At 48.7% G+C, this 69,586-nt stretch overlaps 2 protein-coding genes and 2 long non-coding RNA genes across 7 annotated transcripts; all 4 read left to right on the top strand.

The window, feature by feature from the left end:
* Window positions 1–19,416: 19,416 nt before the first annotated feature.
* On the top strand, window positions 19,417–25,540 carry LOC142902491 (uncharacterized). Its single transcript, XR_012929103.1, has 3 exons — window positions 19,417–19,515; window positions 19,619–19,792; window positions 25,068–25,540. It is a non-coding gene; the product is annotated as an uncharacterized LOC142902491 (long non-coding RNA).
* A 931-nt stretch (window positions 25,541–26,471) lies between these two features.
* On the top strand, window positions 26,472–29,643 carry LOC142902492 (uncharacterized). Its single transcript, XR_012929104.1, has 3 exons — window positions 26,472–26,558; window positions 28,900–28,989; window positions 29,198–29,643. It is a non-coding gene; the product is annotated as an uncharacterized LOC142902492 (long non-coding RNA).
* Window positions 29,644–29,945: 302 nt separating this feature from the next.
* LOC142902506 (phospholipid scramblase 1) lies at window positions 29,946–38,977 on the top strand. Of its 3 annotated transcripts, none has more exons than XR_012929107.1 (11): window positions 29,946–30,068; window positions 30,152–30,243; window positions 30,820–30,907; window positions 32,003–32,185; window positions 32,752–32,840; window positions 33,666–33,708; window positions 34,033–34,253; window positions 34,399–34,560; window positions 34,876–35,037; window positions 35,341–35,464; window positions 38,760–38,977. XR_012929107.1 is itself a non-coding variant. In XM_076047637.1 (10 exons), the coding sequence occupies exons 5-10, from the start codon at window positions 32,772–32,774 to the stop codon at window positions 35,368–35,370; spliced, it is 687 nt and encodes a 228-aa protein (XP_075903752.1). In that variant the 5' UTR covers window positions 29,946–30,068; window positions 30,152–30,243; window positions 30,820–30,907; window positions 32,003–32,185; window positions 32,752–32,771; the 3' UTR covers window positions 35,371–36,373. The 3 variants fall into 3 exon arrangements, 1 of the variants encoding a protein (XP_075903752.1); XR_012929106.1 differs by having other exon boundaries at window positions 35,341–35,486; XM_076047637.1 differs by lacking the exon at window positions 38,760–38,977 and having other exon boundaries at window positions 35,341–36,373.
* A 246-nt stretch (window positions 38,978–39,223) lies between these two features.
* plod2 (procollagen-lysine, 2-oxoglutarate 5-dioxygenase 2) lies at window positions 39,224–67,367 on the top strand. Of its 2 annotated transcripts, XM_076047554.1 has the most exons (21): window positions 39,224–39,361; window positions 43,267–43,898; window positions 51,415–51,506; window positions 52,284–52,420; window positions 53,512–53,675; window positions 56,099–56,211; window positions 56,301–56,364; window positions 56,996–57,093; window positions 57,647–57,748; window positions 58,665–58,790; window positions 58,875–58,996; window positions 60,069–60,173; window positions 61,056–61,181; window positions 61,388–61,529; window positions 62,231–62,293; window positions 64,002–64,115; window positions 64,875–64,940; window positions 65,075–65,179; window positions 66,423–66,569; window positions 66,867–66,992; window positions 67,089–67,367. In XM_076047554.1, the coding sequence occupies exons 2-21, from the start codon at window positions 43,796–43,798 to the stop codon at window positions 67,242–67,244; spliced, it is 2,271 nt and encodes a 756-aa protein (XP_075903669.1). In that variant the 5' UTR covers window positions 39,224–39,361; window positions 43,267–43,795; the 3' UTR covers window positions 67,245–67,367. The 2 variants fall into 2 exon arrangements, with proteins under 2 accessions (XP_075903669.1, XP_075903670.1); XM_076047555.1 differs by lacking the exon at window positions 62,231–62,293.
* Window positions 67,368–69,586: the final 2,219 nt, after the last annotated feature.

The following is a 69,586-nucleotide window of genomic DNA, read 5'->3' as shown; positions in this document are numbered from 1 at the left end:
AATAGGGTTTCAAAAAAAGTTTGTTTGAACTGCTTTGTTCCCAATTGACATTAGAAATAAGCTGAATGGTAAAATTGTATTGCAGTGTTTTAATTCAACATATTTTTTATACAACAATAAGGTGCGGAATGGATGACTTATACAAAGGAATTAAATAAAAAGAGCTGAAAAGAACAAGCAATCCTGTTTCATAGCCTACTCTAAGCGAGCTACTCAGCCATTACGCACTACGCAGTTGTTGTGAATGGCTTGTGCAATGGTATTGCAATTACGGTTTTGAACGCCAACTCTATGGGGGAAAAAAACGTGACTTTGCATCGAAAATAAAATTACAGTCAAGACGACTCAGAAATACGGAACAAACCTCGTCCCGCATCGATTCAGAACAGGACGCACCATTTCGTTGTCGATTACGGGACAATTCTGTATTTTAAGGGACGGTTGGCAACTGTAGGTGGTTGGGATATTAGTGCTGGGCTGGAAAACTTTCCAGCTCATGCCCTCATCAAATGTCACTGTTTCACAGAGTCACGTTGGGTCCTCTCATGTAGCCTCTCGGGTCTCTTTCACTGTGTTGACCTGGACGACAGGAACCAAGCGCACCCTTCACATTAGGTTTGGTGAGTTTGTACCTCAGTCACAGGTAGATTTGAAACAAAGTTTATTTCGTTAATGTAGAAATATTTGGTTTCTAATAACGAATTACTCCCCGAAAGTGCTTTGAATAGACAGTCATTATTTATGTGTGTGTTTTTATTCACTATTTAAGTGTTTTAAGTCATCTCAGAAGGCACTTATTGCGTAGGTACATAAATATTCACCCGTCTTACGCGTCGTGATTTGTCACCAATTGTAAACATTAACAAACTGTTGGACTGTTACTTTTAAATCTTTTCTCTATTTTTTGGGGGGAGAAGGGCACAATACCACCGCATTGTGTCGATCTTATACTTCATATTTGTGTGACTGTACAAGTTGACCGGCTTCCATCAAAACACCATTAGCAATAATTGAAAGTCTCAGCGGATCTCTGCCCTCGAGGTGTGAGGGCCGTCTGAGTTAGTTATGTAAAGGAGGACGTGATGACAGTGTGTGTGTGTGTGTGTTTGTGTGTGTGTGTGTGTGTGTGTGTGTGTGTGTGTGTGTGTGTGTGTGTGAAAGGTGAGTGCAACTGCGAGCTTGGACAGTTCGCGGCCCAGCGGGGACGTTGGCGCTCCGGCTGGGTAGGTAATGACATCAGATGCCACACTCCACAACAACAGGTGCCTTGGCAGTGGCACCTTCTACCTCCACGCTGCGTCAATGACATCAACACCGACCCACCGGTTAATTATAGATCACCAATCCTTTCGGCCTGTCGCCGCTCTGCCGGGAGAGGAGCGAACGCGAGGGATTGGTGGGGTGCATGTTGGGCTGAAGGAGGTTGACGGGTATGATGGCGGGAAGAAAGAAAAAATATATTTTTGTTAAAAAAAAAAAAATAGAGAATTCACAGTAGCGGTTGAAGTTTTTGACTCTTTGACTCTCACTTTGAGCAGCAGGAAGTGTCACAGTAAGCTTCTTTCATGTGTGAACGGCAAAGAAATTCAAGTCGACCAAATCTGGGTTGTGTCTATAGCTTTGGGTAGATTGTCCACATGTGGCCTGTTCCGACTTAACGAGCCGGATTAGACGCTGTTATACTTTTCTTAATGTCTGCACCACTTAAGTAAGCAAATGTATTGGAGGTCTGCAGAATATAATGCCGCAAACACTTGAGGGTTGTTGGACTTGTGGACATACAAAGGGCTGTTTTCATAATTTATATGGCCTCGATGGAACTTTGGCTCAGAGGCAGCTGCCATGTGAGCCTGATACAGTCGGAGATAATGTGCAGTTGGATCCGGATCTGCTTGTTTGGAGGCTACGAGTAGAGACAGAAACTTTTCATTATAACTCTCTGTTATTTATCAGGTTGAACGGTGCTTTTAATTTGACGTTAAAATAAGGCCAACAATTCCAGGGACTTGTCTGCCAGTTAACGTTTTTAACTAATAAAGTGGTTTATTTTATTTTATTTTTTAAATATTTCCACCAACTGGAAATCATCAAACCCAGAGGCAGTTGGCTGATGTCGGCAAACGCGCAACCACCAGAGATCAAGGGAAGAATGTAAGTTCATTTCCGTAGCTATCTTTAAACGAATCGGCCATAAATAAGCCATAAACTAAGCAAACACCACCATATTGTGTTTGCACGCAAGTGGCAGCAGCAAGCTGTAAAACATCAGCACGATGAATTTCACAGTCTCGGGGAATTTAAATTATAACTTTGAGTTTTTATTTGACAACACCCTCTCATCTTCCAATTTTTGTATTTTTTCTCCCCGTGAAGGATCATGATTTTTTTTTTTTTGTTGGTTTTTCTGTTGTTGTCGTCGTCGTCTGGAGCCTTGCACGCTCGCACGCCTCGTGTGTAATTCAGTAGAAGAGCTCGGCTCCGGGGGGGGAGAGGAGGCTAGAGAGGCAGATTTAGGTGCAGCATTTGGATGACCATATGGAACTCTTTGTGGCGCCAAGAGACCATGCAGCTCGGAAACCTGATCACCATCTCCCCGGTGACAGCTGGGGCCTTTGCGCCATCGGAGCATTTGTAGACTTCTAATTTGTCATAACCACCTCCTGTGGCAGAGGAATATGCCGCAGAAATTAGGTAAGCAAAGTTTGGAATTTTCAGGGACGGAGCGAGACGTGTGAGAAACGGAGGAAGAGGACGAAGGGGGGAGGAGGAGGAGGAGGGAGAGACCGTAGCAGGGAGTCAGTGGAGGTCTCATGCTTACATAATTCCCCCGACTGTCAATTTACAGGGGGAAATGTCGCGCGGAGGCTCATGTTTTGCGTCTTTGTCCTCGGGAGGAGCGTCGTCTTCACACCCGGCCGGTCATTATTTCACCCGGGCATGTATGAGTGTGTTTCTGTGTCACCCCTGCACCTCGTGCTTGTCAGTCAAGTGCCAGCCTCCCTTCCCTTCCTTCCCTTCCCTTCCCTTCCCCCGTGCTCCCCGAAGAGGGCGCCGCCTTCTTCCGCCGACTTGTCAGTAAACACATCGCATTAATATTTCATGGATGTGCTTTTTTCTTGTTGTTGCTGCTGCTTTTCTCTCTCGGCTGTGTCCCCCCCTGCCCCCCCCTTCCATTTGTCTGAACGGGCCGTGTACTTTATGCTCATCAGCCGGGGGGAAAGAAAAAAAAAGAAAGGTAACCTCATCCTCCATCTCTACCGTGTAAAGTGTTTTCTGCCTGAAGGCACAATCCTCTTGTCATTGTTGTACACACAGGACCTGGTTGCTGTGTGATGTAATTGTTTTTTTGCCTTGAGAGCCTTTTTTCCTGCTTGTAAGCCTGAAAAACAGAAGGTCGGCTCGGTGCCCTTTTACAACTTCCCGCCCCGGCGTCGCTAAGTGTTTCGCCGACGCTCCCCGGCTCAGCGGCGGCAACATTAATTGCCCGAAATACAGCTTTGGGTTTTGCTGAGAATCGGATTCGCGAGCCGTCCGCGCGCACGAGTTCTGACAAAGCAGAACGGGGCCCCATCATCAACGTCAGATGGCTCGAGAGCTCGATCGGAGAGTCGACAGATTCCGTCGCCGCTCATTTGTTTCAAGCTGGCACCTCTGGGAGAGCAGCAGACGCAGACATGTCCAAGTGGGCATCAGGGAAGGATTAGGGACGACGGAGGCGGGCCTTATGGAGCATAAAATGGGAAGCTGTGAGGATGCGTTCTGGTCCGCAGCGACTGGCGGAGGAGCCGCTCGGTTCTCCTCAGCCCCGGTGCCCATTAGCACACATCTGTACAGCACGTTCAGGCAAATGCTGGCAGATGCGTCGTTTTACTCTCCGCTATCGAAATCAAGAATCATGACTCATCTGTTCATGCTGCCATTTATTATTATATTATGTGAAATATTTTTTTTATTTGTATTTATATGTGCTGTTGCACGTAGGCAGTTACACATTCGAGCAAAATACACATTTATAGTCAGTCTATCTGCACGTTGTTTTCCTTACCGTTTCCGTTTTCCCTTTTCTTGACCAAAACACAACACTTTACCACTGTTTTGCCCCTAAATTAATAATTAAAAGCTGCACAGTTGCTGCTCTAGCAATTCCAATAGAGTCCATGGCGCCGCTGATGCTCGGACTCCAATAAATCATCATTAAAGGACCGTTCCAAAGGAGGCACTAAGCCACCCAAACAGACGCCGTCTCTCATCCCGCCCTGTTTCCTAAAGAGCCTTGCGTGTTCCACGTTAGCAACCAGGCACAAAAGTTACAACTCGGGCCAAAGAGGGGAATAAAAGGAAAGAACATGATTGGCTTTAGGGGCGCTCGGCCTCTGTTAGCTGGACTGTAACTTAGATATCTAGTGTAGAGGGAGACAGAGAGAGAGAGAGAGAGAGAGGGAGGGTTATGGATTTTAATCTGCCAGTCGATAAAGGTCAGCGCTCGAAAGGGCTTTATTCCTCCGCGCCACATCAAAGTGTAAATCCGCTGATTGCAGGCCCTGAATGGGAAGACAACAAGGCTCCATTTGTGGTCCGTTTCTATGGCTCAGTGTGTGTAAGACCCCGCGTGCGCGCTCCCATAATACAGGGGGGTTTCTAACGCGGGCCCCCGAGATCAATGGGCCGCGTGACCTTTGCATTGTGCTGCCGGCTTGGCCCGTGATGTCATGCCATCTATCCGGTGCTCCACTTAAAGGGTTTGGAGAAGAAAAGCGAGGCAAAGTCCCACACCTTCCTCCCACTGAGCCACAGAAAAGACCGCAGTGAAAGGCGTCATCCTCCAATGTATCCACCTGGAGGAAAAAAGGGGTGTTTTTTTTTTTTTTATTATTAGTATGATGATTTTCCTTCCTCTGAAAATACACCTTCTCTGAAAAGTGTCCAGGGGAACCGAGCCGAACGCTGGTTTAAACGGCCACGATTGCGGCCGATTGCCGCGTCGTCGCTTTGAAAGCGGCCGCGGTCGCCTGTATTAACAAAAAAAGTCTGGTCAGCTGACTGGGCTCATCGGCCCCTATCACTTCTGGAGTGCCGCTGCCGCCGCTTCTCCTCGGCCATTCAGGATGAAACGCGGCGGCGGTGGGGAGACAAGAGAAAGCCCTCTCCCATTGTCCCGCCGGTGAAAGGGGGCCTCTTTAAAGTGAGGAGAGACGATGGCAGCTGGTAGGTTCTTCCCTCCACACAAGACGGAGCACTTTCACCGAGTTGTGGAGTGCGTTTGAATGGAAGTCTAAAGAGGTGGGCGTGAACCATTTGTTTTGCCATGTTTGTGTTTGCTGTCAACATGTCTGTCTGTGTTGTGAGGCCGCCGCCCACCCCAACCCCTCGCGCCCCCACAGCCCCCTTTTCTTACTTCACAAAGTGCCCCCCCGCCCCCCTTACCCCGTCCACCCTCCCACCCTCCCACATGACCCCACCAACTCCGTCCCAGACATGATCGAGGCGGAAGAGAGGGTGAGTGGCCGGGGCCGTATCTGCAGCCAGCTTTGTCATGGCGACAGATGTTGTAATTGCCAACTGATGGATCACTTGTCAGGGTCGTCATTAGGATTTGGGCGGCCGGGCCCGTCGGAGGGCGAGGGGTGGGTGGGGGGGGGGTCAGTGTACTGGGAAAAGACGGCGCTGGCTCAGACGGGAACGGACGAGCGACTGGCTCACATCTATCAGCCCCTTTGACGGTCGCCATGGAGATTGATAATGTGATTGGCCACGCGTTACGGGAGACGCTGCGCCGGATAAAAAGGGGGCGTTCCCCGCCTCCGCCCAGCTCCTGACGGTATGAAAACTTTGACGGGACGGGGGCCGAGCGGGAGGACGAGGCTGTCAAAAGTCTCCCGACGAGGGCTTCTCATCCTGATTGATGACGTGCACATGTCCAGACTCTCACACACCACTTTCTTCAGAAGCGATTACCTCATTTAGTTCTACCCAAATTCTTAAAATAAACAAACTAACTAACCCTAACTAATGAACTAACAAACCCACATGCCTGCATGTCATCAAATTTGGGGCAGCTGTCAATTCCCAGCGACGTCTCAATGGAGGAGCTGCCATTGGCCTCTGCTGCTCTAAAGTGTGGGTGTTCTGAGGTCCGATCCCGAGAGCGGCATTATCCTCTGGTGCCACATTCAGAGTGCGCTGAGTGTGAGTGTCACTCTGCCTGCAAAGTAAATTGTCAGTGTGTTTATATACGTGCCGGTTGAGTGCGTAAGGAGCCTTTTTTCCACGCTGACACACACACACACACACACACACACACACACACACACTTGTGCGCACGTGCGCGTACGCACGCACCACCAAAATGCTCCCGAGAGGTCAATTAGTGCGGGCGAGGGGGGCTCGCAGACAAAAGGGTGCTAGTGGCCCCAGAGCAACGAGGGGGGGTGGGGGGTGGTGGGGGGGGCGCATAATTAACAGTTATAAAGTACTTTACTCACTTACTGTTAATTTAATTAGTTAATCCCTTTTATCAGCCGTTCATTGTCGAGCGAGAGTCATTACAAGGCCTGCCTTCGCTTCCTCCAGCGGCTGGCTGCTTCTTCCTGAGCCCAAGATGTGCCTGCGTGAGAAGGGAAGTCTGTGGAAGGAATCAGAACGTGTGTGTGTGTATGTGTGTGTGCACACGTGTTTCTGTGAGAGTGTATGTGTGTGTGTGAGAGAGAGAGAGAGAGAGAGTGGAATCCCCGACAACATCTGAGGCGTTTTGGACACGGAAGACGGAAACGCTTGTCACATGTTAATCTCCCTCATTAACCTGCAGCCCGGGGCCCCTCGGTCAGGTGTCGGCGACGTCGTGTCCAATCGGCCGTCTGAGACGATTTGGAACGCGAGCGGATCAAAAAAAAAAAAAAAAAACCCAACGAAATGGATCGGAGCGCGCCGACGTTTTCCCCGTCTGCCATTCATCATGGACGATTGAAGTCGCACCGTCATTTTCATGCGCTTGCCAAGTCTCATCCCTTTGTCGTAACCCCCCCCCACACACACACACACACACACACACACACACACACACACACACACACACACACACATACAACCCATATCTGCGTTTGCACTCTGGGAAATTATGCAAATCAGCCTCTCTTGCTATCTATGTTTTGCCGCGCCACTTGAAGCGCCGCCGATAACGCACATGTAATCCCGTGTAAGACCGTCGCCTCGCTTCCGCGCAGCACTTTTGAACATCAAATATTCCATTTTTTAATTTTTCTTTTCTTGTCAGGGGTGAGGTTTTAATAATCAGCGCCACTGCCCCCTGTTGGACACAGGGCCTGGGATGGAGGGGAGCCGCCAGATAAACGCCCTCTGGCCTCCCGGATTTAATACGTCGCACCCACACGCCCGCACGCTCAAACTAAATGAAAGAAAAGGACGTCAACAAGCCCTGTGTGAGGCTGCCACCTCGTTTAAAGCCGTGCACAAAGTCCCGCTGATTGCGACAGGACTTTAAGTTGCAGCGTAACAACATCACAGTCAAATGTGCCGCGCTCGGTGTTGCTAAACTCCGAGCCGCCGCATGGAAATATTTAGACAGCGCCGGTGGCGTGCGCGGCGCATTTTTATTCACAAAAAGGCAACTGGCTAATTTCTTGGGAGACGGCGGCGTGTTTTCCAGCGCAGAGCGCCGAGAAATACAGAACGGGAGTTTGCAATCAAACAAGAACTCCTCGTCTGACCAGATGGCTGATTGTTAACTCATGTGGAGCGAAAAAAAAAAAGGAGAAGCACATCTCGATGATTGCATGATTGCAATCACCCTTAAACTGTTGCGGCTTCATTAGGCAGGGGTGAGAAAGAATTGATAATGCATTGAACAGAAACACCTGTTTCCCCTCGCTGCGACGTCGATCTGGAACCCAGGGCCTGCTTGGAGATGCACTAGAACGTTGTCTTAACTTCTGAGTCATCCTGCCCAGCCTTCATCTTTGATCATAGGTCTTTTGATGCCATCAAAAACAATGGACTGCGTTCTGACTGCTCTCTTTCAGCTTTCCTCCTCCTCGTTCTCAGGGGCTCTGAGTAAATAACACGGGAGCAAACAAGCAAAAATACTCTACGCTCCTTCACCAACAGGAAGTCGTAAATTTTTAATCGGGAGGAACACCCACTTAGAAAAGCAGGGCCCTTCAAAAGCTAAATGTTTCATGTGCAGTTTGTAATAAAAATTGACTTCAGCTGAGGTTATTTTGCTCCAGTTATGAGGGAGGTATGCATATATTCTTACTACAGCTTTTTTTTTTATGATCGTAGCCACTTATTGAAATGCAGTACAGCAGTGCTGTAATGAAATAATAATTTTGCACACAGATAAAACTTGTGTGTCGTTCCGTGATGTCGTTCCGTTTCAGTCGTACCATCTGCAGCGACTCGCATCCAAGGAGTTATTTTTTCTAATTATTTGTTGGATTGGACACCAGCATTTAAATAAAACAGCAGGACACAAAAACACAATGCACATTGCAGCCCATATAACTTCAGGCTATAGGATCAAGTTTACAAACTCCTCCAACCATGGAAGGGGAAAAAAAAGAGAGAAAACGGGGGCTCCCCCTGTAATTTCTGGCGCTCTTTGATGGGGATTTGTGCCCAAATGAAAATGCATGTGAAATGAGCAGCCCTCTGCGGCCCCCACAGTGTGCAAAGATGGCATGCGGCAATAATCTTAAAAAATGTAATTAAACACAGATAAGATTAATACAATCAGGGAGAGATGATTGAAAGATGCTGTTGTTGTGCGGGAGGGTGGCGAGGGCCCCGGGGCCCCCAGAACGAGGCGGCGAGCTGTGGGGAAGGAGGCCCTTCGCACTGGGATTAGTTTAGCCAGGTGGGGGAGCTCGGCGGTCTGAGCATTTAAATTAGCAGCGAGATGACAACCCCCATTAGGAGGGATTAAAGGCCTGCTGGCAGGCAGAGACGCGCTGGCAGTGGCAGGGGCATCCGTCACACAAAACCCAAGGCGATGTGGCACAAGTCAGTCACTTGACAGTCGCAACCACGTACGACTCTGTAATGCAATTCCGCAAAAGTTGGGATTAATTCCGCGTATTAATTTTGTTATGTGGTGCCACTGAAGCGAGGTGGGAGTAGTTCAAGGCATGTATGAAATTCCAAAGTTGCTTTGTGTCCCTTTTTTTTTCTGTTTTGAATTATATATACACTACCAGTCAAAAGTTTGGACCCACCCTATGAATTTAATGGCAAACTACGTATGAACACACATGGAATTATATAGGAAATGATAAGTGTAAAGTAACTCAAACACGTTTTATATTTCAATTCTTCAAAATAGCCACCTTTCATAAAAAGCATATTTAGTTATTAAACGTGTTTTTCTTTGCTGCATAATGACATAAATCTTGCCCGTATAGTTGATGTCTTCAGTGTCTATCTGTAGAAAGTTGTAAAGATTTAAAAAAAAAAATTGCAAGAGAAGGTCCAAACTTGTATACTTCACTAGTTCAGCACAGTGCATACAACAGACTTGACATAGAAGTCCAGTCTGTACAACTAGCAGTTTAGCTCTGTGTTTACCATTGTGTACTATTGTGTAAGAACATTGGTTGAGTGATTTGGGAACTTTAATTCGTAGTTTTGGATAAAGAGCAGCATTGTCTCTCAGCCTGGCCAGACAACATCCTTTTGTGTGTGTTTTTGCGTTATAAATACCGCGTTGGAAGTGCCGAGGAGACGTTGAAAACATGTGGGAGCGGCGGAAGCACAAAGCTATGCGGCCTCTCTTCGAGTTAATTCAACAGGACAGCGCCCAGGTTCAGGGGTGAGGTCGCACAAAAAAGCGGAACCCCCCCCCCCCCAAAAAAAAAAAACCTTAAGCAGCGCGGCGTTCCCCGCCGAGTATCCGTCCCGTCGGCCGGGGATATTGTGCGAACGTCAAAAAGCTGCGAGAGGAATTACTGGCTTACCGCCACGTGACAATGGCACTTTTTGTTCCCCGACTTCTGGAGGCAGAGGCGAAACAAAGCGGAGGAGCGGCAATCCGATTAAAACAATCTCCCCGTGCAGTTGATTAACGCCCATTTGCATGAGAATGGCACAGTGTGACTCGACAGTGGTAGGTGAGTCCGGCTCCCCATGTGGCGCTGCGGCCAGAAGGAAGCTCACAATGCACCAACAAACCAGGGCGAGAGAGAGAGAGAGAGAGAGAGAATCTCCCCTCGCCGCTCCTCGTCTCCCACAGCAGCTTACAATCAGGAACTTTTTTTAAAGCCCTCCCCACACACACACACACACACACACACACACACACACACACACACACACCCTCCTCCACCACCACCCCCACCTGCCAGAGTCAAAGCCCAGATCGGGATTGTATCTCTCTGTGTCTCGATGCAAAAAAACCTGACTGATGACACGATGAAGACCGACACAAACAGCCCCCGCAGCACTCGAAGCCAACCCCTCCCTTTGCACGTTAAAAGTCAAGATTTACGATGAGGCATTACACGCCTCTGAACGTCCTTTTTTTTTTTTTGTTGTTTTTTTGTTTTGTTTTTTCCTTGACGTACACACAGACTTGTCCTGAAACTTGGGAGGTGAGGCCTTGAGAAAACTAACAGAGGGCGTCTGTAACAGCTTGACGCAGCACAAGGGGAGGAGGGGAGACCGAGATAAAAAAAAAAAAGGACAAAAAACAAAAACAGAACAAAACAAAACATGGAGATGATCAGAACGGGAGCTGGTAGACAGACGCCGGGAGATGTCACTGTTTGGTATTTCCGCCAAAGCTCCAGAGAGACGAGGGGGGATAGCCCCGGAGGCGTCGCAGAGTTTCAGACAAATGAAGTGGCAGCGAGCGCGAGCTCCTGAGCCCCGACGTGGGCCTTCTCTTCCTCTCTCTCCCTCGCTCTCCCTCGCTCTCCCTCCATTTTTTTTTATTTTTTTTTATCCCCCTGCAGAAGAAGGAGCTCCCCAGCGGCAACAGGAAATCAAACAATTAGCAGGAGGGAAATAAAAAGGTCCTTTTTCAGCCCCGGGCGCTGGTAAACATGGTAAAGTGTTTGGAATACGCCGGCGTCGTCACGCGGCGTTCCTCCACTTTCCTGCTGGATCCGGCTGGCGTGGCTTAAATAAAGGCGGCCGAGCGAAGGAGGAAATAAAACTGGCGGGAATAAAAATATGCAGAGTAAAGACAAACATTTGCAAAGTAGATTCTGAAGATGCTGAGATCTAATCCATGCTGTCTATTTACACTTGCATTTACTATTCTGCAAGTCAGAGTATTTAACTTGGCATAAATAATGGAAATATGCAGCATGTATATCAATTGTTACTGTCATTTTTATTATTATTATTTGAACACGTATATACTTTCTATGTCTGTGTATGTATGTATATATATATATATATACATATATATATATACACATATACATATACATACACACACATAGAAAGTATATACGTGTTCAAATGTGTGTGTGTGTAAATGTACATATATATGTACATATAGTCAGCCTACTTGGTAAGGCACAAATCCCTGCTACTAAACAGACTAACTGACCCTGTCCTTCCAAAATAAGAGTGGGGAAAAAACCCTAAAGTCAGTGAAATATTAAAACATAATAAGATTATTTTCTCTCAGAAAAAATAACATACAAAAATATAAATTCATAATAATAAAAGCTTGGCAAGTTTGTTGCAGAGTCTAAATTGTTTACCGCGCCTCCACTCTGCCAACTGGGTATTGCGGACGCATTTAGAGCTACACGAAGGAGCTCTGAGGCGGAGGGCAGGAACATGAATCTCCCCCTATCGCCGCCGACGTTGACGCGCCTCTCTAAGTGGAATTCTTAACTATGGGACCCCTTCACAGCGAGGAGTTTCTGTTTACATAAAAGAGCCGGGCCAAGGTCTGGGACATTGCACCCGGGACTGGGACATCCCAGCTCTCTGTCTAAATGGAATGGAGAAAACATGGACGTTAATGCGGAGGCATAAAACAAGAAACATGTGTTTTCTTCCTGAGATGAAAGTTGTTTCTTTTTCTCGGTCCTGGTTCGTTTTAAGTGAATTGAGAACTACTTTAATGCACAAAACAAGCCCAGCCCGATGTTTTGTGTTTGTTCCTTAGTTTTATTTTCTTTTGATGCTGTATATTTTTCTTGATTCTTTGTTTTGAAGTTGATACTCAACTCGGAGTGTGTAAATATTTTTTTCATTTAAATTCATAGCTGCCACCAGTTAATTTATCTCACCCTGCAGTCAATAAATTAGATCACCTGTTAGCAAAAATAACACAACATTTTTGCCACTATACTTTGCCATGTGTATTAAAATGACATCCAGATGTTTGTATTACTACAATCACTACTGTGTAGAAATTAAGTGGAAATTGAACGGATTATTCTTGGATAAGTATTAAAAATAAACACAACTCTTAATCAGAATTGTTAGTGACGACCACAACTTTCATATTACATTAAATGAATTAACATTACATTAAAAAAAATTGACATTAATCGATCATGAAGAACAAGCAATCACCTGCCAGAAATCCTACGTTCATATTTAATTTATGTCACAGCTATTTCAGTGAAGCCAGTGCAGGAATGACTTTCAGAGAGTTGTTCGCTTAATCATGAGGTTATAACAGTATGAAACTATGGGATCATATTAAACTAAAGTAGATTACAGGGCAAACGCATATGGGGGAGATTTATGAAGCACACGTGATAATGAAGCTGATGGGTAACACCATTTTATTCGCGTACTGTTAAATTGCTATTGAGAAAGGGATTAAATAGTCCATGGCCAGGGTATAAAAATGTCTCTCTATATATATTAAAAGGAAGAGTTGACTTTCTCCTCCTGAAAGGCTTTCTAGCTGCACTGCTGAATGTCAGTGGCTGCTGACCTGAGCCGTCCCCCAGCAAAAATGGCAGGGAAATGTTTGCTCAAAGAGGAGAACCTTGATGAGGAGGGATGGCCTGAAAATCTGCAAAGTTGTCTCATTTTTAAGGGCGGCGTGACTGACAGGTGAACCCATCTGTATAATTGCATTGTTTCCCATAAAAGTTGAATTATTCATATTTAATTAGTCATCTTTAACAGCATCATTTGACCAGGTGCAGTGATGACTGTGTCCCAATTACCCAGGTGAAATCAATAAAGTAATGAACAGCATTTGTTTAGCTCTGTCTAAAAGACAGGTTATATACGTATGTGTGTGTATGTGTGTATATATGTGTGTGTCTGTATATGTATATATATATATATATATATATATATATATATATATATATATATATATATATATATATATATATATATATATATATATACATACATGTGTGTATGTATGTATATATATATTTGTGTGTATGTATGTATATATATGTGTGTGTGTGTATGTATGTATATATGTGTGTGTGTGTGTGTGTATGTATATATATGTGTGTGTATGTATATATATATATGTGTGTGTATGTATGTATATACATGTGTGTGTGTGTATGTATATACATGTGTGTGTGTGTATGTATGTATGTATATATATATGTGTGTGTATGTATGTATGTATATATGTACGTGTGTGTATGTATGTATGTATGTATGTATGTATATATATTTGTGTGTGTATGTATGTATATATGAATATATATACATATATGTGTGTGTGTGCGCGTGTGTATATTTTTATACTTATGTCGACGCAGTGCTAAATGCAGTTATTGGGCAAATTCACTTTACATACTGTTGACGCACCCCCATGTTCAACCCGTGGCCGAGCTCTTGCACTGAGCTGCAGGCGAGTCCATAAAGCCTCCGGGGTCCAGCACGGCCCTGACCCGTCCAGACCCCCCTAGATCCACCACCACCACCACCTCACCCCCCACAGCCTGAGCCTCCGCTCCTCACATCCCTTTCAGCAGCACACTCGGACTGCCCTGCTAACAGAGCCGCTTTTAATGGAGATGAATGTGCTGGTGCTCTACTGCCCTCCAATGGCAGACTCCCCGCACACACACACACACACACACAGTTGCATGCACGTGCACACACATACTCAGCAGTGCTCCACTGGACTCAACTAGGCAGTTACGGACAGCGCCCAAACCCAGGGTCCAGAGCAGAAACGGCCCCCATGCTGGAAGACCAGTCGGAACAGACGATGCTGACGGGGCCGGACCTGCGGGAGAATCCTGCGAAAAGGGTGCAAGGACGCGACGGCGACGAGCTCGACCCCGCCCTGCGTTCAGATACAGACACCCAGCCGATGTTTGTCACTGGCTCGTACGGTGCGCCGTCAATTCTGAGTCAGAGTCCGAAGAGATAAATGCAGACGGCGAGCGGCGGCCCAGATGGCTCGGGCCACAATGGCGGCGCGGGGGCAGCCTTTTGATGGGTGTGAGTGATTGATTTCAGGCTCGACTGGCTCTGATAGAGTCACCTCAGGAGGCGCCTGGCAACCGCAGGCCCACGCCGGGGCCTGTCGGCGAGCTGCGCGCTGGAAGCTGGAAATTTTTCGCGGGATGCCCAGCAGCTCCGCTCACGGCCCCGATACTTCCCGGGAAGCGGATGGATTTCTGTCGCCAGCTTCCAACTTTCTATGCCATTGTGTTATTTTCGTCTTTCTTTTTCTTTTTCTTTTTACAGTACAGCCACAGATCCTTTTTTTTTTGTGTCGTAGGGTGTTGCGCCCATTTTCGTCTCGCGCGGAACTTTTCTTTCCGTCCTTCAGGCCCTGAACGAAACCGTTAAAGTCGTGATTAAACCCCCCGCTCCTCCCCCACCCAAAAATAGAAATAACAATCCCGCAATAAAAGACAATTTGGGAGTTATGAAGTCCTTGCAGAAAGGCTTTTCAATTTATTTTATATCCATATGGCTTTCCCTTTGTTGCTTTACGCTCGGTTGAGGGCGCCATAATTTGCCCTGCGTGAAGATATTGAGCGATAGCTGTGATGGAAACACGAGCATCGTCTTCGGACGGGGGGGAGGGGGGGGGCAACACCGCCGCCGCTGTGCCGCGACTGACTCCGCTGAGCTCGCTGGGCAGGAGGGCACCGCGATCGGGACGACACGTTTTGCCCCGGAGTCATCTTAGTTACCCTCGGCGCAAAGCGCCGCCATTTGACAATCAATTAGCCGCCTCCCACCCGGGGCGAAACACGAGTCCAAATCCCCTGGAAGAAAAAGGTTCATGCCGTCGTTGTCGGGCTCATCGCTGCAGTCGGGCCCATCGGAACGAGGAAGATTGACTTTAAATCTGCAATATTGCATCGTAGACGTGCACTGTTTGCTTATTTGCAATTAGTCTCATCCAAATTATCCTATTTGGACATTAAATGAAAAAAAAAAATCCCTTTTTCTTTAATTCATGCTAAAGACGTGCTTTAATAATGACAACATTAGCGCAACTGTGGAATAACAGTATGCGTGTGTGTCAAAGTGGAATGTTCCCATTCGTCTCCCCCCCCCCCAAAAAAAAAGTCACTAAAAGTGAAAAACGCACCTACACTTGCAATTATTGTTTGTGTCTCTAATCACTCCGTCTAATTGCCTCAGCTAAATAAACCGCGCCTCGACTCACCGTGGTGATGCTATTACCATGGCAATAATTACCGGCGTGCCACGACGCTGACATCAGGCACAGGTACACGTCGCCTTATTTGAATAATTAACGTCCTGAGAGGCGCTGCTCCTTTTTTCCTCTCCCCCCCCCCCCTCCCGTCTCTGATCCCTGAGATCATCCTGCATCCCTACTACTAATTGTGAGTTTATTACGGGACCGGATTGATGAGGCCTCGTGCATAATTTAACAATTAGCCCTACCGCATTTGTAAAGGAGGAAGGAAAAAAATTGAAGCATCCTCCAATAGCACGTGTCACATTTATTTAAGATTAAAGTTTAATGCGTCTTGTTGGTGTCGCCCGCAAATTGGAAATTCATTTCCTTTCCGAATGTCCTCCAGCGCGAAGGCGGAGTAGCTTGTGGCGGATTGAAGTTTGTGTGTGTTTGCTTTTTTGATGAAATGTGAATGGAGGGGAAGCACTGAGCGGCCGGCCACTTTATGAGGCACCTTGCAATTATAATAAAGTTGCCGGTGTGTTCGGAGAGGCCATCCTGCATATCTTGGCTGTAACCAGTGGTTACTGGAGTTCCTGTCGCCTTTGCGGTGCTCTCCAACCAGTTTGACCTCTGACCTCTGACAGCTACAAGGCTGCTCACCCCACACAACTGCTGTTGGCAAGGTATTTTCTCTTATTGGGTCCGTTCTCTGTAAACCATCGGCGGTGTGCTGTCAAATAGCAAGTTTGGAAATAAATTGATGACGTTGATTGGCACTAAACACAGAGCCATTTTTCAATGATATAGCTTTACTTATGCTTGTCAAAGAAAAAAATTAAAAGTGACCCGACCTCGGGAGTGTCACACTTGAGCAACACTTTGAAGGATGATGTGCAGCGCCTGACCCAGACAGCGTGGCTTAGAAAAGAGCAGTGTCGCCGCCTCCGATGCAGCCCTGCCACAAACAGACATATATCTGGCCGGAGACGGAGGGGCGGGCGGAGAGGTGAGAGGGAGGCTGAGGAGGCTCTGCCCGCCTGGGGAGTTTGGCATGTGCCCTCCCCGGGCCTCCTGCAGCCCTGGGGTCAAAGTAAATAAAGGGGCGATGCGGTCCGCCTCCAGTCCAGCAAGCCACCCCCCCCCGCCCCGCTCCCCACACACACACACACACACACACACACAACTCCCCCCTCCATCCCGCAGCCCCCCTTAACACGAATCGGAGTCTTTATCCAGTGGCCACGCCCTCCGGCAGCCATCCATACCTCCGCTGCCACATGCCGTCTCTCCTCTCTCTGCATTCTCCGCTTCCATGTCCAGACATGAGGCCAAGGCCCCCTCGCCACAGTCTGTAACAGCCTGACAGTGAAACGCAGCTGGGTGGCGACTGAGGCGCCGACTCGCTCCAAATTTAAGTCGAGCAACCCCGCTAAAACCAACACGTGCGCACTAAAAGCCTGCACGTCTACGTGTGCAGAGTGCAACTGTACGCACTCACAGCAGGAATTATTGCAATTTCAGGCGAAGAAGAAATGGGCAAGTTGGACATTTTGCACAAAGGATGAATTTTAGACGCAGCTCAACAGTTGTGCGATCTTTTTTGAACAGGCCTGCGGGCCTGGGGGACTACCTGGTGCCCTTGGGCAACCCGTTAGTGCCCCCTGGTGTAGGGGCTCAGTACGAACAGAGGCCAGGGTGGACCAAGCGGCTCTCTGCAGGATTTAGAGGTTGGTGGGGTGGGCTGGGGTGGGAGGGGGAGCTCGACACGTAATAAAAAAACAATAGGTAGCCTCAGAGCTCGCAGGGCTGCTAGCGGGAAACGCGGGATTAGCACGTCGCAGGAGATGTCGAAGGCTTTACGGCTTCATGGTAAATGTCTATTAGTCTCAGGTTGTGGCGGAGTTTTAACACTCTTGCACATGCTTGCCTGGGTTTCAGCCCCGCCACATATAATAAAACACCCCGGCGATGTGTTTTGTCCGTTCGCCGACGCCTCATCAGGCGGGACGGCGCCGCGCCTGACAAAGGCGACGGCATGCTAACAACACCTTAACGCTAATGTCAGGGTGCCTCATGCGCCTCCTCTTTCTCCTCCTCCTCCACCTTCTCCATCCCTCCATCCCTCCCGCTGGAAGGAATTCCCAACCCTCTCCGCAGGTTGCCAGCCTGCCAAGACCAGCAGAACATGTGTTTTCCTCCCCCGGTCGGGTCACAGCGAGGTCGCTCATTCACTGGCGGTGATATAGCGGGCCCCGGCGCTCCAGCTCCGCACGCTCATCACGCGGCGGCGAGCCCCCATCGCCCCAAATGATGAATTCCACTTCGGGCCGACAGATAGATAGATAGATGGGCAGATAAAGTGGGGATCTGGAGGGTAGGTTTGGAGAGGGAGACGGGGGAGACGGCAGCCTCCCCACGTCTCCAGACGCGTCTCTCGTCCTGGCCAGTTTGCAACTCAATCAGTGACATGTGCAATTTTAAGAGAGGGGAAGGGTTGGAGCTTGGGGGGGGGGGGGGGTGCGTATTCTGCCACTCTCAGATGTTCCAGAGTGGGATGGTTTTTTTGAACCGTGACCGCAAAAAGTTATGATTTTTCTTTGAAAGCTCAGAGGAGCCGAAGGGAAACATTTTTCGGGAACAATGTACACAGGATCTTCACGTTTCAAAGCAGGTTTTCCATTTTTTTCAATAACACGGGGCAGGGGGGGTGGTGAGTTTGGCTTCTACACCGTAGCCGTCTCTGCGGTTTTCACTCGCGAAAACATTCATAATATTGTTCCAAGGCGTTAGGAGCTGCCCAAACACAATATTGTTACTCTGCCGATCACAGGAATCCTATTAGCCCATTTACTCAGGAGAAGATTATGTTTGCGCGACAATCTCTGCGCGACTTAATGTCTTCCAAAACACACATGGAGCAGGAGGAGCAGCTCTCCGACTTGTGCGTGCTCTCACTATTGATCTGATTGGCTTTGTCCACATCCCCGAGGTCTTTGATTATGCCTGAGGCTTGACGCTCGGTGGGTGTGTTCCTTGCCAGAAGGATGAAAGATGCTTAGCCTTTTTTTTTCTTTTTTCTTTTTTTTTTTTGCTTTCCATGTGGTCAAAAAAGAGGAAGGAGGGAGCGAGTCCATCTTGCAGAATCTCTTTTGGTAAGGGTTCAAAAGTTGTTTCTTTGGCTCTATTTCCTGTCTTGCAGTTGCCTGTGGATGAAAGAGGGCTAAGCCGATCAGATATCGACTCCGGGCTCCAGTCCAGAACTCACTCATCGAACACTGGACAGATGTTGCCGCTCTACAGCCCGGGCCGCAGTCGGGTCTGCAGCTAATCCAAGCCGAGTCGGCAGCCCTGGAAGCCAAACACGAGGCCTGGCAATGCTGTGTAAGTGACTGCAACCATTCATAGGATTTCCCTTCAAATTGTGTCAAAGACCAAAGCTGCGTGGAACCCATTACATAATCATTCCTCATTTTGTTGAGGTAATTACTATGAATTGAAATGGATTCTTTATTTTTCCCTAACAAAAGAGTTGAACGTGGACTTCCTGCAAAACACGTGGCTGAAAATATGATTTAAAAACGATCCTGAATTGAACACAAAAGCTGTTTCAACCAGTTGGTTCACGTGTGGTCACCTTGACTTTCTGTCCCCTTGTTTTACAGCTCACTTGAGTAATAATAGAAAAAAGAGGCCCACTTCCAATTCTGAAAAAAAAGAAAGAAAGAAAGAATTGTTTCTCATGAACCGCAGCATGTGACATCTAACTCTAAGTGCACTAATGGACCGGCGTGATTACGTTGTTATGTTGCCGCCACGAAGAAGAAGAAGAAGAAGAAGAAGAAGAAGAAGAAGAAGAAGAAGAAAACAGAGGAGAAAAAAAAAGAAAGAATCCTCTCCAAGACGCGCGAAAGCCCTGCATTATCTCCTCATCACAGGTGCTGCGGCGCGGGCGGCTGTAAAAACCACTAAGGGGATATAAAATAAATAAACAACAATAATAACACTCAGGTATCACGGCCTGCGCTTAATGTTTATCAGGTGCCGCCGCGCCCGCCTCAGACTCCCTGCAGGGGGCATCCTCTCGGCCTCGTCGGCGGCAGGAGCTGAGACGGCGAGACGAGAGATTAAGAAGGCGAGAGGCTTTGTCTGCACGCGCTCCTCGCCGCCGCCGCTGCAACACGCACGCACCGACTCCCATTTTTTCTGATTACGGTAAGCAGAAATTGGGGGGCGAAGAAAGTGGGGAAAAAAAGATGGGGTTCGGGGGGGGGGGGGGGGCAATATAGTGCTTTTTACTAATGGACTAAAGATGTCCTCGACCTCCCTCCCCGCCTCCCTCCAGCTCCCTCTCACCGGCCGACAGCCACAAAAGCACTCAGCCAATCGCACCGTCGAGGGGGCCCGCGCATTTACTCAGTCGCCGCCGCCGACGCGAGGGACGGATTTCGGGACGTCTTGTGAGTAGCGGGTGAAATGTGAGTTAATGGGTTGAAAAGAAGGGGCCGCCGGTGGTTGGAGTGAGGAAGGCAGGAAGAGCAGGTAGTTAAAGAGGCGAGCAGTCGGCAGCGTCCGGGACTCACGCTGGGAAAAGTGTATTTATCACCTTAATAGCAGGTGTGTGATTGAACACGACTATGATTACAGTAAGTCGCTCCGTCTTTGGGCTTCGCTCCACCTCCTCTTCATCCCTCCTCTTCCTCCGCCTCCGCCTCATCGTCATCATCATTGTCGCCCCTCTCTCTCTATCTCGCCGTCCACCTTCTTTTCACAACTGCAGGAGGGAGGTGTGGCAGGTATCATCACGGTCAACACTCACTGAACACACACACACACACACACACATATAGATAGATGGATAGAGTTTTTTCTTTTTCTCTTTCAGTGTGCAGCCTACAGATTGCTGATGCATGATATATGTCACTCGTGATCATTACTAATAATAACTTTCACCTCCTAACTCCTGCTTTGTGCAGGCGCAAGCGGAGGTAAAAATGACAGAAAACCAAGTCAATAAACTGTGGGGATGGCATCTCTGCCGGGCTGATAAGGCAGGGGGAGGCCCTTCAGGTGTCTCCTGCTCCACTGCTGTGTAAATGAGCTCCAATTAAACAGGCGGCCCCTGGCTCAGGGTCTCCCTGCTGTAGCAACCCCCCGCCCCTCCCTCCCTCCACCTCCCCCACAGCTCCCTCGCTGCTCGCCGTAAGGCCCGGCCCACCCCTCGGCTCCTGCAGCTGCTCGCTCGCTCGCTAGCTCACACTGTGCGACCCAAAGGCCTGCTTAAGAGTGTGTGTGTGTGTGTGTGTGTGTGTGTGTGTGTGTGTGTGTGTGTGTGTGTGTGTGTGTGCGCGGCCCGCCAGTGTGTCAACTCTCACTAAGTGACAGCGGCGGCGGAGACGCTGTGTCCTGGCGCCTCCCTGATTTGTGTGCATTACAGTAATTGCGCCCCAAAAACAACACTCGTTCAGACTTTATTCTTAAAAATGCGAAGCCGATGCGCTTTTTTGGAGGGGAGGGGGGGAAATCCGCACTTTCCTCCCCACCGCCGCCTCATCGCTGCCGGCCGGCCCCGAGCGGCGGCCGCGAACGCCGACATTGCAAACGGCGTCTGATTCCTCAGAAGGCCTTTGCCACGCGGCGGCGGCAGGGGTCCGCGAGCAGCGGGCGATCCGGCCAATTAGACGAGGCGGTGATTTAGGTGGCCAGATTGGGAGTGTCACCGTTGGCAGCTGGCCAGGACGCCGGGGTTGACCACCCCTGCATCACCCCCCCCCCAAAAAAAAAGGAGGGGGGGGGAAGAAGAGAGGGACGGAGAGAGGAAGAGCGTCTAATGAGCAGAGGTGAGTCGCATTGTGCAAAGTATTAACTTGTTGGTCTCAAATGAAGGGGCACATTCTTTCAATCATGACGACGATGACGAATTTTGTTAATAGCTCATTTTAAAAAAAAAAGGCTAAAAATTCACGATTGTGGAACTAAATTTGTGAAGAATACAATTCTGCGGGCAATCTTGAAGCACAATTAACTTCCTGACGAAATAAAGGTCACGTTTTCCAGCCGAGTCGCTCCTCAATTGACGCACGTTTCACCCCGACACTGATTTTCTTTTGAAATGTATCTTAATTCAACTGTAACCTGCAAGCTAACAACAGAATCACGTTCGATGTCGACAAGTCAGCCTTGTCTTTCCGCTCTGGAAATATGTCCGAGCTATAAGTTAGGTGCCCCCGCCCCTATTACCAGCCACTTGTTGAGCTATACGGCCCCCATCAGCGGCGCCTTCCTGCATAATGCACACCTGACATTCCCTCCAGCATTACCTGCCACGCGTAACCAGGCGCACGGCGAGAGGAACGGTGTTTGTCCGCTCCCCCGCCAACTCCCCAACGTCAGATATTTAATATTAATGGCAGTGATTAAGACTACTTTAAAAGTGGCAAATGGTACATTTAAATATTAAGTCACTTGTAATTAAGCGGCGAGAAATATTCATTCCCGTCGTCAGGGCAATTATAACAATTTCCATCAAGGGATTTCCCAGCTTGACTTTTGTTCCGGCCAATAGTGATTAACATTACGCTTAATTGAAGTCTTTTTCCCGGTGTTTCTCGGCGGCCGCCGTCGGCGTGGGGGAGCAGGACTAGAGGCAGAAGTCTCGAAGACGTGATTTTCTCCCCCTCCGCTGCCTTCCTGCGAGCATATTTAAGCGTGCGGCTGGGTGGTCGTCCCCCAGGTGGCTGCAGAGGTCGCTCTCCCCTGCGGGAGCGGTGAATCACCGGACAGTCGGAAACATCGGGGCCCAGTGGGGGCGGCGCGCCGCGGCTTGGCGCCCATTTCCTCGCCGCCAGTCTGCGGGGGGATTTGGGGAGGAGGGGGGCGGTAGGCAGCGGCGGTCGGGGGGGGGAGGGGGATGGGATGGCGCCACGTCCACGCTGTGCGTCGGCAGTTTCGGCCTCGTCCTGATACGCCGCTTGTTATTCTTCTGGTTGTTGTTGGGGGGGGGTTTTCTCTATCCTCTTCATCAGGCAGTCCAATTAAAGCCGCTGCAGTAATTAAGCGACTCGCTGAGTGGCAATGATAAGATAATACGGCCTAATAATGCGCTTTTAATTGTCACTCGCCGAGCGTTTGACCTTCGCTCGCCTAGTTGATGCATCAGAAGAAGTTGCGTTTTTGCTTTTTAGTCAGGAGAGTCAGTTTTTTTTAATTGCCTGAAGAAGAAATTTGCACTTGAACTTTTATGGAAACGGCACAAAAATGGAATCGGCTTCCTCTAATTCCCTATCTAGTTCGCAGACTTGCGTGTTGTGGTTTCATGTTATTTGTTGTTTGATGGAAAAAGGTTTTGTCCTCCCGGAGGTTCGCAGACTTGCATGTTGTGGCCCCAACTCTGTTTAAAACACAAACTGGATGTCTCGCTTTAGAAATTGGACATCTCTGCTCTGACAACAAGAGAGGCAACTCATCCACTGCATCCATAATGCAGAATGACTGGAGGGGAAAAAAACATTTTAAACGCCCAATATATGAAGCAAAGTTGACTTTTTCATTGCTTTCTAACAAGTATCATCAAATGAGTTTTACTTAAATTCTCTTCAAGTGACTTCCTAAGTGTCTTTTAATATGACCGGGTTCCCATTAACGCACACACACACACAAGCCTTACTTCTGTCAGCCTGAAACTTTGCTAGAAGTTGGAAGAAGCCTGGCAGTATTTACTACAGCTCGGGCTCAGATTAGGTTTTAATGGCGATGCGCTCTGCCGACTCCTGTAATGCAGAGCCAAAAGTTAAGTACGTGCGCCGCTGTCACTCAGGCTGACACATCGTTTCTCCCGGATGGAGCGCTTCCTGTTTTATTTTGGGTTTTTTTTGTTTTTTTTTGTTTTTATGGTTTGCCATTCTCCTCAAATCGACGTTTCATTACTCGGGATCTGTTTTGCGGAGCGATGAACACTCTCGCCGGCTAATTGCTCCTCCGTGGCAGTCAGACGTCGGGGCCCCTTTTCTCGTTTTCGTCTTCGGGGGGGGTCGGGACTTAAAAAAACCAACTCTCCGCCGGTCGCCTTGGTTGACAGCCACCCCGCCTTTCCAGTGGCCTGCTGTAAGTAGCAGTGGCCCTGGGTACAGTCAGGAGTGACACAGGCCCTCCTCTGCTGCCCAGTTCGTGACCTGCTTTTCTCCTTCTTCTTCTTTTCTCCTCTTTTCCTTGAAAGATCAGCGGCGGCCAGTGAGCTGGGCGCACGCAGCAGTTGTCCTCCCCCCTGAATGTTATTACAGAGGGAGGCGAGGTCAGATTGCACAGATGATGATACAGGAGGAAGCACTTTGGAAATGCGAAAGTCCGCTCCTCTTTTTTTCCTCCTCCTCTCCTCCCCCTCCCCCCTTTCTTTACGCCGCTCCGTCGCATATTGACCTTGGCATTTCTGACAGTGGCATCCATCACGCACGCCAAAGCCTTTCCAACAGGCGGCGGGCCGAGTGAATCAGATTAAGGAATAACACCAGTAGATGGATGCCTGACGTCGAGGCGGCAGAGGGATCAGCCGCCCCCCTCCACCCCCCCTCCCCTCAACCCCTCCACCGCATTCCACTTCCTCAGCAAGCAACCTCGCCCCCTCCTCGCCCCCCGCGCCGCATGCCCGGGTTATGTTTCTCCCGTTTTGACACAGATGATTTACGGCGTGCGCGTTCTCCCCCCCCCCCACCCCCCTCCCTTCTTTTGATCGATGCGCCGGCATTAAGGGATTAATTGGCTCGACGGCGCTTTGCAAAGTTGTCGATCGATCGGTCCACCCACGACGTTCCATCACTTCGGAGACAGTCAAAGTTCCAGGAGAGAAAAGTCCATCCGTCAGTCAGTCAGTCAGTCAGTCAGCTGCCCGCCTCCATATTCTGCTCGCTTCTTCAATCACAGTTGTTTATTTTGTTTTGATTTGGGGGGAAAAAAATGACAACCGGTTATTGATCACTGTAATACGGAAAGTTCCATTTAGATAAATGAGGTTAAATCTCTTTGCAGCCTCTTTGAATAAAAAGAAAAAAGTATTTTGCTAGAGGCCTTTAAATGTTGTCTTGGCCTATTTTCTGTGGCCCATGTACAACACGTTATGTTTTTTCCCTTTAATGCAATACAATTTGAAACATTACTCTGCAGAAGAACAGTGTTCGACATATACGTCTATTTAAATTAATTTTTTTAAAAAATGTCTTTGATTGCTTGATTTAATTGGAGCCATTCAGTTCTTTTTCCTTATGAAAAAAGCCTAATTTCTGGATTTGAATACTGGACTGTTGTTCTTCAAAACTGCTGCAGCCGCTCCTCTCCTGAGTCAAAACCAGACTACAACTGTGCCAAGGCTTTGTATGGGGTGCCAACATGGAAAAAGTCATTAACACTGTGTGTGTGTGTGTGTGTGTGTGTGTGTGTGTGTGTGTGTGTGTGTGTGTGTGTGTGTGTGTGTGTGTGTGTGTGTGTGTGTGTGTTTCAGAGCAGGGCTGAACTGGAGCACTCAGCTGGGAGCATCCACTCAGTGACCCCTGTCTCTCCAACTGTGTGGAGAGAACTCTTCAATGTGCACGCATGATGGTGTGTGTCTGTGTCTGTGTGTGTGTGTGTGTGTGTGTGTGTGTGTGTGTGTGTGTGTGTGTGTGGGTGAGACAGGAGGAGCAAGACAAAAACAAGAGGGCGCAACACAAAGAACAGAGGAGTGTTGTGCAGCGGCCGGGCCTCCTCCAGGGCTGCTGCTGCTCCGAGCACGTCCACGTTGCCGCTCACGTACCGCGGCCCGAGGAGAAGTCCTGATCCGCGCTGGCCTCTGCACTCGGCACTGACACACACTCACACAGGGCAGGAGGCGGCCGCCTGGCCGTGTCTCTGTCTGGCCCCAGCACACTCCCCGAGCTGCGCACGGTGAGCAGGAGCTGCCACTCATCTACATTCAAGGCTGGCGCATCACGGTTCCTCCTCTTCTTCCTCTTCCTCATTTTTTTTTTTTTTAACCGAAAAGAAGAAAAAGTTTTTTATTTTTTTCTTGTTTTGATTAATTGCAAAATACATTAGTGGAACAATTGGGTGGCAAATATACTACTGATAGCACACTTAAGTATTTAATAAAACTCAGCCCAGAGAAAATGTAGTTTTAATTAACTGTTGAATAATACATTAATACAATTCTGGGAGGCAAACTGCATAAAATCCCTCCACTCTGCTCGATAACAATTAAAATTATCTTTCGCTGCTATCATTATTATTAATATTATTGTACAAGGTAAAGCACTTTCAAAATTTGCATCAATCGGTTAATCCTGTGTTCTGTTTCTGAATTAATTGTATTTTAATATACTAAATAGAAACTGTACAGAAAAGAGGAGGGGGAAATGGAAATCAATATTTTATCAAAATAAACTCGATTCCCCCTGCAGATAATAACGAGCTTCATCATCTCAGGGGAAAAAAGCAAATCCATCACAGTGAAATTGACTATTGGTGACTTTTATTTGAGTGAACAATTTCGCTCATCATAGTCATAATAAGTATTATAATCAGTATTTTTTTTTTCTTTGCACAGTCACATTCACAACTGAAACCTGATTCGTATTGGCACTGTTGATAACATTTTCAGAAACCATCCAAGTCATTTCTCAGCGTAACAAGACATGAGAGCGTGACATAAATGCCAGCAGAAATTCAAACGTTCAAAAGTTTGTCAAAATCCACTTCTGACTTCTGACGAGAGTAAATTAAAAAGAAAAAAAAAATATAGATCCATCATTGTTGCAAAACAATTCGCTTTCCCCCCGCTGCTGCTACTGCTGCTACTGCTGCAACCACAATTTGGAGGTGGGGGGAGAGAAAGAAAAAAATCTAAACATGTCCAATTTTTCATTTTATCAGTCTCAGCGTGGCGGTGTTTTCCACAATCAAGTTTTACGGTGTGGCAGCGGGACGCCGTGTCCGCGGGGACTCTGCCGAGAGAGAGGTGAGTGCCAGGTGCTGCGAGGCCTCTCATGCTATTACCGCCACACTGTCCCTATTTTCTAGGCGCACTCCCCCAGCACACCGCAACTGCACGCCGCAACTGGGGGGGCCGGTAGGGGCTGTGGTTGTCCACTGATGGCGAATTTCACGGTTCTAAATCTCACCTTGATTTCTTTTTTTTTTTTTTTGGAAACGTCGACTTTGTTTGGGCATCAAAGACATCGTGTCGCGTGGACGACTTTGCAGACTCAAAACTAGAAATTGTAGATTTTCTTCCTTTTTTCTCTCTGGGTCGGTTGGGCGGTGTAGAGGAACAAATGTCGGCTTATTATTCCAGCCAGGTTCTGTCTGCAAACATGGCCTTGGAGCACCATCTACCTACCGGGAGCCGTATTGCAGCGCTCCCGAAGGATACGCCTGCGGGGTCAGGCCTCGCTCCCACTCCCCAGAACTTAAACAGAAACCATAAGAGGTGAGGAAGCTTCCTTAAAGGCTTCATCAGCTGTGACCAACTGCCGGTGGCAGTAACCCATGTTATACAGGCCGCAGTTATGACACCCTCAAAGGACTTCTCCCGAGGAGGCAGGCGACAGGGGAGGAGGGAGGAGGTCGGGGGGTAAGAGGGGGGAGAGCAGGGCCTAAGAAGTCACCCCGCACACTCCCCGCCCCCGCCCCTCCTCCTCGCCTTGAACCGCAGCCGCACACCCTCGGCAGGAGGCGGACGGGGCCAGCTTTGAAAAATAACACCTTTTTGATCCCCGGTGTTTGGGATAGATCATGTCTGCAGATGGCCCCAGATAGACTCCCTCGCTCGCTGTCTCCTGGCGGACGGACGGACGGTCGAGTCGCAGAAGCTGTCAGCTAAATGTTATGCAGTTGAAATGTGTGTGTGTGTGTGTGGGGGGGGGGGGGGGGCGGGGGGGGGGGGGGGGTGGCGGACAGCTTTACGTTATCAGGGAAACCCTGTTTTCCTTGCAAGAATTTGAGGCGGACAGATCACATGCGTGTTGTACAACCTGGGGGAAAAAAAGAAGAAGAAGGAGAACAAAATGGCCCGGGTTGCAATTAAGTTGTAGGGAGCGTCGCTGTCACATTTGAAATTTCACACTAGCGGACAGTAGTGAGGAGCAGGCGTAGAAACAGGCAGCCAAGACCAGAGTGGAATAAATGATCAGAGGCCCAGGGATGGTGGTGGCAGTGTTTGCCCTCCGTTGTTGTTTTTGGTGGTTGTACCAGGGACGAACCATTAGTTTATTTACCCTCAGTGTGCAAACAGCTGCAGGTGACACTGAAAACAGCAGATTTCAAGGTTGAATGGACATTAAAGGGACAATTCATGAAGTTTTGTCTCTGTATTCCACTAGTTCCTGCAAGCAAATATGAAGCTTCTTACTTACTATCCCAACTGCAAAAAGGATGAAAATCCTCCCATCCTAGGGCCCAGTTAAAGCTCCAGATCAGATATTAGCGACACAATTAGCGCATTTTATGGTGACAGCTCTTGCCTCGACACATCGAGTGCGCCGACTGCGTGACGGCAGTCATGCAACAACTCTCCTCCGCAAAAAAGTCAGCGTGACTGCCAGTGTGGGAGCCCAGGGCAGAAGACAGCGCTGCCTTCAAACAGCTGTGGCGCCGTCCTTTGTGTGCCTGCCGAGGGCCTGTTGCCCCGGCTCTATTCAGGGCTTTCACACCAGTCTCACTCACTTCTCGCTCCCTGGGTTCCTCCTCGCAGGTCATAAATTAGGCGGAGGGAGGGGAGGTTTGAGATCAGACGGGGTGGGGGGGGGGGGCAGTAGAATAAGAAGAAGAAGGGGGGGAAAAAAAGATCAGTCAGGACCTCATTTCAGGTTTGGGGGGGTTTATCGGCCAATCGGCACTTTCATAAGCAGCCGCGAGGAGCCGACCTGCTGCTCCAGAAGCCAAATGATGTAAAAGGCAAAAAAAAAAAGGGGGGGGGGGCGTGGGTGCACTGTGGTTTTGTGAGGCGAGACGGAACAGTTTGGGTTTATCCTCTCCGGTCGCACCGCTGTTGACTCTACATGTTCTTTTAATGACTGACTCAACATGGTGGCGGTTGGTGTGGCCGCAGCGCAGACCTCTGAACGGCGGCAGGGTCACAGCCAGAGTGCGTCGAGGGCTTCTTAAAGTTGGTTACGGGGACAAAACCACAAAGAAAAAAAAGACACTTCTGGTCCTGAGCCGGCCTCTTAATTTGGTAGAAATCATTTGTTTAATGTATTAATACTCATATAACAAAAGAAAAAAAATTGTGTTGTGTGTGTGTGTATATGTCACAAGTGTAATTATGATTAACACTTTACTTTTGAATAATTTTGAAGGATGGCCCTGGAAGAGAACTGACCTCGTTGATGCGAGGCCCCGCCCTTAAACGGTCACTGTCCAATCTTGCGTTTGCAACCGTGGGAAAGGTCAGTTGTTCCGGTTAGCTGCCCCGACTAATAGAAAAAGTTCCATGTGCTGAGATACGATGCAATGTCTGCCTGCGAGATCAGCTTGTAATTGTTTTTAAAACATTTGGATTTTTTTTGTCATCTTCAGATCGCCTGAGCGCTCTGGTTTTAGTTTTCTTTCTTTCTTTCTTCTTCTTCTTCTTCTTCTTCTTCTTCTTTCTTCCAGGACCCATCCTGACGGGTTTATTGTGCTCGGCGAGGTTGAGTGCGGCGCACACTGTGACAATGACTTAATGACACGAGCGGGGAGGGCGACTATCGCCGTGCATTGTGGCCCATTATCCCTTTGTGGAAAACAGAAGGATCAGAATTATGAAAAATCGCGCGCCGCGCATGTGGGATCCATTCAGCGGCGTCACAAAACTCCCATTGAAAAATGGTTAAATGGCGTCGCGTGAGGCTGTGTACAGAACCATATGGAGGCCCCGGCGTCTCCTCATTTCATACATGTTTCTTTTGACATCAATAATGCCCCGGTATCCAGTGGCGCTTGGAACGCGTCCAAAACAATTATAAAGTTGCCGTGGAAACTGAGGACCTGTGCCAGGGCGAGGCGCACACTGTCTGCGCTCAGATAACCGCATGGAAAGTCACAGCAAACAAAGCACTTGACAGGGGTGCAGAAATGGGAGAAATAATAAAATAAAAAAAAATCGGCGGTGGAGGAGGGAGGTGAGGGATGGGCAGCCTGCCCATCCCTCACCTCCCTCCTCCCAGGCCAGGGATGGAGAGACAGAGACGGAATAACAACAAGGGATGAATGTCACACACGACAAAGAAAAAACACCCCCGCAGAATCCCTTTTTTTTTTTTATCTTATTCCCCCCCCCCCCCCCCTCCAGTGTGTGAATGTGTAGAATTACAAAAATATTAGTCTGTTCTCGGCTGCCTGGTCACAGTCTGCTCTGTTTTCCAACAACGGCAGCAACAACACTGCGTCCCCCCCCCCCCCCCCCCCACAGAAACATTACCGCGCCAAGCGAACACTCAGCCACTCGGTGGCAGACAATCGCGCATGTGTGCGCTTGGAACTACTGGTAATGTATCGCCACCTTATGCTAACCTAATGAACAAGAGGGCGGACGCGGCGTAATGGAGCCTCTTTGCATTCATCTTTCAGGCCTGCTCATTATGCGACGGACATGACAAGCTCGTTAGGAGTGCACGAAAGATTGCCCGCGCGAGTAAAGAGCACCACCTTCACGCAACCGAGTAAGTGCGAAGAGAGAGAGAGAGAGAGAGAGAGAGAGAGAGAGACTGATGTGCAGGCAAAACAGGTAGGAGTCAAGAGAGCGTGCAGAGACTGCAGGATTGGTCCGCACACACAGAGAGAGAGGGAGAGAGAGAGACGCGGGCAGACAGACATGCATACAAAAACCCCTGGTGGGACTAACTGGGCTCTAGGAGTCAGAAAGACAATCTGAGCGCCTTTCAAAGACCCCCCGACTGCCCGCCTTGTTTACTCAGATGGGAGAACAAGAACGCCACTATTTCAAAGTGTCGCCGTTTGATCTCGCTGATGAAGAACATACGTTCTGGCCGTCGCCCCAGCCATCTAATTCATGCAATGTGGGCTGCTTGAAAACCCAATGGCAGATTTGAACAAAAATAACTAACAGAACAAACGCGTCCTCGCGCATTATTGATTCAAAATGTGTGCTTTTATTACTGGTGTTTTTTTTGTTTTTTTTGTCTCTCTGGAGAGCACTTAAGGAGCAAGACACTGCCTGGCAACTTTTACCGTAACATGACTGAATTAAAATATTTTTATTGTTTTGTTTTTTTCAGTTGTCTGCACCCGAATTGTCAGCAGATGTGTGCACAAGTCATCGTTTGTTCTCATTAGTGGCCCTAAACAAAATCTCCAGGAAATCAGGTAATTTGTATTCGCAAATAAGGATATTGGACCCTGGGAATGTTATTTCATTTGTAACAGTGTTTGGGTGTATGTGTGTGTGTGTACATGAAAACGTCTTGTTTTCATAGTTTTTTTTTTTAAAAAGAGGAAAATAAGGACCCGTGGATCAACACTGCCCTCTTGTGGACACGCATGGGAATAACACGCACAAATGGTTCAAGTACAAACATTAAACTAAGAAATTAGCAATATCTTGTTTTATATACAGAATTGTCATACAGACACACACTTGCTAATTCATTTAATTTTAACTAACCCTGTTAGTCTTCTTCCGGTTATTGTGTTCAGACATCAACAATTTAGACAAATTAAAATGATATGCACCAAAACTATAATCCATGCTCAAAGTTTCTTCACAAGGAAGTGGACAAACTAACTGGCTGTGTTTTGTTTTTTGTGTTGTTGTTTTTTTTGTTGTTAATAATCAGTCAGCCATTTGACTTATATCAAATGAAGAGGACGTACAGCATGACTCAGTGCAAATGAGATTTTAGAATTAGTCTTGCTCCGCTCAGAGGGTCCTCCAGTGTCGCTGGCGGAAGGTTGCACCATCTGAAAATTGACTGTAAGCATCTTAAAAAGCCAACAAAAGAAAGACGGAGAGCAAAGCTGAAGAAGGCATCGGTGCTGTTACACATGTGCAGATACGGAGCAGCATCACTCATCTGGATCCTGTATGACCTACATACAAGATGGTCTGCAATATGTTTAAACAGCTTCCATACTAATTAAATGCAGCAGCTGACAATTTTCTATGCAAACAAGCTGCACAGAAGGGAACCAATATTTCACAAGCATCCAACATCCTAAATATATTTTTAACTATAATATACTGTTTACACTGATAAGACGTACAAGCACATTTTCTTTCCATATTAACATTAATAAATTCTCTGACATGTGAGCGTGTGTGCATTTGTAAATAGTTTTTCGTTTGTCTAATTTTTTTTATTTATTTTTTTGTACACTATATTGTTCAATATATTTCTTCGAAGTGTCACATTTGGGACTAGGCTAATTTTATTCACGCGCTATTTTGTCAGTTGCATCTAGTTGTAGCCTGTCCCGGCGATATCTATTGAGTTCCGTTCTACATCCGCGCTTCGTCATCGGCCCCTGGGAGATGGCAAGTCGTGATGACGTCGACCAATGAGATAAGAGGTTTATTCCAGACCCTCGGCTCCGAAGCGGCCTGGTATCGTTTCAAGTAGCAAGTGGAGAAAAAGAAAACAAACCGTGAGTAATTCAGGTTATCTGCGACGAACTCCATAGAGTGTCAAACTAGTGGCAGATCCGAGCCGACGACACTTGTCCGCCAACGGCCTCCTTAGAACAAAATCGCGTACGGCAAAGCACGGAGCGCGGCACCGTTACCGTTGGCACTGAAATTGAATAAAACAGCAGCGGGCGCATCGCCGTGCCGTCACGACGTGACTGCTCCTGTCAATAGAGACGAGAGTCGCGGCTCGTCGGCGGATTTGTCGCCCCTTTGCTGACGGTTAATAACCCAGTTAATCCGCGTCGCCCACCCGGCGGTGTCTGCAGCCCCTCACCGCCCTCGGCTCGCTGCTCTCTGTGCACCTCCGCCGGCACGGAGGAGCAAGTAGGACCCCCAGCGGCGCCGAGTGTCCCGCCGCAATACAGCAACAACAAGGCGGACAAACGGAGCCCTTTTGCCCCAACTACCCGCGATGTCCCCGTTTGTTGATGCGCGTCTCTTGAACGGACGCTAGATGGTGCTGTTGGGAGACCTTCCATATGCTGATGGTTTCCCTACCACCCCCTTCCCTTGCTTTCAACAGGTCCTCTCTGCTGCGTGAGCATGAATCTGTATTCCGTGCCAAATCCGGGAATACCGGGCTGCCCAGCAGGACTGGAATACTTGACTCAGGTAAGACAGACGACCGTTGGTTTGCACAGAAACTGATGAGTGACCATGTGACCAGACTGGAAAATATATGTCTTAAAGATCCTGCTATAAGTTACACTCCTAATTAATGAAACGCAACTCAGATATTTTTTATCATTTTTCCGTCTCAGTCATTTAAAAATGCTCAGGACAAATGCATAAAGCATTTAAAATCCATATAACTTTATTAAAATGCAGTCCAGACTGAGCTTGCAAGGTCTGCCTTCTCTGCTTATGCTGCGTGCATTTGGAATCATCTTCAGCTAACTCTCAAGTTAAATTCACTCATCACATTCACGCACTTTAAATAATTAATCACTACTTTCCTGTCTTTCAATTGTATGTGTTTTCTTTTATCATCTCTGTTACTGTGTTTTTTTACTGTATGTGTTGATCTGCATCTTAATTTTTTGTCTTGCTTTCTACTCTCATCTGCACTGTATTATATTACATAATACAGTATTAACGAGGTTAAATAAAGGAAACAAACAAGCATTTGTTTGTTTTTTCCAGTTAGACAAACTCACATGGCAGCCAAACTGAAGACGTCCCACTCATTAGTCTTATTTAGCCTTTCTGCAAAACAAATCACACCCCGCTTAATTTATGCCCTGCAAACGACGCAAGTGGTCACAACACTCCAACGGCGCAGCGTTGCCCGAGAGACCACGTTGATATTTCACAAGTGACAGCTCATCCCCGCCGTCGCCGGGCCTCAGACTCAGAGTCGACGCCACCGCTGATGCCATTTGTCACGCGCTCGTGGACACGGCCACGTCTAACCAGTTGTATTTGGTGTGTTTGAAGGTGGATCAGTTACTCATCAAACAGAAAGTGGAGCTTGTTGAAGGTACAGTATGAAAACATGTATTTCATTCTGATGGATTTTTCTCTTTCCCTTCTTTGTGATAACACCACATACAGTGTATGAATATAAATCTATGCATTGCTTTGCTGCGACAAACAAAGAAAAAGTCTTTCGTGAAATATTGCCCTATGTGCTATAGGATGAGGAACATTCTGGCAAAGTGGTGCTGAACACCAAACACCTTTTTGTAATCATTTCGCAGCTGTGGTGCTTGGAGGAAGCGGTGAAAACGCTAACAATAAATATTGCAGTCTGTTTTAGCCGCAGCAGCAACGTCTCCCCCTTCGACGCCTCTTTCCTCTGCAGCCCTGGTCGGCTTCGAGAGCAACAACAAGTACGAGGTGCGCAACAGCCTGGGCCAGAACGTCTTCTACGCCGTGGAGGAGAACGACTGTCTGAACCGACAGTGCTGCGGCCCCATGCGGCCCTTCACCATCCACGTGCTGGACAACTTTGGACAGGAGGTCATCACCGTCACCAGGCCGCTCAAGTGCATGTCCTGTTTCTTCCCTTGTTGCCTGCAAGAGGTCAGTAAAAAAAAAAAAAAAAAAAAAAATCTTTGAACGCCATGCTGTCGTTTTTTCAAACATCTATCAAGTGAAAAGCCCACACGGTTGTGTTTTTGTGAGAGTTTTCCCCGAAAACCATCACTCTGCTGAATCTCCTGTGCAGCTGGAGGTCCAGGCTCCACCTGGCAACCCGGTGGGCTACGTGGTCCAGCAGTGGCACCCCTTCTCCCCTAAATTCCTCATTGCGAACGAACACAACGAGCCCGTCCTGAAGATCAACGGGCCCTTCTGCGGGTGGAGCTGCCTTCCAGATGTGGACTTTGAGGTGAGGTCCAGCCGCACGCAGAGATCCTAGTAAACTGGCCAGAGCTTAACAGTGGAGGCAGTCTTCTGTAGTTTGTGTGCTTCCAGTCAGAGCTCGCCTCGATGAAGTTGTCGCACAGGCCGGCTTTTGTTGCACGCCTCAGCTGGTTTTATTAAAACTGAGGCGGGGAGTTGGATTTGGGTCAGCGGTGAAGACCTCTTGCCGAACCTGGAGGACGGTTAACTGAGGCGTGACTTACCGTCTTGCTCAAGTCATTGGCGGTCATGGAAAGTGGACACAATGACTTGTATCGACTTGTTTCTCTCTTGTGTGCAGATCTTGACGATGGACGAGACGAGCAAGATCGGCAAAATCAGCAAGCAGTGGACCGGACTGCTCCGGGAGGCGTTCACCGATTCGGACAACTTCGGGATCCAGTTCCCCATGGACCTGGACGTCAAGATGAAGGCGGTCATGATCGGTGCATGTTTCCTCATCGTAAGTACAGAGATGCCGTTGATGGTCGTTCACTCGTAATGCCAGATGGAACTTTTTCTTTTTTTTCTCATCGCTCCATCTGCTAAAATCAGCAAAAGTTCAAAAGCTGGCACTGATTCACCTCCTTAGGCTCAGAAATCAGACCTGAAACAAGGCCAGCCGGTGGAACTCTTTTGGAAACCACAACCTTAAAAATTATAAAATCTCTACCGAGGTGGTTCCAGTCACCCTCAGATGGACAGATTTAACTTTTGCCTGATAAGCATCTGAACTGCTGTGTTTCTGCTCCTCCTTTGCATGCAGGATTTTATGTTCTTTGAGACCACCAACTAGGAGCCAAGCGGGACGCCTCCTCCGCCGCCAGCCGACACTCCTGGGAGATCGAGGCCACTGGGCCGCCGTGATCTGATCCAAATACCTCCACCGGGTGCGACCTTCAAATTTCCAAGGTTTTAAAGAACGTGCCGAGCCGTAACGCCTCGATGTTGCATCACCAGTGAAACACAAACAACAACAAATCAAAAAAAACAAAAAACAGAAGGCTTGCCGGAGTCCGTAGCTGCAGAGGTTCATTTCAAATGTAACTGAGCGGCTTCCAGAGGCAGCTTCAGAAATGAGGTCTCTTGCTGTATTTTTAATTTTGCAGAGCCCAACTAGGCCAAACACGGCGTTACCTACGTCACAACGCCTCTGTGCAAGTAAACAGGACAGGAAGGGAGGCGTTTCGACAGGAAGTGCCGCCAGTGGAGTAGCGCCAGTTTGAACCGGTCAATATTATTATTATAGATGATGACTCCGTAACATTTTTTCAATGCCAGATCATCTTCAACCCCGAGGCCGTTTCCCCGGGAGACAGGCTTGATGCTGCTTCCCAGATCTTGTCCACTAGAGGGAGCCAGACTTCCATGTATTTAATTTAGCCCGGAAAGGAGGGAGAAACACAGACGTGTTCAACTGTTTGTGGTTGACCGAACTGTACATATTTGGGTTGAACTCAGGTTGATGCATGCTGTAGTGCTGTCAGCAGGGGGCGCTAAGCTTGAAAGGATAGAATCGTATTTTGCAGGATATTTTCTACATGGATTATTGATATTAAGAATATATTATATTATAGATTGTCACTGTTAATTTTTCTGACCGTAATCTCACCTTTGTTGCTGCGGCGCTGCGTACAAACCCTTAATTTAACACAAGTGGCCGTTTTTACTGCTGTGTGCCACGTTTTATTGGAATAAGTAGTGTTTTATCAGTCTAAAAATAGAGAGTCTACCGCGTGGAGTGTTGTAGCATTGGCATTGTGTGATGTGCTTCTTGTAGCATCAGGATTTGAAAAAAAAAAAAAAAAAAAAAGATGTTTTGTTGTTGAAAAAAGATGTTTTATTTGACATTGACAGTATTGGATTACTTCAGATTTGTGTTATTTATGCAGAGATAGTAGATATTTAACCAACAAAAGGTTTTTATTTTTGTATAAATTACTACCGACCGCCAACAGTAAAAGTGTGAAGCTATTCTTTTCTCTTTTTTTTTTTTTTACACAGTGCTACCCTACCTTTGAAAATAAAACACTGACTCTTGTCTGTAACAGTCTGCCGCAAGTGGATTAATCTCACACGTCAGTGAGCAGGAACTTGTTTTGACGTACACGCTCAGCTGCTTCGGTGTCCATAATTAAAGGTTCGTTCTGGTGATATTTTTCCGCCGTTGGGAAATTACGCGATGGTTGGCACGTCGTCTTGTTTGGTTGATCGTAGTATTAGACGCTGGCACAGGTGCTTTTTGTTTGTTCTGTTAGCCTCTTTGATTTGTGATCGAAAGATTAAAAAAAATTGAAATAGAAACGTGAACTCTGCCCCCCCCCCCCGATACCATTGGTCCCCCGCGCCAGTACTGTGAACGACCGACCAGTTTAAGTCACGTGATTATTGCAAACAAGTCGCTGTGAGCTGAGCTTCTGTTGTCATCTCAGTGGGAACGCTTCAATAAAAATAAACCTGCAGTGTCTGCGGCTCTTTGTCTCTTCAGTCACTGTAATTTGTTTTCGGCCTCCCACCAGCTCGTCTGCTGCGTCTCGCACGACAACTGCCGTCTCCACCGTTCTAGGCTCCTTTTTTTTCTTTTCTTTTTTTTTTTCTTAAAATAAAATGAGATTAATGAAATGAGAAAGGTAAATGGTCCCGCTGGTGTGTGTGTGTGTGTGTGTGTGTGTGTGTGTGTGTGTGTGTGTGTGTGTGTGTGTGTGTGTGTGTGTGTGTGTGTGTGAGAGAGAGAGAGAGAGAGGACGGTGTATTTGACTCATTGAATCTTGTGATTATGCTGAGATGTCCTTCATAACAAGAAAAAAACATGAGCATTTTCACCTTTTCTGTTTGAATAAAGCCGCGAACCTGCAGCTCTTAACCCGGCGTGTGACCTCAGAGATCCTCATTCTTAAACAGCCTTTTCAGGTGTAAACTAAGGACATGCAAAAGATGTAGGAAGAAACCTGCTTTAAGGCCTCCGTTCTTGTTTCAAAGATTGACGATCGTGCCTGTGTTTGCTGACGTGGCGCTGTCACTCGCCTTTGACGGATCTTTCTCTGAAACGCCGGAGACCGCGGCAGCTGAAGCGTTACATAAACACACCGCAGCTCTGCAGGCCTCCCCAAAAAAATAAAGCCCATTCCCAATGATTCAGATCCCCACATTCTGGGATGAGGACACACTTTCTTGCATTAGTCGGGCCAATTGTTTGGAAAGTGTGACGCCGCCGCGGTCGGAAAGCCACGGGCGACGGCTTTGTGCCGGGATCTGGGGCGGATGACACACTGGGGTCAACCGCTCTGTGTACGTTACTGTGTCTTCTCCTGCCGCCACTGTTAAAACTCTCTTACCAACTTTCAACCAAAGTCTCCCTCTGATTTTCTCTTTCCCTGAACTTCAGAAATGTAGAATTTATGCTTGAAACCACTTTGCTCTGTGGGTGGTGCGCGACAAGCACTTATCTTTTAAAATGAGTGCTAATGGTAGCGGGAGAGTTGCTCACACTCTTCCTTCCTCCAAAGCCTTTGGCCTAAATCGAATAGAACACATGATGTAACTGCAGCTGGAATTTCCGGGCCAAGTTGTCTCTCAATTAGAAAAACCGCCAGATGTTTTCTCCAGCCAGTGCGAGTGAGATGGCGCTCGCCATCAGACACGCTGTACTGCCAGCTCTCATTTGCATCTTAATAAAGAGATATTTACTGTTTTAATTGACTTTGACTGGAAATATAATGCACTTTCCCGACAACTGTCGGAGGGAAACTGGAATTGGGAATTTCTGGTGTACGTGCCTTAAGTCGACTCTGGACAAACAAGCGGCCAAAGCGGCATCTGTGCAAACGTGTCCTGGGAAAACAGCATCCAACACTGTCTACAGCTGTGGAGGGGAAAGGGCACAAATAAAACGGGGGGTTGGTTATTTACTTTGACACCGCAGCAGCTTGGGAGGGTAAAGAGTCTCTCCCGGTGATGCTCACACACTCTGTGCTCGGTGTGTGTGTGTGTGTGGTAAGGCGAACCAAATGATAGATATTTTGAAAGATAGCTTCTTCATTTTTTCGACCATTTTTTAATTTCTGACTCACATTAAGGTCTTTTAAAGTTTAATAATGAGGTATTTAGAAAAAAAAAGAGCGAGATAAAATCACAACAATGATTGTGTATCTAATGTATTGTTTGTTTGTTTTTTAACCCACGCAGATACACATGCTGTGTATTTGGGAGACAGTGACAGTGAGTGACAAAGAGAAGACAGGTTCTGACGCAGCCCCAGATAAGTGCACACAGGAAGAACATCACCCTGCGGGACTCCTTCCCCAAATGCTTTCTACTATCATATGTTTGACATACATTTGAATCCGTTAGTAGACAGAATTTGAAACGACAGTTTGCTCAAGTCCAAACTTTTGTGTTTATCCTGTTTGTGCGTCGCATTTACTGCTAGAGGGAGGTTTGCGCATGCAAAGGAAAATGTCAGATTTACATGAAACAGAAGAGGCCAAAATTCCAGGCGAGCAGAAACCTCGGGTAACCTCACACTTCTCCTGATATTCTACCAGCAGATGATAGATCTTTTTGAAAGGAGACTTTCTCTGGGAGGAAAATGTTTTGGCAGGTTCTGAGTCAGTGAAAAGGCCGGCGCAGCCAAAATGCAGATCTACGGTAAAACTGCACCGGTTTCCCGTCAGTGTAGCCTGGAGGCTCTTTTCACTTGGTGTCAACATACTGGAAACAGAGGAGCAGCTGTTGTCCTGGAATCACCTCCGTCATTTGCTCTGAACCGTCCGACGTTGATCCGAAAGGTAAGGGACCAGGCCGGACTGCGGTTCGGACTGAAGTGGCCTCTCTCGGTTGAGTCTGAGGAACTATTTCTGAAAGGTTTTGCACCTCTCTATCAATAACAGGAAGTTATGGAGGGCTAGAACATATGAATGAAGGCTAAAGAAAACACTGAGCAAAACAAAAACACGTTTGCAAAACAGCGGTAGGTAGACTATGCTGCGTTGGGAGTCCCGCCCAGCAGCAAACCAATCGGCATCGAGGCAAAGAACACAAGCGCTTGGTGACAATGTGATGTAGGGAAAACTCTGGTTCTGCTTTGAGAGTTGAAGATTTATTATCCTTCTAATAAGAATCAAATCTGCCTGTGTAAAGTTTAATAAGGGCAGTGTCATAACTGTTTGGTGATGTCATGAATGACACTGGAGCCAGGGCTCTGTGTTGTTAAGCCGTGCCAAAGTTTTCTTTTATGACTTCCAGGGAATATGAAGGCATGGTTCCTCAGAAAAAAAAATCAATAAACTACATATTTTAGTTTATTGACAACAAGAGTGCTGACAAAAGCCCTTCCATGCGACCAGGCTCGCTTTTTTTGGAGGCTGCACACTTGGTGGTGAGGTTTCATCCTCCCCTCCTGAAACCACCTCCTGGGGCTTTGTTGTTGTTTTTTTTAAGACGGTGTGGTTTTAAAATGGCCGTCTAATGATGACATCCAAATGAAAAGCTGGCACAGGAGCCCATTATGTGCAATTTTCACGGAACCCTGCCTCCAAAAAGCCCTGTCTGTGTGGCACAAATGGAAATTTAGAGGAGGCGAAGGCACGCAGGTCGGTGGGGAAACAGCGCCAGAGAGCTCCGTCATGTCGTCTCCGACAGTGAGCCTGGTGTTTTCGACTCCCCTCCGCTGACCTCTGACCTCATGAGCCGACGTGTCGCAGCCACCAGGGCGTGCCCGGGGCGAGGCCGCTGCCCTCCATCGATCGCCACCGCTAGTTAAACTTGTCACTTGAGGAGCGATCAAAGCTCTCTGTCACAAAAACTCAGTCGCAGTGCAATTTGTGGTTTCTCCGGCGACGGCGGGCATCCAGGGGACCGAGTGACTCACGGGCGTGATTGAGAAAGCAGCTCAGGCTTGCGCCACGAACGACAGGGCAGGGAGAGTCAAAAAATAGAGCATATGGAATAAAAGAATGCAAGGTGTGTCCCGGGCCACTGCCAAGACTGGTCAAACCTTAGCCAAGAAAAACAAACAGATTTGAAGAGAACAGAAATACAATGCTGGGTTTTTTTCAGGCTTTTTTTTTTTTCAGGCATTGTGCTTTAAATTACACTTGAATTCAATATATCTTGCAAATCCAGAAAATGCAGCATACTGTATATCTCAAGGGTGTGAAGGGGGATTTTCAGCCATAGCATTTTAGGAATCATCTGTTTCTCCTTTTCAGCGTAATGACTTTTCAAACGCCTCCTCTGAACCCTGGTGGCCAATGAGGGGGAGATTACTTTGCAAATGTTATTGGTTACAATTACAAGTTACACTTTTGAAAATGTCATAGTAGTCTAACTGTGTAAATGACTTGATCGAAGTGATGTAACTAATGACATTTGATTGCGTTTGGATCACTTTTCTAAATGTTGAATAAATGTTCTCAACTGTTTCGACTGTTTAGTTGTAGGGGGGCGCTGCAATTCCGAACTTGACAGGAGAACCGATCAAGAAGAATCAGAAACTCATCGATGTTCATCTGTGATGGCGCTCGTGCCAAGAGCCACTCGAAAACATTATCAGACATAAATCCCAACCCTTTTTTTCTTGTGATTGGTCAGATGAAATGAAAATTGTAATCATGATGAATTCCACAAGTAACACATTTAATTTTTCTTTTTTTCCCCCCCCCAGTCATGTAACTGATTGCAACCATGTGTATTCTGTGGTGAAATTATGCAGTGACGTTACATGCAACTCGTTACTCCTCTGTTTAGTCTGGTTGTGTGTCCTCGGATTGGAGGCCCTTTGTGTTTGCGTCCTCAGCCGCCCGGACCAGCATGCACATGTGCAGTCGGGTGTCAGTGTCTTAGTAAGTGTCTTATTGGCAGCAGCCTCGTGTAAGAAACTGCAATGATTGGCCTCACATCTTGAAATAAAAAATAGCCTTTAATGGGATATTAAACCACCACATTTGGGCCATTTGGCTGCAATGTAATCAGTTGCAGAGGCAGTTTTGTGTATTTTCTTTTCTTTTTTTTTTCTTTTCTTTCTTTTTTTTTTACAGTGTCTGGTGGTTGTTTTAACTCCAGCCAGTGAGCTGAGGCAAGACACCACACATCCCCTGCTCTTTGCCGCAAGACGCTTATTTTTCCCAGCTGCGCCGAGTCCCTCTCACCAACCTGCGATGCTGTTGGTTATTTGTCACGGAGTGTGTTTTTGACTTTATATGCTGCAGTGGGATCTTCACTGAGGCCGTTCTGGCAGAAGACTTTTTGTGCCTCCCCACTCCGAGTCGGCGCTCGGATATATTTAGTTGTCTGGCGCGTCGCAGTGCTTTCAGGCTTATCACGGTCTCTCTCATAAAAACTCCAGACTCTCTCTCGCTCTCTCTCTCTCTCTCTCTTCCTTTTTTTTGCTCTGCCTCAAAAACCGCAACACTTGGTGATGTCATTAAAAGAATTGGGCTCACTGCATTATTTTGTTTCTTGGCCTCAGCTGCCAAGAAAAATTCCAATGAATATTTTAAAGCGTGGGGGGTTTGGGGGGGTTAAGTCTGTTTATCGTAATAAAGAAGAAAATACCCAAATTAAACAAAGGATAAGTTTCAACGTTATCTGGCAGGGACTATGTCTCCCGGCTGGCCTGGGAACGCCTTGGGGTCCCACCGGATGAGCTGGAGGAGGTGACTGGGGCCAGGGAGGTCTGGACATCTCTGCTAAGGCTGCTGCCCCCGCAACCCAAGAGGCAGAAGAAGAAGAAGAAGAAGAAGAAGTTATCTGGCAGTGTGCAGTCGGTGGAAACTGTATTCAGGATTTGGTTTCGGCTCTCTGCCCTTGTCTGATCTGCTTGTGTGCACTTTTCTGTAGGGAAAGTGTATATAAGGTCCCTCTGGACGGAGGCCAGGAGTCCAGAAAGAGTGACAATTTATTCCAAGAAAAGAGTGTTTAAAATCATGTTCAAAGAAAAATAAACCGCATTTTCAAAAAATGTGAAGAAAAAAAAACAAGCAAGCTTCTAGTCGAACCCTAAATATTCTGGACCTGGCCTCCCCTGAGTGGACCAAACCACCTTTGAAGGGCACAGGACCACATTATGACTTCCCCAACTAGTCTGTTAACATGAACATTTCCAAAACATTCAGAACACAATGTCACCAACAAGTTTAAAAAGCAAGGCCAGTTTCAATCATATTTCAGCCATTTAGCTCTCTGTATAAATAACATCCTTATTTCAAAGTAAAAGTAACCCTCTCTGGTAAATGGTCTGCCCCACCTTCCACGCCCTCAGATTAAAAAGAACCCTGCACACCTGTGTCACTCATTTGTCCTTCCTACTAGGCACCAGGACATGGTGAGTGTGTGTTTGATTGCCACTGATGCCTTTTAAACCTCTGTTGACAAAATGAACGTGTATTTATTTTAACTAAAGTGTTATCATGTGTTGCTTGTGAGCTAAAATTAACTTTAATGTTGTGTGTTGCATGAAATACTGGGTGAAAGTGTGTGAAGTGAAACTTCCCCCTGTTAGCACCTAGCTAGCATTGCAGCAGCCAGGTTGTTTGGACCTCGTGGAGATGTTGGAGCTTAACAAAATAATCACATTAATATCTCTGCGTTGCTAGGAAATTGCCTTGGTAAAATAAAATACTGTGCTTGTAATGACTACATTTATTAATATATATAATTAATTGAAGAATTTCTCTGTCTTGCTCTCGACCAGGCCAGCGGTCTCCGGTTCAACTCTGTTCAGCCGCTCTCGAGCGCCTCCCCCCTGTGCGAGGAGGCGGTGCAGCAGCCTCCCGTTATCTCTCCTCCGCTGCTTCTCCTCCTGGCTCCTCCTCCTCCTCATGACCTCACCGGGAACTCCAGTGGCTGGCGGCTGCAATTAAGTAGCCCCGCCCACCGCTCGCTACTTAAAGCGTCCTCCCACCACCCCCCCGCCCGGAGCGAGCCGGAGCCCGGAGGCCATCCTGCGGAGCTGCGCGTCCAGACCACTTCCAGGATTTCTCCCTCCTCCACCACCACCACCACCACCACCACAGCCATCACCATCATCATCTCCTCGGTATTATTCTATTATCGCGAGAGCGCGCCTCTGGAGCCGGCAGGGCTGATCCCGCAAACACAGCCCCGGGGACCGAGCGAGCGAGCGGCAGCCTGGAAGTCCCGCACAGCCGCCAGGAGAGGAGACACCACCACCACCAGCAGCAGCAGTAGCAGCACCACCAGCAGCACCACCACCAGCAGCCATGAAGTTACTGAAATTCTTTCTGCTCTTTTCATGCTGCCTCAAGTTCGCACTTTCACTCTCATCCACGGCAGCTCCTCGAGCGCCTGCGCCCATTCCTAAAGGTACAGTCAACTTTTTGTTTCCCCCTCCACCCTCTCCCCTCTCCCCTCTCCTTACAGTCGAGCACAGCGTGTTGTCGCGATGCTGCAACACGATAACGTGGCTGTTTTTGTTCGCTCAGCTGTTCGCACTCCTGCGATCGCTGCTGAACAAATGTCAGTCATCCTGTTGTTGTTTTTTTTAATTTATTTTTTTTTTTAATGGGGTGTCAATTACTCCCTGCAAGTGAAGTGCGCGGAGGTTTTTTAGTGAGGAGAACTTCATGATGTTAAGCAGTACATACCCCCCCACCCCCCACCCCACCCCCCATGAGTGCAGACTTCTGTGCCACAAGTATCAGAGCTCTGAAACAACACACAAATTGGAGGCTGTTTTGTGGTTTCTTTGTATCCCCCCCCTGCTTTGACTTTAGACTTGCATGTTGAAATTGGAAGCAGTGGTTACCATGTGTGTGTGACTGACAGCAGCCTTTGTGATTGCCGCCCAGCTGTTCAGGCCAAATGCATGCATGCATGTGTTGTGTTTGTGTGTGTGTGAGTGTGAGAGAGCTCCACCACCAGGCTGTTAAAGGTTTAATTGAGTCCCTCCCCTGTAAACACAATTGGCCTTAAATCATTTTCACTTTAACACAGCGTCTTTCATAAAGCAGCTTGTAAAAGAAAAGAAAAGACCAGGCAGTGGTTACATATGTTTTCTTAATGCAGCAGCACGGGGAGGTTTATTCCTCCAACAAGCCTGCTCCTTTCCCTGGGATTTATCATTCCGGAGGAGGAGGAGGTGGCTGATTTTTTTCATTTTTTCCGTCATTCTCCTCCGTCTGGCAGTTTTTTTTTCTATTTCTCGCACAGCAGTTGCAAGAACTTTACGTCTGCCTGTGAAAGCCTCGCCAGCCCGCCAGAAGTGTTTCAGCTCGTGCAGCGCTAGACCTTAGAACTCTCTTGTGCAGTCGACTCGAGTCGGGCCAGGATTCTGTTTAGTCAGCATGTGGCTGCGTCTCTGTGATTCAGTTGGACTTAAATACTCCGAAGTTTTCATGTCTTTACGTGGAAGCAGCTCGGTTTCTTCTGTTGAATACAATACAGTGTATATACAATAAACTGTGACACTCTAGTAGTGGTTGAAGTTTGAGTTGCTGCTCGGTGTCCAAGTGTAAGACGAGTCAATGTGGCAAATGCACTCCAGGAAATTCCTCAATCACTGCTCGGTGCTCTCCCAGGAGAAATCTCCCTCCTTTGTTTCAATTCTGTCGGGAAGCTTGATCTCTTTTTTCCTAAATACTTCTAGCGTGAAATAACAACTTGGGTTCCCCTCCCTCCCCCCTCACCCCCCCCCTCTCTCGCGCTCTTTCTTTTCTTCTTTTCCTTCCGAGTTCTGAGTCAAGCAGAAATGAAGGTGTAACGTGTGCTTAAGTTAATAAATTGCTGTAATGTGGGCTATGATCAGAAAATTAGGAACAGCTGCTGGAGCTGGTGGAAGTGATGAGGGCAGAGACGGGATGGCTTTTTGGTGGATAATAATACCGTGCATTTTGAGTTTCGTCCCAGTCACACTGGGCTGCATAGAGTTTGTGCGGCCGACTGTGGGTCGGTAGGTTCCACTGTAGAAACAAGGTCAGGGGGGACGCGTCATCGACCACATCCAGACGAGCTCGCCCCGGCCTCCAGGCGATCAGAGAGAGAGAAGCTTAAAGATGCAGTTTGTTCAGAAGGGGCGGCGGGAGAGGCGGGGGTGCACGCTGCCTCCTCTCTTCTCACCTCCGTGCACCTGGCTGAGCCGGCGGACGTGGCTGCTGGCTTTTGTCGGTTTTGGAAAGTTACAAACCTGCGATGTGTGGACCCCCACTGTCCACGCCGGCCCTCTGAAAGGAGCCTTTCACCGTGTTCCCTTTTTTTTTTTTCTCTCCCTCTGACCGACTGTGTGAACAGTCACTGTGACAGAAAAAGACTTTACGCTGTATCTGGCCAGTGGCTACCAACTATAGCCCGAGGCACGTTGCTGCACGTTCACAACCAGTGCAAGCCTGATTTTGCAAGAGCGCATCAGCCGTTTTAAATGATTTTTAGAGGAAAATGTGAGTTGCCTCTGCTCTCGTGTGTTCATAGAAGTCAAACCTCAGAATGCAGCTGGATTGCTGAAGTTTTGGGTCCAGTCTGACCGTTGTTGGCACCGCGCAAACAACCAGGGCGATGATTAGAGAGGACGCGGCGTTGTTGTTTATGTCAAACTCCAGTGCAGCGGCATTCATTTGCAAGCTAAATCTATTTCCTGCAGTCTGAACCCTTATTTGACCCCATTCAGGTCTTCTCTGGGATCTGGTGGGGCAAAAAATAAAAAGTTTATTTTTTTCGATTTTTAGCCGTAGATGTCAAGCAGACAGTTTCCATTGCGCTTGTCTACAGTTGTCCTACACAAACTGGGAACAGATGGTGCTCAGGCTTCTCCAATTTAAATATCTTGGCATTATTTTAGATTCAAATCTGATTTTTTTTATTTTTTTAAGAGGCCTTGAAAAAAAAAAAATCCTTAAAATGTCAAAACAGCCTGGCAGATGTTAGAGAACGTTTTTCTGTGGAATCCGCCAAGACGAATCATGCACTCCATGATTCTTTTCCCCCATGTGTCGTATTTTACGTGTGAGACAAGCTGAGGGAAAGCAGTGAAACAGCCTTTCAAAAAAAACAAAACGGAACCTTAAAAACCAACGCAGCGCCGTCACTCGGTGTCATGAAGATTCAGCCTCGTGTCCTGCGTTTGGGAACCCGTGAGAACATCTTCTGCAAGAAACACTTTTCTGCCCTTCCGCCCCTGTGCCTTTTGGGCTTTTTCTGTGCCAACTTCAAGAACAGCTGCTCAACTTGTAGCTCGACTGAAATATTTGGGTGTTGCGTAATATTTCTTTTTATTCTTCTCGGCAGATGTGTGCGCAGTGTGTCAGATGGGAATGGGTTTATTAAAACGATAAATTACAACAGTGTGTGGACATAAATAAAAGCATTACTGAAGTCAGGACGGTCAGAGTTGGGACTGTCCCACAGCCCGGCGAACCCCCCGACGTCCTCGTGTCTCACGGGCTCGAGTGTGTGATTCCTCTCAGGGTCCGGTGGCCAGACCCTTGTGTCTCTGTCTCCTCTCTTGGACTCGCCTTGGTCTGGTTGTTGCAACTCGCAGAGGGTTTGCCTCAAGTAGTTGTCACATTGTTAAAATTGTCAAGATTGCGAGGCTGGAATTCCTCCAGCAGCACGCTTCATTTGAGTGCAGAAATGCCATCAAACCACACACACACACACACACACACACACACACACACACACGCACACAAAGATGTGTAATTAGATCGTTTAAGGGCCTTGATTGCGTCAGAGCTGATTTATACTCAGGAACTGATCCCTGGAATGTTTTCGGGTAATGGAGTAGTTTTAATTCGGCTTTATAAAAGGCCATTGCTCATTACCGGCATCACATCAGTTTTAAGGCATGAAACTCTTATTTCTATCTTGCGCCTCCTAGGTCTTTCACCTCCGCCTCTGTTCTCTCTACTTTTTGGAGCTCGTAGAACTTTTATTTTCCCTTCAAACGCTGTCGGAAAGGACCAGCGAAGTTCTGTCCAAGTTAATCCCATCTAATCCAAAAGTATTTGCCATAAAATGACAGCAAAACCCAGCGCAAGCAAGGTCTTCCTTGTGCGCCGTGTGGGAAGCCGGCAGCCGCTGGTCACTGGGACGGAGGGACTCGCTCATGCTTTCCGCTGACTCTGCCTCGTCCCTGTCCGTGGAGCCAGATCGAAAACCTGCCGTCACTTTGGCGACGTTCTAATGCTGCCGGGCGAAAAACACAAAAGGCATTCCGGGTGATTTGGACATGGCGCGACCAAATAGTTTCCTGACTTGTCGCCAGTGACATCATGCCGCAGCTCCGGAGGCCCTGCGGTTCTGCCGTGATGGTTGCATTCGTTTTTATAGTAATTACAGCGCGGGCCCAGCCAACTGGGTGACTGCCGCTAATTGCAAACATGTGCCGCAGCCGGTCACCTACTTGTAGGTAGGGGGGGGGGGGGGGAACCTTTAAGCCGAGCAGGAATCTCTGCCGGCGTTGCGTTTGAGTACATTTCCTGCATGGGAAATGTCAAATGTGTCCGCAGGATGCAAACGAAACGGACGCAATGCAAAAAGGCGTTGTCGTACGGTAATCTGTGGCAGATGTGCTGGCAGAAGGCTGGCGGGGTGGGGGGGGGCCCACACACACACACACACACACACACACACACACACACACACACACACACACCTCTCTGGCGACAGATTGCAGTGGGCAGCGTCAGAACCGTTCTGTCACTTTCCAAAAAAAAGCAAACATCTGGCGGCTCCTGCAGGCCACCGCCGCTGCGTCGGAGGAATAAAAAAAAAAAAAAGTGGATGGAGCTGTCAAATAAATTCAGATGATTCTTTCCCAGGAAGAAAAAAAAAGCAAAAAAAACTCTCCTTTATCTACTGGGACGATGACCGCAGTATTCTGGCGGGGGAACAGACTAGAAGCACATGTGTTTGTTGCTAGTCGAACAAAGTTGCTCTAAGAAATAAATAGGCTTTGCTTCCAACTGCTAATCACAAGCATTTCACCGTCTTTGTTTCTGCAGTTTGCTTCCTTGTCAGAAGATGCGATTGAAACTTGCACATTCTGGCCCACTGGAAAGGTGTTTTTTTTGTTGTTTTTTTTATAACTATTTGGGAGCACGTCGGAGGAGAGCGCTGAAATGTCTCCCAACTTGAAAGGCTCGCACCTGGAATTCCTGCACGCTTGACTCATTCTGCATCAGTCGCTCCGCACCTCAGGTCTTGGCACCGACTTCTCGGGAAGTCATGCAACAAGGAAAACTAATTCCGCCTCTGAGAGCGTCGCGTCACGCAGGAGAACCATGTCGATGCGTTTGTTCCCTCGCTGAGCCACATGATGGTGTTTTACCTCCCATCTGTCTGCAGTACCGCAGTTTCTCTTCTGCTGGGCTGGAAAATGCAGCCGCCTGCCGAGCTGTTTTCTCGTTCCGCGGCGGCTCCTTCTGAGGGGGTTTTGGACCCGGTGACTTCGAGAGTCCGGGAAACCAGCAAAACGGACAATTTAAAGTCGAGGCGAGGCGAGTCGTGTCGTGAGGCCAGAACAGCCTGATAGAAACTCACTGTCTGTCAGTTTGTAACCCCAGCTCACCCCTTCCACTCTGAATACTGAGGGCTTGAGTGTTTTTTTTTGTTTGTTTTTTTTAGCCCGAAGCTCAAACCCAGCAAAGTTTATTTACCTGACTGAGAATAGAAAGGACGGGGATGTGAGTTCATGGTCAAGGAACCCTCAGCTGTGCCGTTTTGCTCATCGGATTGTGAAAGTTCACCGTCGTCGGACCTCCTGCTGGTGACGAGGAGCAGTGAGAGACCACTTAGCGCCCCCCTCTGGGTCCTGGTGGGGAAGAGCGAGCGCTGCAGGCGACACGTTCCTCAGTCTCACTCGTTTGGCAGCTCCTCTCCCAGGAATTGACCCCGAGAGCGACCAGACACTTGGAACCTGTCAGCGGCTCTGACGGACTCGCTGGGGTTGGGTTGCAGTAATAAAACATCCCGCGGGGTCGGGAGTCCAAGAAACCAGGCCAGACTGGGCCGACGCACCGGGGTCACGGCGACAGGAAGTGACCCGGTGGGAAAGCACGCCGGGTGGGCGGGGACTTTAGGTGGCCTGCTGAGGAAAATTGAAGCATCGTCGGCTCTCGTGGCTCCAAGGCGAACTTTCCGCCGCTGTCGAAACTCTGGCTGCCATGGAAACTGCACAGGCTCTCACCGCTGACTCCCTCGCTCCTCCTCGTCTTCCTGGATCCTCCCGGTGCCTCCTGCCCTCCACGCAGCGGGCTGGTAATTACAGCCAGGCGCCCAGAGAACCCCCCCCCCCCCAGCACCCTTCCCAACACCAAGATGAAGCACCTGCTCGCTACGCTAACACACTTTCAGTCCCGTTGTTTTGTCTTGCTCCCTGATGTTTATCGCGACGGGCGGGCGGGGGAGTTGTGTGTTTGGCAGTGCTACCAGGCAAGTTGTGACGACTTCCTTTGCCCTGTTAGCTTTGTCATTAGGGGAAAACAAACAAGCATTCTGGGAGGTTTGCCTCCTTTCCTTTTTGTTTTAATGTGCCACTCATATACTTTTGATTACGGGCGATGCGAGAGCGATGGGCCCAGAGAGGGATGAATTTGAGGGTCTGCTGGCTCGGTGCTGCAGTGCTCTGCCCCTCACATGTTCCCTCTCAAGCCTCTGCTCTGGCCCAGCGGATCATTTATTAGTGTTTACTGTAGCGCGCCGTCCGTGAAATGAAGTCTGACTGAAAACACGTGAAGCGGGATGAGCGTCGGGGGGGGTCCTGGCACTGGGTTCAGGTTTTGTTTCATTTTATTTTTTTATTTTTTTTCAATTGCGGTTTGTTGGCCGGGGGCTAAGTGCTGTAAACACAACTGGCAACCAGGCTTAAAATGAAGCTGGCGAGCGGGAGCGTGGTGGGTTATAGAGGGAAAGTCCAGCGCTGCAGCAGAGAAAATAGACTCGGCCTCGCACTCGGTTAAAGCGGTGCGTATTAATCGGCTGCAACGTGCAATTTGACCGGGGCTGGTCTCCACTCCAGACTTTAAGGGCCTCTGGATGTCGGCCAGAGTCTTAAACTCTTAATTCCTTTTGAGTACAGAACAGAGAATGGTGTGCAACTGCTGGCCACCGCTTCCATGCAAACACGCTGCCCCGACTTCCAAGTTGGTGCGTGAGAATACGAACGAGCGCTCCCACTTCCGTGCCGTGACGCACTTTTGGGAGGTCGGTGAAGCTCCGCCCCCTTTTCTCTCAGTGGCAGGCTGCAGCCTTCATAATGAAGACGCACGCTAGCTGCGTTTCCCTGACAGTTTTTATTTTTTTTTATTTTTTTTTTACAAAATATGCAATGTAAGCGCTATATAAGCCATAGTTCTAAAATTTAATCAAATTAAAACGTTGGTTTTGCGCAATTGGAGGGGTTTGCGCTGTTCTTTTGCCTTTGTGAGCGACAGCTCCGTAGCGCCGCAGCTTCACGCGAGGTTGCTGCACTGATTCGTGTCTGGGGTTTGAGTCCTGGCGAGCGCCGAGCCCCCGCGGATGCCAGTTCCCCGAAAGAAGCCGCGTCTCAGAATATCCTTTTGTTTGCCCTCCAGGTCCCCTCCCAGCGCTGTGGACGCTGGCCAGTCGGGTCGAGTTGACCAAATGGACGAGAAAAAAAAAAAAAGAAAAAATAATCCCAGCTCTTATAAATAGGCATCAAATTACAGATTGCATAGATGCGTTTCATAGAAAGCTCTGTGGATATACATTATTGTGTTTTCAAAATTACTGTCCTGCATCGCTGTACGACGTTCCCACACATGCCTGGAGTTTTATAGCCGAGTCGTTTTCATATAAAGATGTTTTCTTTCTCTCTTTCTCTCTCTGTCTGTCTGTCTGTCTGTCTGTCTGTCTGTCCGCCGTGCAGAGAAACTGCTGGTGGTGACCGTGGCCACGGAAGAGACGGACGGCTTCCGCCGCTTCATGCAGTCTGCCAGCTACTTCAACTACACTGTGAAGGTCAGTCCGCTTGCAACGTGTACCTGACGATGCCACACTCACACACACACACAGACAGAAGGACAACGACAGCCCACACGAGTCACAGGGTGTGGACAAGTGATTAACCCGGCCTGTGAAAGCAGGACGGCCAAGGCCAAGAGGCTGCAGGAACATCTGTCCCAGAGCGCCGCCACCGCTGCTGCGCCTCCTTCTCCTCCTCCTCCTCTTCTTCTTCTTTTGTTTTGTTTAGACTGGAACTCTGGGGTTGGTGCGAGTGTTGGGCCTTTTCGTCTGACCGCCGCGCCAGCTTTCCCTCTGCCTCCTCTGCCAAGCCTTCCTGTCTCTTGACTTTCCCCTCATCCTGCTGCTGCTGCTGCTGCGGGTTCCTGCTTAATTAGCCGGCAACGCCGCCGTGGCTTCGCCGCCTTGTTCCCGTTCCCGGCAGTGACAGCAGAGTGAGATCACGCTGGTAAACAAAGAACAAAGCAGCGCTGACGGACCCGCTAGGCTCCGAGCTGGTTTTCTTTATTTTTTTCCTGCGGGGAAAAAAACCCTGATGTTTGCTCTGCGGCTCCGTCTCCTCAACGTCGGCGGTTGACAATTCTCTGTTCCAAAAGGGAAAAGAAATCCGTGATCCGTCGCTGTCTTGTCAGCTTTTGTCATCCTTCCTTTAGTCGAGCTCGCGTCTTCGGCACATCCGTCTGGATTTGACGCTTCCCGTCTGCCGACTGCGTTTGCGTTGTCAAGCTTTCTGGGAAAAAAATAAAAATGAAAAATTGTCACCCGTGTGCTCAGGTTTTGGGGATGGGAGAGGCGTGGAAGGGCGGCGACGTGGGCCGCTCCATCGGTGGAGGTCAAAAGGTCAGGCTACTGAAGGAGGCCATGGACGCGCTGGAGGTCCAGGAGGATCTGGTCGTCCTCTCTGTGGACAGGTACGATTTCCTGCGCGTATTAATTTGATTTCTATTGTTAGTTGGTTGTTGGTTAGTAAATTAGTTTGTTTATTTCCTGAAAGTGGACAACAGAATTAATACATAGCTTATCTGCTACTATGTAAAGGAGCAGCAAGAGGTTTGGTTTTCAACATGATTTTTTTTTATTATTTTGTACATTTATTTAAAGCAATAAATTTCATCTCGTCACAACCCTCGACCTCTGGAGCAGCTCAACCTGCCCTTGCCAAGCCATACCGTCGAGCTCACGCTGCTGAAAAGTGGCCTGTTTGTTCGGCTTGAAGGAGAAAAAGAAACCCACATCTAATTGCTGTGTAGGTCTAATGAATGCAATCAGATGCGGCTGGTAATTACTCTGAAAATTGCGCCTGCACAGCGCGTTTCTGCGGCGCTACAGCCGCTGATCATATAGCGCCAGCGGAGTGATTTACACCTGCAGACGGCTGAATTAGAAGGCTTTTATTTTTAAAAACACCGATGGAAAAAGTTCTCCCGGGATAATGCGAGCGGTTTGGAGTAATGACACCCCCCCCCACCTCCTTTCTGAAGGATAATCTCTTTCTGCGCTCCGACGCATGAACGTCCCGCCCTCGAAAAACAGCTACTTAAAACATTTATGAAAATAATGACGGTTAAGGGGAAAAAAAAAACTCTTCATCTTCTAAAATGTGCGAATCCTGCAGGCTCACGTCGACGGATGTCTGTGACCAAAAAAAACAACAAAAAAAAGAGACCAAAAATAAACAAAGTGGCTCCTAGCATGATGAAACAGTTCCACCTCCTCAGACTGTCTGTGCTGTGACTAACACCGCCGGCCTGTTTTAGTGATTCTGCACCCCCCCCCCACCCCACCTCCTCGGGCTGCTTGTGTCGGTGCGTTAATCCAGGCTGCGGCAGCTCCAGCACAAGCAGCGCGGCGCCATTTAGATTTCTGCCTGTCCCTCGGCAGATGCAAGATAAACACTTTGACTAAAACCAGCGAAAGGAGATTGGAAAACCAAACAAAACAAAGAGCGGGGATAATAACCGCCTGCGTGTTCTTTATTCCTCCCTGTCGCTCTTTCCTGCAGCTACGACCTCATCTTTGCCGGCGGGCCGGAGGAGCTTCTCAGGAAGTTCCAGCAGGCCAATCACAAAGTGGTGTTCGCGGCCGAGGGCCTGGTGTGGCCCGACAAGAGGCTCGCCGACAAGTACCCGTCGGTCCGCAGCGGCAAGCGCTACCTCAACTCTGGAGGTGAGCTCCTGGCGTTGGCGTGGATAAGAAAACAAACGGTCACATGATGCGTTCTGTTGCCGTCTGCGCAGTCCTGGGTTCACTTGCGAAATGTTTCTACTCTTCCAGTCTGACGTACATGTCTCTCTCCTCCCTTGTGTGGGTGAGTCAAGGAGTCGAGCTTGCGCGTTTGGTTTACTTTCACTGCAAAGTCCAAACTTGACCGCCTGCTCGCCGGTTAGCGCCGCCGCCAGCAGCTGTCAGCCTGGGAGGATTAGCAGACGCTGCTGGAATCCAGGAATCGCCGGCCAAGAAAAAGCTCCTGACAAAGAGAAACAAACTTCTTCAAGAAGGAAACGGCTCATTGTTCCCTCCGTTTGTCGAGTACAGTACTCGTACAGCAGGCGTTTGGGCCCCAAAAGGCACCTAAGAAGCAACCAAGAAGTGGCCAAGATTGCACTTTTGGAAAACAAGGTTCAAGGCTCCTTTATTTGTACTTGAGGGTAAATTTATTCCCGTTGTTTTCTTTTGCAATGAAGACAAAATGTCTGCCAGTAAGTTTGATGTGCAGACAGGAAACTCCAGGCAATCCCAGTTTAAAATAACATTCACAATACAACAAAATGTGACAATCTTACAATTAAAAGAACGTACATAATAACATAAAAAAACAAAAAAAGAATCAAGCAGTTGCTTTGACTCTGGCGTCAACAAAGAGTCGCTCGCCTGGTGTTTGCAGTGTCAGACGTGGCCGTGCAGGGTGGAGTGGTGTGCAGGGTGGAGTGGTGTGCAGGGTGGAGTGGTGTGCACTGTGCAGGATGGAGTGGTGTGCACTGTGCAGCAGTCGAGCGGCGAGTCTTTGAGAAAGTGACAGTTGCTCGGTGTGCGGGAGGGAAATGAGCAGCGCCTGCTCGGTCAGGACGCTGAATTACTGCTTCCACTGCGGCCCTCAGTGTGTCAGGCCCTGCCATTCTGCCCTCCGCTGATTAGAGCCTCTTTCTATTTTGGCTCGGCGGTCATCGCTAATGACATGCACTCGTGGCTTTTTGCCCCCGGTGAGGTGTAATGTGCAGGTGAGGTCAGCGTTCGGCGGACCGAGCGCATTTCCAGCCGTGTATGCTGTCACCGACGTGCGTTTAGCCACCTGACCACCTGGAAGCGCTTTTCCCCCGGCGATGCCTCGCCATCCGTCGCGACTCTTCACCGCGTTATTTTCCAAATGGCAGGATGCAGCTATTTGGAAGCGTGCTCCAAAACCTGCGGTGAGGGGATGAAAAGAGGAAGCCTGACAGGATTGTGCACGTGTTGGACTCTGGCACTGGCGGAGAGCCTAATGTGATAGAGGAAAGTGCATGCTGCGCTAGCTAAGGTGCTATTTAGAGAGGCAAATATAGCGAGTGCCCCTAGAATTGCGCAAAACCTAAATATTGCAATAAAAAAAAGTGGTCATGGAAACGCAACCTCTCAAATATGGCTGGGAGGTTTTGATGCTCTCGTGAGGGGGTTTTTCCAGATGTATCCATACGGAGGTATGTAGCAAAAGTGTCATGGAGCAGTTCACTTCAAGTGAAAACGCTGCGTTACGTTTGGACGAGGAAAATATAACGGCCGTTCTTGACAGCAAACATTGAAATGCAGATTTATCCTTCTCAAAGTGAGGAGAGTTGCGGCTCGTGCGCTTCGCACCCTTCAGTGGAAACGCCTGCAAATCGCAATCGTCCTTTGTGGAAACTTTACAAATATCGCTTTTATTTTGTGAAAAACTGTCATGGAAGCGCAGCCATTGCGGCCTTCAGCAGCTCAGTGGAGTCCTCGGGGGCTGCTGATGTGCAGCCACAGAGGCACAAACTGGAACCAACCAATTGGGTCAAAATCACAAGTCATCCGAATGTTGTCATGTTGCGTCATTTGTGTGTTTACATTCAATTATGTCTGTTGGACAAACGGTTTGTCTTTTGTTACGGAAACAAATCCACCCATGGCGAGTTGCATATCTGAACCTGCGTCATTGCCCTCTCCCCATTTCCTGGGTACACACACACACACACACACACACACACACACACACACACACACTCAGCCCTGTCACACCAGGATGTGACGTCAAGAGCAAATGAGTTGTTTCATGGCCCTCTGCCCACCACATTCTAGACAGAGGAGAGACAACTAAGAACCCTGCTGCTGACTGTGCGTGTGTGTGTGTGTGTGTGCGTGTGTGTTTGGGATCGCGGCCAAAAATCACACGTTTTGTCCAAAATTGGAGCGCCCCAGAATGAAACCTTTGTCTCAACTCGTTAAACGGCCGGCCGAGCGGGTCGGGGGCGGCCGACGGTCCAGATGGAATTCCACAAGGTGTTTACACTGCAGGGGAACGCAGCAGAATCCCGACCCGGCTCTCCGGCGTGTCCTCACTCTCCGGCTTGGCGTTGTGGTTTGTCCGGCAGGGATAATTGGCTACGCCCCCTACCTGAAGAGGCTGGTGTCGCAGTGGGATCTCCACGACAACGACGACGACCAGCTGTTCTACACCAAGATCTACCTGGACCCTCTGCAGCGAGTGCGTAGCGGGATGAGCTGCATCTCTTGGTGGCGTCTATTAAATGGGCCGGCTCTGAGTTTTGTTCTTTTGTGAAAATGTTCTTTCAGGAAACTCTCAACATGACCTTAGATCACAAGTGCCAAATATTCCAGAACCTGAATGCAGCTGTTGGTAAGAAATGTTTTTTTTTGTTATGTTTTTTTGTTTATTTTTTTTATACACTACCAGTCAAACACCCTGTGAATTTAATGTCTTTTCTTTCATTCTCATGACTGTCGACATTGCAGTCTCTCACTCAAGGCATCAAAACTACGTATGAACACACATGGAATTATATAGATAATAATGACTGGGTAAAATAACTCAAACATTTTATTTTGAAATTCTTCAAAATAGCCACCTTTCATTAAAAGCATATTTAAGAGTTATTGAATGTTTTTCTTTGCTGCATAGTTGCATCTATCTTACTCATGTGTTTGATGTCTTCAGTATCTGCAGTGTAGAAAGTACTAAAGATAAAATAATGAATGCATGAGAAGGTGTGTCCATACTTTTGACTGGTGGTGTATGTAAGAGTGTTTTAAACAGCCATGTTTCAAATGTGGGTTCTCATGCTGGACTTTGTAAGACGGTACCAGAAGTTCATACCTCACAAGCCGCCTTTAAACCTTTACAGCTCTCGTCCAGGCGGTAAGTCGATTTTTCTAACGCTGCCTTGGATTCCTCTCGTCCCCCTGTTTCGCTCCTCGCCCCCCGCCCCCCCCTCCTTTTTTTCTCTCTCTCTCCCTCTCTTTCTTGGCAGACGACGTGCTTCTCAAGTTTGGAACAGACCGCGTCAGAGTCAGGAACACGCTTTATGACTCCCTGCCAGTGGTCGTCCATGGCAACGGAAACACCAAAGTGAGTCTGGAGTCGTGCCTGCTGGGGGGGTGGAGAGGAGAAGTGGAGCGACTTTTCTTCTCTCGCGCTGTCTCACTTGGCCATCAGGCCGTCTGCTCGTTTATCTCGCTGCCGTTAGTGGTGCAGTCACAGACTTTTTAATCCCCGCCATATTGAGGGGGGCTGAGGAGATGTGATTTGCCAGTAGTTTGTATCCACTTTGGGCCCCGACGTCTCCCACTTTTGCTGGCGGTAATTGCGCGCGATTTCACGCCGATGAGGTTTGTCGGCGGTGAAGCCGAACCGCCTCCGACCCGTGACTCATCTGCCCCGGGGGGCCCGGGATCAGCTGGAGGCACCGAGCCCAGATGTGTCTGTGCGTCCCGTGCAATTAGTCACTGGTCTGCTGCTGGATGAGAGCTGACGTTCATTTGACTGCCGCTGTGTTGCAGAGGGCGGCTGCAAAAAGATAAAACACCGACAGCGACACGTCCGTTTATCTTCACGGCTGCAATTTAAAGCCTCGTCCCTTCTCCCTTCTAGACCTTTATTCTTTTTTTTTGTTTCCCTCCAGATGTACTTGAACTACTTGGGCAACTACGTCCCCAACGCTTGGAACTACGAGCACGGCTGCGGCCACTGTCACGACGACGTTCTCGACTCGTCCCAGTTGAAAGTGAGTGCCGCCGTATCGTCGCCGTGTGACCGTTTCCATGGGTGAGCAGCAGGCGGTTGCGCGTGTGCTTCACATGCATGAGGAACAGGGGGGTTGGGGGGGGGGGGGGTGCTGCGAGACTGTGGTGCAGGATTTGGCTTCCGGGGTTTCCACAAGGTCGTACTTAGAGGCCTGTCGACGGGTTCGCCCTCTCCAGTGGAGATCGCTTCTTTTTTTTTCCTTTTCCTCGCCACAGAGGAAGTTATGGTACATATGCAGGAATCTCTCATTTCTTCCAGTTCAGCCGAGGCTGGGAATGCTCAGGGTGGCGGCGACGGGAAAAGCTCTGGGCCTGATTGGAGATGAGAACGGCTTTGAACTAAGAGCCACGGCGCGACGCCGCTCTGATTGTGAATCGCACGACTGACGTGTTTCCATCCAGCGAGGTCACCGGGAGCCTCGGCCGCCGCTGCTCCTCCCTGCAGCTCCACTTGTCCATTTAAGGGTCGATCAAAAAAAAAACAAAACGTTTTCCGACTCGGTCATTGCGGGAGACTCAGAAATGAGACGGTTCTCCCTCTGAGCGCCGGCCAGGGCCCGGAACGACGAGCAGGAAGCCAGACGCTGCGCGGTTTTGGAAGCCGCGTTGTCACGGCAAAATCGTCCTCGTATGAATTCAGTTTCTTTTCCGCTTCAACTGGGTCGTTTCTTTTAATTTTACACTGGCGTTGCGCTGGACTGAGAAACGGGTTCAACGTGGCAGTCTTTTGGTCTCATCATTTTTTGGTTTCCTTCTGCAAAGATGGAGTTCGTTCTCGGCGCGGCGCCGGTGTTTACCTCCCGGGGTGATTAATGTTAAACAAGCCGGTATCGCGCAGGCGTTTGTTTGAAAGCCGCTGACCTCCCCGCCCCCCCTCCCCCCATCTGGTGTAAACAGGAGTTTCCCAGCGTGCAGGTGGGCGTCTTCATCGAGCAGCCCTCCCCCTTCCTGCCCGAGTTCTTCCAGCGCCTCTGGGACCTGGACTACCCCAAGGACAGGATCAAACTCTTCGTCCACAACAATGTGAGTGCACGCGCACACGCACACACACACACACTTGTCGCTGGCTCCATGCCTGACGGTGTCTTGCCCTCTTCGCCCCTGCAGGTTGTTTACCACGAGAAGCACATCCAGAAGTTCTGGCAGGAGAACAGAGGCGCCTACAGCAGCTTCAAGGTGGTGGGACCAGAGGAGAACCTGAGCCAAGGCGACGCCAGGAACATGGGAATGTACGCGTGAAGACCCAACACACACACACGCAGCTCTGTGGTTAGCGGGAGCTGGATGACGGCTTCTCTCCGTCCACCGTCTCATTTCCTCACCCCTGATTTTCCTCACCCTCCATCCATCTTGCAGATACGCTGAGAGATAAGTAGCGACCTCTGCAGACTTGACGTCATGCGGTCCCCTTTATGACTGTCATTGGCCTTTTTTTTTTTTTTTTGTTTTTTTTTTTTTGTTTTGGAGTGCATGTGGCAGAGAAAGTCGAGACAAGTCTGGCTGCCACCACTTGGACAAAATACACAGCGGCTGATTTTCAGACCAGACGCAGTTAAGTTCAGCTTCTCAGTCGATGAAAAAAACAACATTGAAACACGGCATCACGGTGAAGTTGCATCTGCGGGTCAGAATAAAACTTCAGTTCATCAGAAACTAAGACTGTGACATGTGACTTAAGACTGTGACGTGTGACTTAAGACTGTGACGTGTGACTTAAGACTGTGACATGTGACTTAAGACTGTGACGTGTGACTTAAGATGCTGACATGTGACTTAAGACTGTGACGTGTGAAGCAGGGACTCGGTCAGTCGCATTTACACTGCAGGTCTGAATGCTCACGCTCCGTTTCCTCTTTTTCCCCGGCAACGTGGCCATGAACAGCTGAAGATGCTCTGGACATAAGGCATCACACATGAATCCAAATCAAGGCCACATATGTTCCACACAGCCCGGCTCTGATTCGCGCTGGTCAGGTTGGCTGGTTCACCTGCTGTGCGATCGCAGCCTGCAGGGTTGTGATTTTTTTTTTATTCCCACGGATGTGCAGCAGGTGTGTTTCATCTCTCCGATCCCTCGTCTGCGCCTCGCCGTCTCATTAATTCCACATTGCTGGGTAATAGTCTGTCGCCATGGCGATGATTAAATAGAGACCCTAAACACCGGGGCGCCTTCAAGAGCAACGCGTGCCTCTGAAAACTGCTCAGGACGACCTGCTAATGAAGAAACTAACAAATGTTTTTTTTTTTTTTTTCCTTTTGTTTTCAATCACTGATCAGCTTCAAATCTGTCGTCCTCATCAGGGATCTCTGCCGCAAGGACGCCGCGTGCGACTACTACTTCAGCCTGGACTCGGACGTGATGCTCACCAACCAGGAGACGCTGAAGCTCCTGGTCGAGCAGAACAGGTCGGTGCTGAAGCTGCCGGGAGTCCAGCCGGGGGGGTCGGGGGGGGACTGGAGCTGCTCAGTCGGCACCAGCGGGACATCCGAGACCATCAAAGTTTCAAAATAATGAACCCTGGCTTCCTGTTTGGGTCCGGCCGCATGGAAACCGTAAAAAAGAGCCGCCCGCCTCGACCCCAAAATGCCACTTTGCATCATTGGGAAAACAAACTTTCACGCCCCCTTTCCTCTCACCTCCCCCTCCCTCCCCCCCTCCCTCCTGCCGTGCGCTGCAGTTTATTTGCAGAAAGCTTCCCGCAGCTGCGTGCCAGCCTGCCAGCCTGCCAGCCTGCCTGGTGCTGTGCCGTGCCGAGGGCTCGCAGGCTCAGGCGATCTTCACCGGAGGAGAAAAACACGGCTCGCTCTGTGCCGCCAAATCAAGCCAGACAAAGTTTTCATGTCTGAATTAAATGTACTTTTCAGCCGAGCCACTTTGTTTCTTCGGAAAAAAAAAAAAATTCCCCCTCATTGTGGTTTCGGCTCGAAAGAGGAAAAGAGCGGCAGTGGAAAAATCCTTTCATCTCCCCCCTCATACCCCCCCCCCCTTCCCAATTTAAAGAAAGTGACCAGATTTACGGTTGTAAATGACACAGTGCCACGTGGAGATGTTCCACTTAGCTGCTTCCAGGCCCGGGTGATTTATGGCTCCGGTTCTGTTTGAAAAAGCTCTTCTGTAATTTGTTGCTGCCTCTGCGGCGATATCGTATCATCTTGCGGCAAGGTTGGCTCCGCCCCCCCCCCCCCAGCGGCGACTCATGGCTTTAATCACCCAACCTGCACATCAGCGGCGGTCCTTCTGATGGGGTTTTTGTTCATCTCTCTCTCTCTCTCTCTGCTCCCCTGCAGAAAAATAATCGGCCCGCTGGTCACGCGGCACAGCAAGCTGTGGTCCAACTTCTGGGGAGCCTTGAGCCTGGACGGCTACTACGCCCGCTCGGAGGACTACGTGGACATTGTGCAGAGGAAACGCATGTGAGTCCAAAGACTGGGGGCTCGGCTGCTTCTGTACGAGAGAGATTTGATGCACGTTTGAGACCAAGAGGATTTAGAAACGACAGGGAAACATTTGCTGCTTTTTCAGCAGCTTCTCCTTCGGCTTCAGTGATGTTTTCCTGATTTTCTGTTTTTTTTTGTTTTTTTTTATTTCTTCTTCCTCTTCCTCCTCCTCCTCCTCCCAGCGGCGTGTGGAACATCCCTTACATGGCGCACGTCTACCTGATCAAGGGCAGCGCCCTGAGGGCGGAGCTGAAGGAGAGGAACTACTTTGTGCTGGAGAAGCTGGACCCCGACATGGCCTTCTGCCGGAACGCCCGGGAAATGGTGAGAGCGGCCGCGCCGCGTCTGCTAGCCGAGCTAAAACGCTAAAAAAAAAAAAAAAAAAAAAAAAAATCAAAGCTCTTCAATTCGGAGAACAGAACCGGTGTCTGTCCGTCTGTCTGTCTGAGCTCACGAATGCAATGACCCGCAAACCTCTTAGCCAACAGCTCGCAGTGGAAGCAGCAGCCGGCAAGTATCAGCGCGTGTCTTTCTGTCCAGGCATGAGCTTCCTGCGCTGGTGGGGTCGTCTCTCTTCCTCCTCTTCCTGGCATCTTCACCTCCCTCTCGTCCCCGGCCCCCCCCCCCTTCTTCTTCTTCTCCTCCTCCTCCTTCTTCTAATGTTGCCTCGCCAGCCGACTGACACGAGTTGATCCAGTTTGTGTTTGTCTTCCCTCCTCTTCCTCCTCCTTCCACTCACCCGGCCGGCGTCACGCCCGCATCCCCGTCGGTCGGTCGGTCGCTTGGTTGGAATGTGTCGGATTGCCGGGCACGCTTCCCAGCATGCACTGCTCCCCCAAACATATTAAAACATCATCTTCAGAGGGAACCTTGCTCCTTTGCTCCCCATGCAGGCACTTTTACATCTCCTCCTCCTCAGTTTTCCATGTTATGTGACTTTAAAAAAAGACAAAAAAAAAGAAAAAGATTTTACAGTCGCCATGTGTCTTGAACTCTGATGTCATTATGCTTCTCCTCTATTTTAGACCAGTCACAGAGAAAAAGACTCCCCCTCTCCGGAATCATTCCATATGCTCAGGCCCCCGAAGGTTCACATTTGCTTTTAATTATTCTGCTTCTGTTTTTCCTTTTGTCCAACATCCATTTCCAATTGGCCGGCTCCCAGGGAGCCGTCAGAGTCCAGGCAGGCATGATCCAGCTCGCCCCTGATTGGCCCAGGAGGCACTTCCATTTAGAAATGAGCGCGGTGCAGCTGCTGATTGGAATTCCTCTGGTTCCCCCGGGACAAGAGGCCGGGACGTCTGGAAGAAGCTTTTGGAAATAGATGTTAATTTTAGTTTCGCTTTTGAGCTAAAATTCAAACAGTCGTTGACAAAGCTTGTTTTTAAATGCTGTCTAAAAACCAAAAAAGAGGAGATTGGGTAGCGAGAGAACTTGGGAGTTGGAGGAGTCGCTTGACAAGCAAGCCCCCCCGCCACCCCCCGTCCTGATGCTTTGCCGCCAGCAGCCGAGCCTTCCAGGAAGAGAGAGAGAGAAAAAAAAAAGAAAAGCCTCATGCGAGCAGCTGCTCCACTGGAAAACACGCCGACTGATCTCAGACTAGGCTCCTGCTAAAGTTCTCCTCCCCTCGTCGTCCCCCGTCCCCCTCCCCCACCACCATTGCTAAACGCCAAACAGATGGATTTCAAAAGATTACACATTACACGCTTGGAAAAAAAAAAAAATGAAAAATTGGATCAGAAATGAGCCGAGGCTCCCAGTACATCATCATTTGTTCTCCAGAAAGCCTAGTCTGAAAGTGAGTCCAACCCCGCTGCTCCTCCTCACCCCTCCACGCACACACACACTCAGCCCCCCCCGCCCCCCCCCACCCTGCCTAACTGTAAAGGGAATACCATTCCTGGATTTGCTCTCTCCCTCCTCTCCAACTCCTTCCACCTCACCCCCCCCCCCTCCTCCTGCAGCAGCCTGCAGCCCATAAATAATCCCAGATTATTTATACAGTCTCTCTATCTTTATCTCCGCTGACCACCGGGGGGGGGATCCAAGTCCGGCGCACCAGATCGCATTTCGCCTCTTCACTTTTTGGTGTCAATTAGTCGTCTGAACGGGTCTCAAAAACCTGCGAAAGAGGGCGAGGGCCACGAGAAGAGGAAAACATATTACTGCAAGGAGGTTTTTGTCTAAGTTTCCATTTCCAGTTTTAAGTTGAAATTTTGGGAATAAAGTCAAAATTTCATGAAAAAAGGACCAAATTTCGTGAATGAAGTCAACTTAAAAAATACGAATTTTGTTAATAAAATTGAAATTTTGTGTATAAAGTCAACGCAAATGAAGTGGAAATTGGCAAATGGACTGGATGGACGGTGGATTAACCGAGTTACCCACAGTTAAAAGTAAACTGCGGAGAACAGGTTCACCTTCAGTACTCAGGAAACTGGCACTCGCCAGACTTCTAGACAATTTGACTTCCTTCAGATTTACATTAATTGTAAAACTTCGAACTACGAAATTTCCTCTTTTTTACGTCAACTTTATTCTCGAATTAGGAACTAGGAATTAGGAAAAAATCCATCTTCTTGTGGCCCTCATCCTCTTCCGTAGCTGCATTGTGTGTGTGTGTGTGTGTGTGTGTGTGTGTGTGTGTGTGTGTGTGTGTGTGTGTGTGTGTGTGTGTGTGTGTGTGTGTGTGAGATGTCGCACAGACACTGCTGATGTCTTCATCTCCCCCCCCCCACCACCACCACCATCCCTTCCCCAGACACTGACTGAGCTTTTTTCCCCCACCCACCGCAGGGGATGTTCATGTACCTGAGCAACCTGCACGAGTTCGGCCGGCTGGTCTCCGCGGCAAACTACAACACCTCCCACTACAACAGTGACCTGTGGCAGATCTTCGAGAACCCTGTGGTGAGTCCCTGCTCGCGGAGCAACACACGGAAATTGGTGTAAACGGATTGAAATTTTTTTTTATCGATATTAGTATTACTAGCTGCGTTTTCATTATAGTTTTTTTGCAATATAAAATTTCTAAAATTTCCACATATCGTTACGTCTGAAAACCACCTCACGAGAGCCTCGGAACCTTTTAGCCATAGTTGAGAGGTCTTTAAAAGTTTAGGATTTTCCAGGACCGTTTTTTTTTTTTATTGCAAAATTGTCAAATCAGTCAACAAATATAACCATAAGAGGACCCCCAAAAAAGGGGGGCAAGTTCTAATGTGGGAATTAACATACATGTACGCTCACAGCCAAATAAAACTACTGTAATGAATAAACCAAATACAGGGCATTCAGCACTCATGGTGTAATAACCTGGTGTAAACTAACTGTGGGAAAATGAAGCCTGTTATTGGAACCTTCCCACTGTAAGACCCAAATCTGGACACAAACAGCAAAGTCTTTCTAAGATGGAACACAGAGGGGATCACAATTCGGCAACCAGGGTTCTTGCTGCCTGTGTCTCCATGATGATGGAGGGATTGCAGATGTGAGACAATTTTCTTGAAATAATGACCCGGGACTGATTGGACTCTGGGCTGATAAGGTTGCAGCTGGTGGAGGGAGGATTAGCTTTGCCTGGTATGCAGGTCAGCGATAAGAACCCCAAGGGGAGGGGAGGGCCGCTGCGAGAGACGGACGCTCGTGTGAAATAGTTTCTCTGTGCAGGACTGGAAGGAGAAATACATCCACCGGAACTACACCCAGATCTTCACGGAGAACTTCACCGAGGAGGTGCGTCAGTCTGGGTTCCGCTTCTCAGCGCACACAAATCCCCACAGCTGCTCTTCTCATATGGGCTTGTTGAGTGGAGCGCCCAGGAATGGACCTGGATGTGTGTAACTCCTCTCTGTGTGTGTGTGTTGCAGCCGTGTCCAGATGTCTTCTGGTTCCCGGTGCTGACGGAGAAGGCCTGTGACGAGCTGGTGGAGGAGATGGAGCACTACGGCTCCTGGTCTGGAGGCAAACATCAGGTCAGAGTCGATCCTAGTTGCTGTTTTGGTTTGTTTGTTTTGTCAACAACAAAAAAAAATAATACTTGTGCTCATACAATAGTTGCACAATTGAGCGAGAACTTTGTTTGGACGGGGAGGCTCTACACCGTTGGTGTCAAACTCTGGCCCGCTGCTAATATGCAGCACATGTACCGCTAATCCCACAATGCTCTGCTGGTATTCTGGCAGACTGTTTACTGTAACAGACTCTGAGTAATGTTTGGATTTAAATCAGAAGGCTACAGTTTGTCGATTTTACATCTGCAGTATTCAGTGTTGGAAGACAAACCTGTCACAGGGTCACTGTTATATCTGGGGGGGCGGGGGGGGGGCGTCTTCATGTTGACCCCGCCACTTTCTCCAAGTTTGGAATTTTCCAGCCAGCAGATTTAATTTCCAGAGTGGTGACGACCGTGGTGGAGTCGCCCTCACGTGCGAGCGCTCCTGTCCAGACGCAGACAGGAGGAAGTTTCGTATCTCCCAGCCAGACACACACACGTAACGGCTGCGCTGGAGCCCAGAGCCGCTGCACATGTTTTGTTCATCTGAATCCCCCCCCCCCCCCCCACTCCCTCGTTCATTCAGCTCAGAGATCGGTAGTTGGAAGTGGCAGAAGGTGGAATTCTGGGATGTTTCCCACTTGGAAATCGTGTCCTGTGCTCCTCGGCGCAGCGCCGTTGACAATTTTAGCTTAGCTCTGTTTCTGTCGGGTTGAGTCCGGCGTGGGCAAGCGACGGCCCGGGGGCCCATACGTGGCCCGTTAAGCTTTTTGATCCGGCCCGCTGAAATTGAAGAAATTACAATAGTCATAAAATAGCTGCAGTCAGTGTTCTAAGAGCCAAACCAGACGGGTTGTTACCTTAATTGCGACATCCTCCACTCGCGCTGTTTTACTGCCAGGCTGATGCGAGCCAGATGTGAGCCGGCGAGACGCAACTCTGCGTGTACGTAAAGCAAACGGCACGCGTTGATTTTAATTTCTTTCTGGTTTTTTCCCCCCCCCACGTCCACTAACCTGTGAGGAGCGTCAGATGTGAACGGCTGTGACGTTGCGCCGCCTCACGTTTACTGCGTCTCAATGCATTGCGGCCTCTTAACCTTTTTTGTTATGTCGTTTGAGATTAATTGATGTGTTGAACAGTGTCGGAACCTCTTTTTTTTTTTTTTCTTCCACATCATTAATCACCATGACACCGCCCTCCTCTCCCCCCCCGCCCCCCAGGACAAGCGGATCTCCGGCGGCTACGAGACGGTGCCGACGGACGACATCCACATGAAGCAGATCGGCTTCGACCGCGAGTGGCTGCACTTCATCCGCGAGTTCATCTCGCCCGTCACGCTCAAGGTTTTCTCCGGCTACTACACAAAGGTGAGCGACGGCTGGCAGGGGGAGGAGAAGAGGTGGCACTCGGCCCCTCCTGCTCCTCTCTGAGGAGCGTGCTTCATCATGTAGCTCCAACAGGCTCTGACAGGTTTTTTTTTTCCTGTCCATGTCATTGCGAGTTCATAAAGACGTAACGCTGCGCCTCCCCTCCTCCTGCTCCTCCTCCTCCCCCTCGGTCCCTTCTTCCTCCACCTTCTTTCCTCTCATCCTCTTCTCTTTTCTTCTCCACCACATTCCCCTCCCCTCCTCTTCCTCTTCTCTTGGCTTCTTCCTCCCTGACAGGGCTACGCCCTCATGAACTTCGTGGTCAAGTACACACCTGAGCGGCAGGCGTACCTGAGGCCCCATCACGACTCCTCCACCTTCACCATCAACATCGCCCTCAATAACAAAGACACAGACTTCCAGGTGGAGACTTTAGCTTCTCTCCCTCCCTCCTCCCCCTCTCCCTCCCCGCTGGCCGCTCTGACTAAAACCCCTTCTTGTTGTTGTCGCCCCCATCAGGGCGGTGGCTGCCGCTTCCACCGCTACAACTGCTCCATTGAGTCGCCCAGGAAGGGCTGGAGCTTCATGCACCCGGGGCGACTCACCCACCTCCACGAAGGCCTGCCCACCACCAACGGCACGCGCTACATCGCAGTCTCCTTCATCGACCCTTGAACGCTCCGCTCGTGGTCTCCATTACTTTGTGTCTTCTCTGTTTTTCTCTCTGTGGCCTTTCGTTTCGTCCGTAGCTGCGTCTCCCACACTCTCGCCCTCGTGCAATGCTTGAGAAGTTTTGCTAATGCACAGCATTTGCTGAAATAAAGAAGAAAAATAGAAATGCAGTTATAGTTCTCTGTCAAACAGAGGAAAGCGTGGAGACTGTGTATCCACATCTCTTTAGACTTTGAGTTCAGAACTTGCAGCCGCGGGCCACCTTGTGTTTGTGTAGCTTGTGACGATCCTCTGTGTCGTCGTCGTCAAACTGGCACTGGCGGCGCCGCTAGTGAGAGGGCTAGCGTGCGCAGAGCTGCTGCTGCTGTAAAAAGAAAAAAGAAAAAAAATCACTGAGCACATTCACACTTTGATACCAGGTGCCTTTCAACAGATCCTGCCAGAGATCTACTGCAAACAATTCATACATACTTTAAAATGACAACGGCAAACTCACTCTGAAGCCGGACACATTGCACGAAGCCGATGTGTCATCAACTGAGGGTCTGCTGATTCTAAGTGGAATCTTGGGGGGGTGGGGGAGGTTGGAAGGAGGATTTTTGCACTCCAGCGAGTGGAATTTAAAATGAATTCTGCTGAAAAAGAGATGAATCATTTTTTTTCTCAAATGTGCTAAATTCATTGACTTTTCTAAAGATGTGTGTATGGAAAAAAGACAACCTGTTTAATTTATTTAAAAAAAGAATAAAAGTCATCTGAAAAAAACAAACAACTCCTGTCTTGAGACGCTTCTTTCTGCAGGTCATCATTCTATTTATCTTGCGTTAAAATATTTAATCCTTCCCAAGTCTGTCAAGGTGCTTCTGCACTGAACTTGAACTGCAGGGTCTGACTGAGGCAGCAGCCTTTTGTCAAAGTGTTTTGGGCGTCGCCAGAAGGCGTCTGCTTGTGTAAATGCAGCTCAGTTTACTTTAGCGGCCGAGTGTGAACACAGAGGGAATGTGGGACTGACAAAGATTGTGAGAGTGATGACAGAAGAGGGAGGAGGAACCCTTGTCACCCGGTAGAAAGAAAACTGAAGGGCTCTGTTTTTTTTTTAAGCCACGAGATGGAAAACGACCCCAAAAACAACCCGAGCAGCTTTTAAGAGCTGAGATTTGCAAACGGCTCTGTTTCAGTTGCCTCCTCGTGTGAAAGGAGAGAAGAAAGTCTTGCTTGCAGCTGTGAAATGAGGAAATGGAGGAGATTCAGGTCAACATGGGGGGAAAGGCTCTCACCTGCTGAAAGAGCCCTTTTGTGGCCGGCCTCCTCGTGTGCAGACCCTCTGAAAGGTAACATTGATCAGTGCCAGGCGAGCAAAGAAAAACCCTGCATACCTGTGAAAGTAGCAGCTTCTCACGGGAATGTCTCCATCCAGAGGACGCATGCAGCCCATCGCAATTCTGCCAGGAAGTGGCTGTTTGTTGCTTGCTGTGCACCACCGCCTGTCTGGGAAGCATCCATCTGCTGATCACAAGCAAATTAAGAGTTACAGATTCTGACCAGCTTGTCAATGGCTGGAAACGTGGGCTTTCTGGCGCAGATCATTGAGTCGCTGCTTCTTGGTGAGTGGGACAAAACCTCACTGAAGAATAGCACAGGGGTTAAAAACAGACTCTGAACCCCAGAGTTGGTGGTTCATTTTGAAGTGTAATGGCCGAGAACTACTGCTCCTCTGTGCTCGGGTGGCGTAACAGGTGAGTCCGCTAATACGAACCTGAGGGTACGACCTGAACCTGGTTCGAATCTGGGACTGGAAGAGCGGTTCTCAAACTTTCTCTGCCACGGCCCACCTTGGAGGAAGAAAATATTTCTCCACTTCTAGGACAAAGTTGACTTTTGACCCCATAGACTTGCATGGCATTAGGGTTAGCTGAAATTAGTGTTTCGGGATTCCTCATGGGCTAGAAGCCCCAAATTTGACGTGGCTGTGTCTTGAGGGATCCCGATGAACCTGCAAGTGGTCCCATGTCTCTAGGACAAAGTTGACTTTTGACCCCATAGACTTGCATGGCATTAGGGTTAGCGATAAGGCTGGAATTAGGGTTAGGGTTAGATGAAATTAGGGTTACGGGGTTCCTCATGGGCTAGAAGCCCCAAATTTGACGTGGCTGTGTCTTGAGGGATCCCGATGAACCTGCAAGTGGTCCCATGTCTCTAGGACAAAGTTGACTTTTGACCCCATAGACTTGCATGGCATTAGGGTTAGCGATAAGGCTGGAATTAGGGTTAGGGTTAGCTGAAATAGGGTTTCAGTGTTCCTCATGGGCTAGAAGCCCCAAATTTGACGTGGCTGTGTCTTGAGG

This window comes from Nelusetta ayraudi, unplaced genomic scaffold (genome assembly GCF_046127955.1).
Source record: "Nelusetta ayraudi isolate G7.1 ecotype Tasmania unplaced genomic scaffold, CSIRO-AGI_Nayr_v1 ptg000094l, whole genome shotgun sequence".
NCBI lineage: Eukaryota > Metazoa > Chordata > Actinopteri > Tetraodontiformes > Monacanthidae > Nelusetta > Nelusetta ayraudi.
The sequence above is the reverse complement of the archived record's forward strand: the minus strand, read 5'-3'. Positions and strand labels throughout refer to the sequence as shown.

What these genes read in the sequence shown, in the direction of transcription:
- LOC142902506 (XM_076047637.1), top strand. Translation starts at nt 32,772, where the DNA reads ATGAATCTGTATTCCGTGCCAAATCCGGGAATACCGGGCTGCCCAGCA. An exon ending in GACTGGAATACTTGACTCAG is followed by an intron (nt 32,841 to 33,665) that starts GTAAGACAGACG and finishes GTGTGTTTGAAG; the next exon opens with GTGGATCAGTTACTCATCAA. An exon ending in TCGGTGCATGTTTCCTCATC is followed by an intron (nt 35,038 to 35,340) that starts GTAAGTACAGAG and finishes CTTTGCATGCAG; the next exon opens with GATTTTATGTTCTTTGAGAC.
- plod2 (XM_076047554.1), top strand. Translation starts at nt 43,796, where the DNA reads ATGAAGTTACTGAAATTCTTTCTGCTCTTTTCATGCTGCCTCAAGTTC. An exon ending in ACCTGGACCCTCTGCAGCGA is followed by an intron (nt 56,212 to 56,300) that starts GTGCGTAGCGGG and finishes ATGTTCTTTCAG; the next exon opens with GAAACTCTCAACATGACCTT. An exon ending in CGGAGAACTTCACCGAGGAG is followed by an intron (nt 64,941 to 65,074) that starts GTGCGTCAGTCT and finishes TGTGTGTTGCAG; the next exon opens with CCGTGTCCAGATGTCTTCTG.